The 72089-nt window shown below is 37.7% G+C and overlaps 5 protein-coding genes across 12 annotated transcripts in view; 2 read left to right on the top strand and 3 right to left on the bottom strand.

Annotated features, from left to right (window-relative positions):
• Window positions 1-2737, top strand: part of LOC112195957 (cryptochrome-1) — a 5346-nt gene extending 2609 nt beyond the window's left edge. For all 6 annotated transcript variants that reach the window (XM_024336195.2, XM_024336193.2, XM_024336197.2 and 3 more), the window contains 3 exons: window positions 1-302; window positions 726-1401; window positions 2392-2737. The exon at window positions 1-302 is cut by the window's left edge and continues 405 nt beyond it. In XM_024336195.2, coding sequence (XP_024191963.1) covers window positions 1-302; window positions 726-1401; window positions 2392-2408 — 995 coding nt within the window. In that variant the 3' untranslated portion in view covers window positions 2409-2737. The remainder of the gene's footprint in view (window positions 303-725; window positions 1402-2391) is intronic.
• Window positions 2738-12812: 10075 nt separating this feature from the next.
• On the top strand, window positions 12813-14197 carry LOC112199897 (phosphoenolpyruvate carboxylase kinase 1). 2 transcript variants are annotated; one of them, XM_040518797.1, is made up of 2 exons: window positions 12813-13647; window positions 13910-14197. In XM_040518797.1, the coding sequence occupies exons 1-2, from the start codon at window positions 12873-12875 to the stop codon at window positions 13975-13977; spliced, it is 843 nt and encodes a 280-aa protein (XP_040374731.1). In that variant the 5' UTR covers window positions 12813-12872; the 3' UTR covers window positions 13978-14197. The 2 variants fall into 2 exon arrangements, with proteins under 2 accessions (XP_040374731.1, XP_024196645.1); XM_024340877.2 differs by having other exon boundaries at window positions 12818-13647; window positions 13932-14197.
• Window positions 14198-22354: 8157 nt separating this feature from the next.
• LOC112197699 (inorganic phosphate transporter 1-4) lies at window positions 22355-25896 on the bottom strand. Of its 2 annotated transcripts, none has more exons than XM_024338485.2 (2): window positions 25681-25896; window positions 22355-24187 (listed from the first exon to the last, which is right to left on the bottom strand). In XM_024338485.2, exon 2 carries the CDS (start codon window positions 24116-24118, stop codon window positions 22559-22561), a length of 1560 nt encoding a protein of 519 aa, XP_024194253.1. In that variant the 5' UTR covers window positions 24119-24187; window positions 25681-25896; the 3' UTR covers window positions 22355-22558. The 2 variants fall into 2 exon arrangements, with proteins under 2 accessions (XP_024194253.1, XP_024194255.1); XM_024338487.2 differs by lacking the exon at window positions 25681-25896 and adding an exon at window positions 24356-24725.
• Window positions 25897-47473: 21577 nt separating this feature from the next.
• Window positions 47474-48613, bottom strand: LOC121052442. Its single transcript, XM_040517477.1, has 2 exons — window positions 47842-48613; window positions 47474-47682 (listed from the first exon to the last, which is right to left on the bottom strand). Exons 1-2 carry the CDS (start codon window positions 48370-48372, stop codon window positions 47479-47481), a joined length of 735 nt encoding a protein of 244 aa, XP_040373411.1. The 5' UTR covers window positions 48373-48613; the 3' UTR covers window positions 47474-47478.
• Window positions 48614-60203: 11590 nt separating this feature from the next.
• Window positions 60204-63691, bottom strand: LOC112197553 (probable inorganic phosphate transporter 1-3). The gene is made up of 2 exons (XM_024338281.2): window positions 63616-63691; window positions 60204-62055 (listed from the first exon to the last, which is right to left on the bottom strand). Exon 2 carries the CDS (start codon window positions 61994-61996, stop codon window positions 60380-60382), a length of 1617 nt encoding a protein of 538 aa, XP_024194049.1. The 5' UTR covers window positions 61997-62055; window positions 63616-63691; the 3' UTR covers window positions 60204-60379.
• Window positions 63692-72089: the final 8398 nt, after the last annotated feature.

Here is a 72089-nt window from a genome sequence, read left to right as displayed (position 1 = left end):
GATTCTTTCCATGGCAAGCTGACCAGGATCGTTTTAAGGCTTGGAGACAAGGTCGGACCGGCTACCCTTTAGTTGATGCAGGAATGAGAGAGCTCTGGGCAACTGGGTGGATTCACAACAGAATAAGAGTGATTGTTTCGAGTTTTGCTGTGAAAGTTTTGCTTCTTCCTTGGAGATGGGGAATGAAGTATTTCTGGGACACGCTGATGGATGCAGACTTGGAAAGTGATATCCTTGGTTGGCAGTATATCTCAGGGAGCTTACCAGATGGCCATGAGCTTGAGCGTTTGGATAGTCCAGAGGTAAGTACTGATTCATTAATTTCAGAAAAGGAGCAAAATCTAATCTTGTTAAGCTACATGAATACCTGAATGGCGGAACTTTTATGCAAGAGTTGTTATGTGTAAAGGAAGTCTTGTAGTTCCATTGAATGATTTTACTTATACCTTATCTCAGTTATTCTAGTTAGAACCACAGCAATTGACAAGTAGCATATAACTTAGAAGTGCGATACAGACTAGGATACTAATTTTCATACAGGCTCATGTTTGAAATCATTTAATTCTTATTGCTTTGAGTTGGCTGAGTTATAATTGTGAAAACAACACTTTACGATGAGTTTTACTTTTGGACCCCTAAGTTAAAGTGAGAATGACTACAATCGGAATCATGAATATTGGTCATAGGTTTCACTAATGGCGTTTTTTTAATTTTTATAAATTCAGGTCCAAGGCTCAAAATTTGATCCAGAGGGTGAATATGTAAGGCAATGGCTGCCTGAGTTAGCACGTTTACCAACTGAGTGGATCCATCATCCTTGGGACACGCCCGATAAAGTGCTTAAAGTTTCAGGAGTAGAGCTAGGAGTCAACTATCCAAGACCTATAATCGAGATAGATTTGGCTAGAGAACATTTGACTAAAGCCATATTCAAGATGTGGGAAATGGAAGCAGCTGCAAAGGCTGCAAACCTGAATGGTACAAATGAAGTTGTTGTTGATAACTCTGATGGGATTGAAAACTTGCCAATCCCAAAGGTGATCTTAAGGAACAACACTCCTTGTGCTACTTATTCATCTAATGATCAGAAGGTACCTACATGTCACAATTCAGAGGGAAATCAATTGAAGAAGAGATCCAGATTTACACAAGGAGAACGGCCACTACCAGATAATGGGCACAGTCCTAATCCTAATGAAGCCACCTCAAGAACAATTGAAGACATGAACTCTACAGCTGAATCTTCAATGTCTAAGAAGCAGACAACCAGCAGAACTTCATTTTCTGTTCCACAGTCATCTTCCTCATCAAAGGCCAACCCTTTTATGGAGTCTGAATCTTCTGAAATGAAGCAGTCATGGCAAGAACGGAGCGACATGGAACAGAGTTCAAGCAAAGATAGTGAGTAATTAATAACTCTTTGAATATGATTTATTTTCGATCTGTGATTATGATTCACTGAAAGGGATAATCAGCTTTTGCGTTTGGTTTTCTGCCAAGATTTAATAATCAAATGAACATAAGAGTTTGAGTCCAGGTTTGGCTATTAAGATGTTTTTAGCATGAATTTCCTTGACTGTCAGTAATACATTGAAAAAATAGAGCATCACTAATCTGGTTTAGTAAATATGAAAGTAAGGGGCTCATATTCTAGTATATGAGAACTGAAGAGGTTGCTTCATAACTATTTGGTTTCCATTAATGGTGCCTTGGTTAGTAATGTCAATTGGTTCGAAGTGCCTTGCATGCTGTAGTGGTGTGGTTTATACAAAACACCATCTTGTCGGTTTGGTAATGTTGAAATGTTGAATGGTCCATACTAGTTTATACAAACACCATCTGTGTTTTTTTATATTTATTTTATACTTTTTTAAAACTCACTTCTGCAGCCTCTTCTAAAGTCATTCTCAGAAAGAGTTGGAGCACATTTTTTCAATGAGTGTCTTCAGCTTGCAGATGGCTTGAAATTTTATGGAGACATACTTCTTTCTTGTCTCCATTGGTCTCCTCACTTCTACTTGTGGAGGCCAATACAAAGCAAATGTAGGGTAACAAATTTTGTTTTTGGTTCTCACAAAGTGTGTGATCTTTGTAATTTGGATATAAATAAAAATGTCCAATTTCGTACAAGGAAACAAAAGCTGTTATTGTATGTAATACACCAGAAGTATTGGAAATGCTTTTAGGTCGGATTGAGATCCACTATGATTGCCTTCTGACATATTATGGTCTCCCCAGTCAAATTAGGGATGCAGACTTGTTTAGCATGATTTCGTAGTCTCAAAAGCTGAGAATTGTCATAAAGTTGTTTCTGTTCTGTCAGCGTTTGTCTTTGATTTCATTGTTTGTATTGCTTTATTTACATGATTTGAAATTTCTGTTGGTTTTTAGGAGCTGTTGAAGATTAATGCCTCTAGTTCGGAATTCATTGGCGTATTGTTCATCACGAAAGAGGATGGTTCTGGAACCGAGTAATATAGGATTGTATACTGTCCTTGTATGACTGTTAACTCAAGTGTACTCCATGGTAATGTAAATGATTACTTGGCTGATCAGATGTCCATCTTTCCTCGATAATAATAGATACAGATATTGAAGACCGACAGTTAAGAACATGTAAGGAAGAAACAATTTGCCAGCTATGTAGTAGATGCATGTTTATGTATGTCTTCGGAGAGCTTCCTTTACTGAATCATTTTGTAGAGAGATTTGAATAAACTGTGGGTATTTTAGAAAACTCTTCCATAACTTTTAGACTAGCTAATTACTTCCAGAAATCTCAAATGTAACAAATTTGTGGCATGCACCAAGTGTGCTGTGCTTCACTTCCGTTTGCATGCCTACTTGAATACTGAAGTAAATAAGAACCATGAATTTCCGTCATTTCACATCATAATGTAACTGCAGAGTATCATGATCATTTAAAGGGCGAAAGTCATTTTTTAAACTCAGTAGTGAAAATATGCTTAATGATGTGAAACTGTTTAGCAATCTTGGTTCAGAATTGAGAACTCTATTTTTTTGTTCCAGAGGAATTAGACTCATGAATTTGGATTGTGATTGCTGACGCACACCTTTGCCAATGAAGGTTTCGTCCGCTCAAGGGACTACAGTAACTCAGTAAGCCATTATCCTACATACCATTTTGCCGATGACTTGGTACAAACACCTTTAAGGCTTTAACCCTTTCATCGTTGAAGGTGTTAGCACTAGAGGTGATAATAAGAGAGGAATGGTGTCGATACTTTTATTGACGAAGAACTTGTTAGAAAAAGCTATTGTGCCCACGAACTTTCATTACAAATGTGAATTACCCACAAAAATTAACCGCAAAAACGTTACATAAAAAGTAAAATAAAATAAACATTTTTGCCAACAAGTATTTTGTTATCGACCATATTATATCAATATAGATCACATTTACCGACAAATTATTCGTTAGCAAAAGCTATTATATACTAGATTGCACGACAGGAGCTGGGACAATTATAATATTATAGAAAGTATCCTAGTTGAATTAAGGGGACGTTTATATAGCAAACCTAGCATCGGCGGAGGCTCTTCCCTGGCCGGCCACCTACACGGCGGAGCGACTCTGAAGGTTAGAATACCGAGGTGATTGGCTGCCAATTTAGGACAAGGGCAAGTGTTAGATGATGCTGAGCTCTCTGGGGTTCTCTCTCTATCTTGGTCTCAAACTTGCTGCAACCAAGAATATTTCTAGTCTTATAATTGAGATGCATGGATTCTGCCATTGTTATTCAAGTCATCTCTTTGATCGAATAGTGATATCAGTTGCCATCCCTTAGCTGTTCTCATTGAAAATTGCAGAAATCTAATGCAGGTTTACATCACTTAAGGATGAGTCTTTGCCAGGCCAAACAACTTTAGCAACGTACGCCACCCATATATTTTTCTAGCAACTTCATAATCTCTCTGCTGCCTTCGATTCGCATGATAAATCTGCTATATATAGATGAATTTAATAGCCAAGCGAAACATGTAATGCAATCGCAATAATTTCTTCGGTGCTATATGAGAGATCCCAAAATGGGCAAGTCGGAAATCAAGGAAACTGATCGACTATACATGCAATCTTTGTTGACATAAACAATGACCGGCAAAATTGCTAAGCTCGGTCTTTTCAAAAAAAAAATTGCAAAGCTCGGTAAATATGTCTACAAAATTTATTACTTAAGAACCATTACAATCGAATCATAACTCATGGACCCAAAAAATATATTACGTTGTTTGAGACTCAATTACAAGTTTACAACCTCAAGATTACATATGATTTCATATGCTAAACGGTCCTAATTGACTATTTAGTAAATTATAGATGGATTTAGCAAGAGAAAATTATTCTAAACCAATCAAAGAATAATATATATATATATATATATATATATGTTATATATGTAAGTATGTAACTAACAAACACGCACTTCAAATCCTCCACATATGCCGGAACTGAAAATTTATCTAAGATATGTCACATCTTTGTGGTTTAGAAACAATTACTAGCTACTTGACAAATCTTTTATAAGTTGATAGTTTCATACTTCTTGTTATAAACTTCTGTTGGGTGCAGTGCATCTTAGAATACAAAAATTTTGTGGAGACTCCTGGTATTATTTCGGGATATTTCTCTCTCTATATGCTTATTGTATTATGGGGTTTAGGCTTTATGTTCTTCCCCTGGTATTATACAGTTTAATTAATCAAGAATTGAGGACAGCCACACCAGCCCCTTTCAAAAAAAAAAAAAAACTCCTGTTGGGAAGGAAACGACCAAAGTGTGGGTTATGTAAAACACATAAGATTATAGCACCGATGCTAACCTGTTTCAAAAAATTATTATAATATATATACGTTTACATTAACGGTATCTCGTTCTCTTCAAGTATTTTGAAGTATGTATGAAGTTAAAACATGTCCAGACAAGAATGGAATTCAAAAGTCTTATTTTAGGGTTTCGAGTATTACAAAAAGAAAATTAATAAATGTCATAATATTTGATGGATTGAGACGTACATGATCATATGGGCGATCTAATATGTACCAAGTAGTTGTTGGTTATTATACTAAATGACATCAGTATGGCTGATAAATTAGGTACAAGTTATAGAAACTAGATCCATAGACACACTGTAATGTGGTTGTAATATTGTATTCCAGATTACAACCACCACTAACATATACATGGTGTCAAATGTCAATGTTGGTAAAGAAAATTAAAGGTCACTGATGCTAAATTACAAAAGCTTTGTGATTAATCTATCTCTAAAACAATGGTACGTAAAACACAATGACTCAAAACCAATAAAACCAAAGAAGGAGGATCCTCCTTAAACCCTAGTTTTCCCACAAGACATAAAAGCCGCCCAATTAAGAACAAACTTATAATCAAAACAAACATTGAGCGGTGTATGCCACATTTCATGCACATTGTTTCTTTCTTCTTTACTTGATACCTTTTGTATGGTCTGTTTTCTATTTGATCGAAGGACATTGTTGGTTATTGACATTGTTATTTAATAGCTATATATGAAGCAATAATCGAAGAAAAACTGTGACATCTTTAGTTTAATAGGTATGTCTAAATCCAATCTAATCACTGATTTGGATCATAATACTAATCTAATTGCTGGTTTTGAATTTGTCTGATGCATGTCCTTTAAATTAGTTAATTTCCTCTGGTCAAATAATGTGACTCAAGTCAAACAATGTAGTCATGACAGTAGACACTAGGTCACTAGTTACATATGAAATGTTCTTGTTTTGTTCAGGCAAAGAAAACCAAGGATTGATCTGAGACCGTGAATGTGATATTTAGTAATGGTGAGGAGAATCCCACATGAAAAAAATGATGGAAAAAAATTATTACTAATAGATACATGTATTACTAAGTGTCCCAAGGTCATTGATAAAATTCAAAACCTATTCGTATTGTGTTAATTATCTGGGTTTTATATCTTTGTGTGCACTCTAAGTGCCTTGATTGACCTAATAAGGAGGCCAGCAGTTGGTATTACGTACTATTAATGGACACAATCTCTTAGTGTCAAATATACCAATATTTTGCATGTTTGAATACATAAGATTAGTGGATACTCATGTTACTATTTGTATGTTCGCTCCCTCTTTACTTGTTAGAAAATGAGATTCAGATTTTATGCCCCCTCCCAATTGATTCCCCCCATCTTAGTGTCAAGTATATCAACCCTTCTCACTTTGTGCATGTTTGAAGATTTCCGCACTACCTCTTAGTTAAAAAAAGAAACTAATTAGTAGGCCTAGCTCGTAAGCCACACTTATCATTGTTGTATGTTGAACATGATATCAGAGCAGATCATCATGTCCATCACATCCTAAGCCTGATTTATTAGATTCGAACTTACTTCTTTAAGGTATACTTCCATAAGTTGTACTTTCGAAAGAAAAAAAAAATGTGATTCCTCTAGTTTAAGGGAATTGAACAAATGATTGGGCATTTAAAGAAGCAGATGAGTTGGATCTATTGAATGAATAATGATCAAGTTTTACAAAAGATGCATTATCTTTTGAGGTATGTGAGAAGTGGTTTCCAGTGAAAATATAACATTCAAATGGCTTGAGCTAGTTCATCTTTCAGTGATACGTTTCTTTCTTTTTCATGGCAATGGCGACCAGAGGTCCTTATGGCATAATTGTCGTACATTGCCCTCTTCTTTGCAGGTCCATGCACACTGTAATGTAGCTCCGCCACTCGCGGCGATTGTCTTCATATAGCTAATTCTGATTAATTATTTGACCTAAAACATTCTATTTTTATTTCTAACTCCGTGACTATCCATCACCAAAATCAGAAGATTCATCAAGAAACTTTCGGTCATACGCATGGGATAACGGAAAACAACATAAATTAACAATGTTCTGGACATAAGTTTTGGTATCAATCACGGACCATGAGATTAACATCCCTCTCGACCGGTCACACAGCAAGTAGCCAAGTACCTTGTAAAGTAGCCACAAGTTTGTATTAGCGTCCCACAACTTTTTCGAAAAATAATTGTCCTGTACTCTACCTTACAAATTGTCCAACTCCGTAACATGAATATCTCTAATTGATTTCATTGTACCTTTTGCTTCCTTCAAAGGCCACTTGATTCCTCATCCTCACATTTGTACCGTTTGTCCCATGAATGATTATTATTTTGGTGTCGATCAGCCCTTTATGTCCCATATCTTGACTTATCAATAATGACTCTATGCAAGTTATTATTGGCCGCAATCGTCCTCTTTTTTATTTTAAAGACAAAGAGATATGAAGCTTGGAACCGAATCAAGTGGAGAGGCCTATTGATCACCACGCTTATGTTATTCATCAGTGAAGAGTCGAGTAGGTGTATATGAAACATATACCACATTTAGAGTTATGTACATATATGCATTGCGGTGAAATTTGCACAGCCTAAATTGCAAACCACACATCATTTAATTTTTTTAATAGTATTTCATCTCACATCTTTTTGTACTTCCTAAAATACCCTCGAAGTCAGACTCTCTCTCTCTCTCTCTCTCTCTCTCCAAAACCACGACAAAACTCCTACTCTTCTTTCTTCTCTATTGAAAATTTACCGACCTCAATCCTTCGTCCTTCCTAACCAGGTCACAATAACTTTTCTCATGACCAATTGCCCATCTGGAAACACAAAAACATACATTTATATTTGATTGAAGACAAGCACACACATTAACAGTAACATATGGAACATGGAACATGACCAATTGCCCATCTGGAAACACAAAACACAAAACCATAAAGTATTGGCTGCCAATCGAAGTTTCACTTAGGGTGGTGGCAATAACCCCAAATTGGTAAAGCTAACATATAACACTGAAGAAAAAAAAGGTCGATCTGCAAACATTAAATCTTGTCAATATTTTCATCTTCAAACTCGATGCATCAGCACCTCATTCATCCTAATCTTCAAGACCCCCAATAATGCCCTCATTTAAGACGTGTATTCTCTGGAAGCTCTCCATAAGCCTTCAGCAGCCTAGCCTCATCAGACATGTACTTGAGAATCAAATCAGCTTTGTCATCCTGATAGTCACGAAGGCCAACAAGAATGATATGCCCAGCTGCAATCCAAACCAACAAGAAGACAAAAACAAACAAGAAGCAAACTTTTGGGTGTGCAGTTTTGTATATTAGTAACACACCAGAAAGTAATTCACATAATTCAGTTTGCCTAACCCCATAAAAAGAATTCATCAAGTTCAAAGAATCTATTCATACCAGGAAGTCATCCATCTCCTAAATCTTACCAGAATACTATGTACAACAATGTGCAGAACAAAATATGACTACCACTAACACAGAATGCATAACAAAAAAACAGAATGCATAAATCAAAAGAAAGAAAGAAAGTAACAAAAATTTCTGACTAACCAAAAGGCATAAAGATGAAATTTTTTCAATATCCAAATTTCGATTGAATTGCAGAACAGTAACAACGATTGAATTGCAGAACAGTAACAAGATTTCTCAGTCAGATTGAAGCTTGAACTAAATCTTCCTCTAAAAAATGTCACTCTTCAACGCCTCTCTCACACACCAATCCCTCTCCTTCTCCAAATCCCTAACCTCTCTAACCCCTCTCTTCCTCCACACAACCCTTAAACCCTTAACCCCAAAGCCCACATTCATCCGAATGGGCGACGTGCCCAGAACCTTCCCCAAAGGCGTATCCAAGTGGTAGTGGAAGCGCATGTAGGCCAAGAAAGCCAAGCAACTCCTCAAGGCCGGCCTCTGCAGCGAGCGCCAAATCTACGAGATGCGAAAGCGGGCCGAGCTCAAAGCCTCCGTGTACGAGCTCGAGCGCCCCTGGGAGACCGTCGAGGAGCCTCCCAATTTGTTCTCCGTCAGCGCTGATGAGCAGGTTAAGGTCTTGGCATATCCGTTCCGGAGATCGGGAGGGTTTGACTTGTGGACCGAGAGGGATGGGCCGGAGCTGTTTCGGACCATGGAGGATCTGCCATTGACGAGGTTTTTTCCCAAGGGATTTGTGCATAGTGTGAGGCCGTATAGGAGGACTGGGGTTGAGGAATTGGGGGAGGAGGGGGGGGGGGAGGAGAGGGAGAGAGAGAGAGAGAATCTGACTTCAAGAGTATTTTAGGAAGTGCAAAAATATGTGAGATGAAATATTATTGAAAAAATGAAATGGTGTGTGGTTTGCAATTTAGAGTGTGCAAATTTCACCTCATATGCATTTAAAAAGGCCTACTCACCTAAGGGACAGTTTTTAAGGGACTGTGAGGGACAAGTGAATCTGACGGCTGAAAATAAATGCACATTTAAATACAACTAAAGAATCAATCATGCATGCTCCGCTTCCAACCAAGTGAAACTCTCATTTTCTTGAGCCAATCATATTATTCATTATCGACCACGTTACAGTGTTACTTGGTCGGAAGATGCAAAACCAACATTGTATAACACCATTCTTTTTCTTAGACAATAAGTAGTTGGCTTTAATTCAAACTAGAAATATTGTTCTACTTAGAAATAAAGACTCATACCAAATTGCCAATAGACCAAATGATGATGGAAAATCAGACTTCTTTTTTATTGTACATTTTCTTATATAAGTTAATAATATTCTCAAGCACATCGTAAACAAAAGCAGAACGGTTTGTCATGCATTCTTTTCTCTCTCTTTTTTTGGTCTGAAGTTTGTCATGAATTCATACCTTGGGGTTAGATATTGTGCTCATGGTTTCCCAACCTTTTTTTTCTAATGCAGTTGGTAATATCTTATTTATTGTGCTCATGGTTTTTATGCAGACAACCGGCAAACAAAATTTATAATAATTTATATAGAATATATATATATATATATATATCCATACTATTATTAAGAGAAGAGGTTTCGTTAGCCAAAACAGAAAAAATGTACCAAAATGACCCTAAAATATTAAAAAACTTTACAACTCATAAATTAGATAGGGGTAATATAGTCAAATTAAAAAATAAACAGAAAATAGGAAAAAGAAAAAAATGGTGAAAGTGAAACAGATAAGAACTTGAAAAAAAACTACCCAATCCTGTAAAAAAAAAAAAAAAAAATCCCAATTCCTATTAAAAAAAATCAATATTCACACACATAGTGTGTGAGGCCCATCTAGTACTATTATTAAGAGAAGAGAGTTTGTTAGCCAAAATAGAAAAATTTTACCAAAATATCCCTCAAATATTAAAAAACATTTAAACTGAAATATTTGAGAAAGACAAAATGGTCAATTCACAAATAAAAGAAAAACAAAAAAATTTAACAAGAAAGAATCAAAATTTAAAAACAAAATATGTGCAGCAATTTTCTCCACATTCTGTGGAATAACTTCCTACATAATTATCCACACCTATAGGGTGTGTTTGGAGTATATATATATATATATATATATATATAGACACACTAGCCTTTCTCCACACACTCTGTATGTGCAAATAATTTTTTTGCTGAAAATAAAAAGAAAACTATTTTTGCAGAGAAGAAATAATGGGAGAGAAAAACAGGTTGTGGTTTTTTTTTTTTTTGAATAAAAATATATTTTGTAAATGTCATAATTGTCCTTGTGATTTAATTAATTCTTAATGTTTATTAATTTTCTAGGATCATTTCTGTCAAAATTTTAGATTTTGGCTAACAAGCTCTCATGTCCGGTCTGCTTTCCAGATGGAGTTAGAAGCAATGCGGGCTGGTCTCCTTCTTATTATTCATCAAGGTATGGTTTGTGTTGACATTGAAACGGACTGTGCCATGGTGATCTACTAGTGCTATTGAGGACCTCTCGGAGGTTGGCTGCATTGTTGAGGATTGCAAAGAGTATATGCATGCAATTCCATCGCTTAATTTGTACTCCATCTATAGAGAAGTGAATGGTGTTGCTCATAGATTGGCACACCTTGCTAGGGAAAATTACTTAGATGATTATTGGCTAGATGAGGCTCCTGTGATTATCTAGGATGCACTCTATGAGGATTCTTGTACTAGTACTCGAGGTTTAGGTAATATGTCCCCCTCGCTGTACAATAATCTTTCAGTTATGAATAATAATTCCTAGCGTGGGACTGAGCCTCCCAGTTAGGCTGGGTTCCAAACCCTTTTAAAAAAAAAAATAATAGACTAGTCTGCAATCATATGCTCTGCATGTGTACGAAAAATTTTTGTTTAAAAAAAAAAAAAGATGGATAGTTATTGCAGAATAAATAAATTCACTGGTAGTTATTGTAGAGAGAAAATAGTGGGAGAGAAAAGTGGGGGTTTTGGAATCATTTCTTTTTAATTTTCTTAATAAAAATCTATTTTATAATTGTCCTATTTATCCTTGTGATTTAATTTATTCTCAAAGTTTTTTAATCTTGCAGGGGTAAATTTGTCAAAATTTTCAGTTTTGGCTAATAAAGTCTATTCTCTTAATAATAGTATATATATATATATATATATATATATATATATTTTAAAATCAATAACTTAATTTAGAATGTTATTATTAAAAAAAAATTGACAAGGATACAAACTAGAAAAAAATATGGATGCCTGTTTTCCCATCGGGACAACAACAAAACTCCTTATAACATTGCAAGGCGGTTGTAACAAGATTGGACATGAATAGATTAAGGACATGGATGACATTGTTATCCTTGTCCCCAACCGCCACTTTGTCAACCCTAACCAATGACGGAGTTTAGAATTTTAGATCGGGTGAGCGAACTAAATTATTTTTAAAAAAATAAACTATTACTTAAGGTGTGGTATTATCTTAAATGTAGAGTGGTTAGTATAAAATGACTCAAGTAATATCTTACCGTAAAATTGTAGGTTTTAAGTGCTCTTTTTGTTGGGTGGAAGACAGAGAACACAAAGCAATAACTATGGACACTATTGGATTTTGAAAAAGAAATGAGTTAAAATTAGGTGAATTAGTAGTTCTATGACTTCTATCCCCTCTATAATTATGGCAATCTACCTCCCCCCCATTACTCAGTGGATGGTGTATTGGATTGCAAATGGATTCTTCTCATTTTAAGCATAAACTAATAAAAAGTTTCCACTTGTTTACACTGTGTGTGAGAATGAATAGTTTTTTTCTTTTTAGGTAGAAAATAAGTTGTTATTCCAAGTATTTGTTTATTTCATCATTATTTTTTTTTCTGTTGTAATTTGATTATATTATCTTTATTTATTTTTAAATATTAAAATTTAATAATATTTCAGAATTATTTTAATATACTTTCTTAATTTTAGCTAACGATACATATTCTTTCAATAAATAGTATTATGAACACATCGAAAACTCATAAAATACAAGCCAAAATTATTTATTTGGTAGCTTCACCTAAAAAATTAACCTTAGTTCCAAGAATTGAATGATTAATGCCAGCCTCATGCAATTAGTATATTACTAATTTTGCTACTTTAGCAAGAAAACATCTTACAAAAAAAAAAAAAAAAAATTTAAAATCTTGCCCAAAAAAAAATGTTAAGAAAATCTGATCCTATGCGTACGACCCGCCGACCCCGTAACTTCCCATCCCAGTCAAACTTACAAGAAAGGACAACAGTACGGAAATCACGTTCTACTTTTCCTCCACTGATAAGGGCATTCCCGTAATTCCAAACCCCCCAAGCCGGTTGATTCCCTTCGTATCTGCAGCCGTTAGATTCGACATGTCACACGTGGCGCTCGTAGACTGGACGATACTATTTCAGAACCGGATATTCCCCTAAAAATTCCCCCAAGATTTTGGCTCTTAAATAGTCTTACCGGACCAACCAAACCCTTTGACTCCACACAACACAAGAAATCAGTTTTGTTTTCCACTCATGAGTGAGCAACTCAAACGAGACTACCAAATCTGCGACGAGATCGGCCGGGGTCGATTCGGCGTCGTTTTCAAGGCCGTCAAGAACGGCGACGTCTTCGCCGTCAAGTCCATCGACAAGCGACTGGCCTCCGGCGACTCCCTCGACGCTCAGTGTCTTTTAACCGAGCCGAAGATCCTCCGCCTGGTGGCTCCCCACCCCAACGTGATCGGCCTCCACGGGCTTTACGAGGACGAGGACCATCTCCACATGGTTCTCGACATGTGTGACGTGCCGGATCTGTTCCGACGCGTCACCCTCAGGTTATTCGCTGAGCCGGAGGCCGCCTCGGTAATGTCGCAGCTCATGCAGGCTGTGGCGCACTGTCACCGGCTCGGCGTGGCCCACCGCGATATCAAGCCGGATAACGTGCTGTTCGACGGCTGGGACCGGCTCCGCCTCGCTGACTTTGGATCGGCGGAGACGTTTGGCGAGGGGGAGCTGATGAGCGGCGTGGTCGGGACGCCGTACTACGTGGCGCCGGAGGTCCTTGCCGGGAGGGAGTACGGGGAGAAGGTGGACGTCTGGAGCGCCGGCGTGGTTTTGTACATAATGCTGGCCGGTTTCCCGCCGTTTTACGGCGAGTCTGCGGCGGAGATCTTTGAGGCTGTGCGGAGGGCGAATTTGAGGTTTCCGGCGAGGGTTTTCCACTCTGTCTCGCCGTCTGTGAAGGAGTTGTTGAGGAGGATGCTCTGTAAGGACGTTTCTAGAAGATTCTCGGCTGAGCAAGTCCTCAGTAAGTAGTTCATTTCTTTTTCACGGGTGAATCTTTGTTTGATTCTTTGGATATTCCCGTCTTTCATGAGAGAGAAGAGGAAGAACATGGTGGTCGGTAGGAGGAATTCAGTTTTCAAAAATCTGGTTGATAATATAATAGACTGATAAACAAAGCTATAATAGTTTATTTAATCTTTGAAAAAAAAAAAGATTATTTACGAAATAATTAGTCTTAGATTTTGGATTTGAAAATGGAAGAATACGATACTTATCTGATGTAGGATTGTTTGTTTGGGTATACAGGACACCCATGGATTACAAGTGGGGGAGGGGCCAGATCGAGCTGTGACTGATCATTAAGCCTGAAGCATCTAAATTACGTTAAGCCTAATAAGATATCATATATAAAGCTCCTGATGTAAATATACGTGTAATGTGGACAAATGGTGATGGAAGAAACGAGAGCATTTGTAGTTGCTGTCTCGGAAAAGTAAGCGAGTTTTTATTATCCACGCTTGGCTTGTATTGGTGGTCGGAGATGTGTAATGAAAGCGGCGGAGTTTCCTATATATATAGTTTGGAGTTATTATTTAGCTGTTGAAATCTTTGGGTTCTAACTAGGGCTGTCACTTGGTCGGTTCGAATCGGTTATAAGTATTACCAACTTCAAAACCAAAGCTTTCGGTTTCAAAACTGAGCTACCAATTACCAACCAAAATTTTCTGTTTTTAATTATATCTACCAAATTTGGTATTTCGGTTTTCGGTATTACCAACTTTAGAACAACTAATTCTTTATAATATAAATTAGAATGAACATTTGAATTTTATAGTCATAAACTTTGTATTCATCTACTAATTATAGCTTTCTTTTGTATGTATGACATCAAGTTTTAGCAATTTGCAATAAAACTAGGTTATTTAACCATCTTTGACTAGGTTACTTAAAATACATATACTATTAATGTAGTATATGTAATAATGTTCATACCATTATAAAAGTTTTTATGTTTATTTCTTAATATACATGTATATGTGTACCTACATGTACGTTTACGAGCATAATTAGCTATAATGAGCCACACTCATTGTACCGCCAGAAGTACCGACTCCCACCAAAGGGGTGACCTGCGAAGGCACGGCCAGGCGGGCTACCGCTCGAGCCCTGGATCGCCCCCAGATCACCGCTGACGCGCCGCCACGCGCTGCGTCAAGATAGCATCAGAAGCTCCAGACGCTGGGAATCGAAGCACATTAGTCCCACATCGGAAACAAGGAGAATATCAACCTTCTCCTCACCTATAAAAGGTTTTTTCCTCTCTCCTCATTAATTACGCATTTACTACTCATTTATTGTTATGCTACCTACATGCATTGAATGACTTAGGCATCGGAGAAGTGAAGACCGCTCAGCGCGGTCTCCCTTTGAGGCCCTGTCTCTCGTGTGACACCTAGCGGAAGCCGTCAAATCCTCAGAGTAGCGGTCCGCCCACCGGACCCGTGTTAAACAAAAGATTGGCTACCGCCGGACTTTGAGCATTAACAATATGTATTGAAAACTGTAGTATATAAATCTAATATTTAGATAATCGGTAAATTCGGTATTTACCAAAACCAAACCAACTTTTTCGGTAATTTTCGATTTCGGTTTTATCGGTCTCGATTACCAAAAAGTCGGTTTACCAAACCTAAAACATCGGTTGGTATTCGGTCGGTTTGGTAATTACCAAACCAAGTGGCAGCCCTAGTTCTAACAGATATTGATAATGTATGTCTCGCTATCGTGATTAAGAGCAAAGGAAAACCTATCAACTATAGCATTTGATAGCAACAATATGTCATTTGATGATGGATATATGATGGGATCGTGGTACGAATAGTCTAGTCCATGTAGATCCTTGAACGGGAACCCATGTCTAAGTTGGCTAGAATATTGATCTAGTAGCATAAGAACATTTTTAGCAGACTCTCTATTTTGGCTCCTTAGCTATTTTGGAGAGCATGTTTAGCTTTTTATATATTTTAGCAGCTGCACCAGACTCCTAAGTGGCTCTGTATTATAACTTTATAACTTTTAGCTATCTCGCTCCTAAATATAGAGAGCGAGATGAGACTCTCTATAATTTAAAACATTTCTTTTGGATTATTTTATGTAATTTATGAATACATTTAAACTATTTAATCTTCATTTAAAAAATAATATAAACTCAAAATTAGCTAAAATAGAGAGCACTTATACAGACGTATTTCTAAAATGGCTAGCCAAAATGACTTTTTAGCTATTTTGGCTAAAATTTGACTCAAAAATGGCTAGCATTGCTAAAGATGCTCTTAGCAGACTCTCTATTGTGGCTCATTAACTATTTTGGAGAGCATGTTTAGCTTTTTATCTATTTTAGCAGCTGCACTAGACTCCTAAGTGGCTCTCTATTATAACTTTTAGCTATCTCGCTCCTAAATATAGAGAGCGAGATGAGGCTCTCTATAATTTAAAACATTCCTTTTAAGTTATTTCATGTAATTTATAAATACATTTAAACTATTTAATATTCATTTAAAAAATAATATAAATTCAAAACTAGCTAAAATAGAAAGCATTAATGCAGACGTAATTCTAAAGTGACTAGCTAAAATGACTTTTTAGCTACTTTAGCTAAAATTTGACTAAAAAATGGCTAGCATTGCTAAAGATGCTCTAACTTCTTGAATCGCATAATATATTTAAATTCAAATCACTAAAGATAAAGATAAAGATGAAAAATTATCAGGGGAAGTTGATTTTAGATCACAAAATTGTGAATGATGAGATGTATAATCATATTGACGGAGATAATTATATATTAGGAAAGCCCTTGGGGGGACTCGGAAGGGTGGCCAATCTCCTCATTTCATATCATACAGATGATTCATGAAGTTGACGTTATAACTAGTAAATGTAAATCCCTGCTTGGTCTTTTTCAAAAGTAGGATGGTCCATGCCCTATATATATGGGTGCTGAAAACTTATTGGAAGTAGATATTGAAGTGACAATATTGTTATGGTAGGTAGTTCCAATAAATATTTGTGACACGATAACTACTAAATTTTATGGTATTGTTTCTTTCAAGTTCCAAATTTGGTAGTTGCTTCCTAGACAACTACCCATCATTCACCGCTCACCTTTGTGGTGGCATAGTTGCTTCTGCAAGTCTGCAACCTTCTGACTAGTGAACATGGTGGGGATAGCCAATATATGTAGCGCATTCTTTTGTTTCTCCGTACCCCATCCGTAGTTATAATAGGTAGTGATGGAAGCCTATTGGAAAAATTCATTTGTGACAAGTGACTATCTCTGAAAGTACAGCTTAGTCTGGTTACTTCTGTCGTCACTGAGATTATAAAGAGAAGAAAAGGAAAGATCAAATTGAAACGTGTTGCATACGATTATCAATATCACTGGAATTGGAAGTTGTTTTAGTTAATCTTTGTTAATACTTAAAATGGATAACATATCAGTTACCAGAAGCGATTATATAAGCGAGATGGAGGCCGGCGTCCATACTGATTGTTAGTACTAGTGTGATATCGACAAAACACTTTCTGATGCTTAAACATGTTGAATAAGGAATTTGGCAAAACTTTAGCAACAAGAAAGTAGTTACCTTGAATTGTGGAGATGTTACACTATACTTTGTTAAATCGGATGGGATCAAACTCTTGAACCAATTTAATTTCTTGTTCTGCCTCACCCCTTGGGCTAACCCAAGGGTTTGCATACTGCACTATTTAGCAGCAAAAGACTCTTTGACTTGTCCTCATGTTGAGACTGAATGGTTTCAAGAATGCTTTTGATTACCTTCAATATGGTGTTACATACCAATTTGTCATGTAAGGCTTCATTGAGGCCACAGTTGGACAGGAAAAGTAGATTGAACTAGTAATTGGAATTGGATTGCCTTAGATTCAACAACAAAACATCTCAAGAACCTTTGTACCAAAAAAAAAAAAAAAAAAATCTCAAGAACCTTGTAATCTAGGAGCTCGAAAGATTATATTACATGATCATTCAAGAAATCAATATCGATTCCATTTGAAACTTTATAAGGAACAATTTTGGATTGTTCTACCACCCTATCACTCTCTCACCATGTGTACTTCTGTAGCACTCACTACTACAAAAAGGCCATCAGACGACGGTGAATTTCTGTTGTGTGATGACCAAACTCACCGTGGTCTAAGTGAGTGTTGTGTGATTGAAAAATCAGACAACAGTGATTTCACCGTTGTGTGACAGTACTTTGCTCAACAGAATACTAGTTTCCATTGTGTGAATTCTGCGCAGGCATGTGCCTAGCATGGCATGCGCAGGGATGCCTTGGTACAGTCAGACAACAGAAAAAGAAATTTGCCGTTGTCTGAGATTCATAACACACAACATGTATAACTCATTCTTTGTTGTCTGAGATTCATAACACACAACAGAAATAAAATGATCTCTGTTGTCTGAGACTAATAATAGACAACAGATATAACTTAATTTTTGTTGTCTGAGGTGAGTAACACACAACTGAAGTAAAATTATCTCCCTTGTCTGTTGATTACTCAGACAACAGATATCATTTTATTTCTGTTGTGTGTTATGAACCTCACACAACAGAATTTTGTTTTCTTTTGTTGTTGGTTGTTAATTCACACAACCACTATATTTAGTTATCCGTTGTGTGAATATTGTAATCAAATTCAGTAACAACCAATGACTGTTGTAGGAGGAGCCTCAATTTTGAACTCTTTTATCATCATACAACACTTGGTTTTGTATTGTGTTGTATTGCCTTAACCTTGGACAGTAATTACCACACAAACAGTACTCTAATCCATATAATTCAATTATCATTTTTCCAAATATATAAACATTCAAGTAATTAGATAATGTACCAAACAAGAAAGCATTCTTAGCTAGCTACACATGAATCAAAAGTACAATATTCCATTGCTAAATATCCTTCTGTTTAAGTGGAGAGCTTGCGTAGAAGAGACTCTCACTGGTTCCTTCCAATTGAGTCACCAACAAATACAAGACGTTGGTTTCTTCCAGTTTTGTTTTTTTTTGTTGTAAACAAGCCTTCAAACAACTCATTATGAGCAGCAAACTCTTCAGATGAAAGCCCTTTAACCTGTGAGCAAATAGTAGCATTTATAAACCTCACTGCACAAACCCTAAGCAATCCGGAATTCTATACTAAATAGGTAAAATTGATAACTGAACTACACATGTTCTTCCACTTCAATTTACTATCGAGTACTAAAATACCGTATTCGAGTGTAATTATCTTTCAATTTTCAGTCTTAAGTAGAATGTAGCACACTGAACATCAATTTCTCAAACAATTTTATGAAATGCACAATTACGAAGAAGCACGATAATAGATTTGATTCAAACAGTGGAGGTAGTAAAATATAAACACATATGCCTTACTTCTAGTTTCTTCTCTGCTTCGTGTTCTTTAAGCGCGTTCCATTGCTTCAGAATGTAAGCAACTCCCTCTTTAAGTGTTGCTTTCCTCCCTGCTTTAAAATTCTAAAGCTCTTGTATCCTATACCTCCCACTGGAATTATGTTCATTCAATTCCATTAACGAAGTTGTCACCACCTTGTATACTTCATCCCCCAGCTCAGTTTTCAAATTTTTCAAATTTTTATCTTCTTCATCAATAATTTCGTGTATTTACATCAAAATCAAACAAAGTGAATAATAATAAAAGAAATGTCCAGTATGACATGCTAAATTGAGGGATGTACTTAGTTCATCATATACCATTCTTTTTCCTGTCTCATCCATAATAACCTTGTATGGGTTCCAATTAGAATCCCCAACATAATCCTCCCACACAGAGCATAACTCCACTGCCGTCTCATTTGCTTCTTCTATTGCAGTATATCTTCTCTTGGCTGCAACTTGAAATGCCTTCAAGTCAAGATCACCCAATGTCTTCACGCCAATATAGATTTTTCAATGATTTTTCAGTCCCTACAGAAAACAAAAATTAGACAAAATCCAAAACACTTGCTCTAAAAAAAAAATGGTAAAAAAGAATCCTTCTATTTCATTCCACCCAAAATACCCAATACATAGCTGGCATGCTACATATCCAAAAATGCCTTCCCCTTTCTTCCCAACAAAATCGATTATCAAAAATAGTGAATCAACAAATATGACCAAGAGACTGTAACTTATTCAAGGCATTAATTCTGATTTTAATCATGCATTAGTTCCAATATATAGTGTAGGGAAATAGTTTATAAACTATATTGAAAACATGCTTAGAATATGAACATACATCAATTAACTCTTTACGGGCCCCCCTGCAGCTCATCATTATTGCTCCTCTCCTTGAAAATCAGTGCATTGTAAAATTCTGATAGATCAGTAAGCTCCTGCTCCTTCTCCTTTAACATTTGTTCAAGTGCTTTAATATTCATCTGGGCCTCAAAATCCTCATTCACTGCCTGTTTGGCTTGGAGCTGGTCTTTCAATTCAATTATTTCTGAGTGAAACTTCTCATTTTTTCTCTGCAATTACAATAAAGCGCAAGAAATATCAGAGATTTATTCATCCAAATCTCAAGGTTCTGAAAAGAAAATAGACTACAAACCTTTCTCTTTTCTGCCAGCGTTATCAGATTTTCTGCCTTCTTCTGCTCTCTCATTCTTACATAAATAACCACAGTATTAGCTCATATCAAATAACATATGCCGAGAATATAAGCCAATCATATTGTGGCATTTAGATTACCCAAAGGAGAGAACTAAACAAATAAAAGATAAGAAAAATGATGTATACTTAAACTAGAAAACAAAGTACAACATTACTAAAAATGGAACTTGAAAATGAGGTTGACGTTGCACCACCCCATGGTACCTTCTCACTAACTCAATCTAAATCCTACTAGAACAATTTTTTCTGTTTCATTATATTTTCATCGAATATCAGATAAGTGGACAAGAATAAAGTTGGAGGAAACTTCATTGGTGTTTTTAATTCTTTCACGTCATTTCTCCTAGTTACCATTCTCTCCTCCCTCTGAAACTTTGATTCCCAATTAAGGCACACAATAGCCCACAAACTATATTCCAAATCAGAGTGCGTATGAACGAATATCATATACAAGCCGGAAATATATGTGAGTATTAAAATCATTATAACATTCCAATACAGTCTTAGTTGATCGATATTAACATTTGCAACGGTATGATTACCATATGCTGTAGCTCCTTGCGGCAGTGCTCCAACTCATTCTTTTTCATATCAATCTGATTCTCCAATTCAATGTTCTTTTGTTGAAGCTGATGCTTTTCTCTCTGCCATAGCTGGTCAATCATGAAAAATACAAATTAATCTCAAAGTTTCATGTACACATGTGATTGCTCCAACCAACCAAATTACCAAGTAAAAGAAAACAAAGTACAACAAACCTTTCTCTCTTCTGCCAACATTAGCTCCAATTCATACGTGTCCTTCTTTCCCTCTGTGCTAGTTGTCTCATTCTGAAAGAGAGGCTACATTAGCTCCTAGCATGTCAACAAAACAAGTTCTGAACACTAGAGAAATAAACAACCAAAAAGTTATTCTGCAAAGGCAAAGATGCTAATTAATCAAGACAAGTATCAGAACCAAGGAGCAAATAGTAACGGCTCAAATGAATGCCTATGCACCCAATGATCAAGACACTGTTTTCTGAAGCTCAACCTCTTTCTCAAGATACTTCTTTTCAGCTTCAGATTTCAAAAAGCCTTATCGTATCCCGGGAATGCTTGTCAAAGTAGCTATGTACATTATTGCAAAACTTCCTATTTAAACAACACATAGCATGAAAAGATAAAACATTTCTAATTTCACAACTTCATGACCCAGAAATTTTTACCCTTTCTTCAGGAACATAATCAGAAATATCAACCTTAAAAAACAGAGACTCACCCATATCTCTTTCTCCTTGTATGTGAGATACAGCGAACCTGATACACAGATTTTTTAAGACTCAGACAACGGACAACACTTAATTGTGTTGTGCAATGTAGTTATGAAAAAAAGTTATTACTTTGTTGGCATTCACACAACAGAACATTATTAATACCGTTGTACAATAAATTTTACTTAAACACACAACAGAAGATTTCTATTCCGTTGTGTGTTTAGTGTTGTGTGATTAATTTTTTGTAGTAGTGTACTAAACCCTCTTTCAATTATGTTAATTTGTTCCACTCCTAATCCTTAAATTTTGACAAAACTAGTTAATGCATGAGGGCTCTCTCAACTTGGAGACCATAGAATTGCCAAGCAAAGGGACAAAGCAATAATGCAACCCCAACTGCTGCCATATATAGTGTCTTAGATTGCGCCAAGGTCCCTGTTCCCTTCAACTTCAAGTGTTTCTGGGGCTCTTTAGCGTCCGTGGTCCTCAAATTCCATGTGCTAAGGTCAGTGATTTGAAACTGTGCCTTGCTAGCTGCATGTGGTTTTAAGTCTTTAAGGTACCCTTATATCAAAGAGGAGGGGAAAATTAACATAAGCTTTTTATGCCATGTCTGTTTTTAGAAGTTCCGAGTCCCAAAAACTCACGGTAATGTTTACGCCAAGAGAACGGGTATGGTTTTTTTGATCGGTAGGGAAGCATTTTGGCCCGGAACATGCAAAATGAAAACAGATGATGATACGAACACAAGCACACAACTGAAGAAAATGAGGAGCATTTAGATATAAAATTTTCTTTTCTACTTTTGATTGCATGAGGAAGATAAAATGAACTAGTCCGCCTACAATAAAAACACTATTGAGTTTCACAGCATGAGGATAAAAGCAACAAGACCAACACATCTCCTTGCCACTTTGACATACTCTACCTAATAATGCTACTAGAGTTGAAAGAACCTACTAAGACCAGAACAAGCTTTAATCAAGCCTGCTGACTTGATTGTGTTGCAGTTGCAGTTTCTTCATCTCCTTCACCTGACATTTCCTCCAGTGATTTTCCCTTTGACTCCGGCACCAAGAAAGTAAACAGCAACCCTAGAAAGTTGACCACACCCAAAATTATGAGGGTGTTCTTCACCCCAATGCCCTTTTCTGCATACTGAAAGCCGAATGCTCCAACCATTGCTCCAGCCTTCCCTGCTGCAGCTGATATACCATGGCAAGTCGACCTTAGCCTCGCGGGGAAAATCTCTGCAGGAACTACAAAAGTAGTGGCATTTGGTCCGAAATTGGAGAAAAAGAAGGTCAACGAGTACATAACAACAAACCCAACTCGGTTAGCTTTCAGAGTCCAGTGATGATAAGGAATGGCCAAGGCAAACATGAAAACTGTCATGAAGAAAAATCCCATCACTTGAATTGTGAACCTCCCAATCCTATCTATGAATGCCACTGTGAACCAATACCCCGGAACTGTGCTGCAGAGAGCAATTAGAGTCTGTGCTCTAGAAATTTTGAAGACTTCTTCCATGGCACTCATGGTGTTTGCCTTAGGGATCCAACCAATGGCACTGAAGATGTCCTTTTGGAATAGATTCTGACTGTAGAAGGCAATGTCCAGCAAGAACCAAGTGCTGGTAGTCCCAAGCAAGTGAAGACCATGACGACTAAGGAAAGCCTTTGAAAATAAACCAAAATCATTTCTTCCTTGTTGGGAGCGTTCCTCTATTTTCTCTGGTTCTGCTTCTACCTCAACCTGCAGAACTTTTGACATGTCAGCAGCTGCCTTCTTAGCATTCTTGGAAACCAAGGCAGTGTATCGAGCAGTTTCGGGCATTTTGGCACGCCAATAGTAAGTAAGCAAAGCTGGGATTGCACCGAACATCAAAATTATTCGCCACGCATAATCTGCTTCTGGGAAAATAGAGGCAGCTGGATCAGCTGCATAAGATGGAGCAGGATATAACTCCTTGAAAACTGTAGATACAATTATCGCAACCATTCCACCAGCCAAGATCCCGAAACCTTGCATTGCAAATACAGCAGCAATGAAGGCGCCACGAGTCTTTTTATTAGCATACTCGGACATGATAGTAGCAGAAAGAGGGTAGTCACCACCAATGCCAAAGCCTAGCCAGAACCTGAAGAAGCATAGTGTCGAAATAACAGCCTTAGGTTGTTTACCAAATGAAAGGCCGGAGGCAATGGAACATAAAACCATGACCATCAGGACCATTCCATAGACACGTTTTCGGCCTAATTTGTCACCGAGCCAACCAAAGAAGAGCTGGCCTGAAAGTGTGCCACAAAAGGCCACACCATTAACAGCAGCCGAGACATTTGAAGGCAGACTTCCAGGATCAGCAGAACCATGTTGTTGGTAGTATATGCGACCGAGTAATTTGGTGACAAGAGAGATGCAGAACAGATCATATGCATCAGTGAAGAATCCCATGCCAGCAATCACAATTGCTGTGAAATGATACCATTGTGTTTTGGCCACATCAAGTGCATTTAACACATCCAGTTGGTCTTTAGCCATGACTAACTAGCAAGCCCTCAACAAATAGTTCTTTTTCTTTCAATTGTATGTGCTCCTTTCACCTGTAACCTGAAAAACGAGAAGTGTATGTAAAGTCAAATATTAGAAGAAACTGGACTCCAAAATGTTGGGCGATCAAAGAATGAGTCAACTATGTATATCAATATATTCACTGGACAAATCTAAACAGTGCAAGTTCTGGCACCCCTAAAATCTCATGAACTGGAAGTTTGATACCATGTCAGGCATTAATGGATCAATTAAGTCAATTAGGTGTAACAAACTATTTAACAACCCAATCAAATATGTGGAAGCACCGCGAAAATGTGATTCAGACGAGTCATAAGTTGGCTCATGAGCCTAGCGTTAAACTTATGAAAGCACAACAGAACAAGGGGCTGATTTGGCTGATTCCACAGATAATGAGTTTGCGTGAAGACATAGAGGTTTAAGCAGGACCATACAACCCTTGATAATGACAACGGAAAGAAACTTGAGAAAATGACCCAAAACACAGGAACTCGTGTTAAAAGTTGAATTGGTACATATTTGTCACAAAGCGAAACTAAATATAAGAGATATAGCTGAGTTTGCAAACAGATGGATACACATGATTTTTAAACAAATTATTTGTCGTTATAGTAGTTATTGTTGGGTTCAATAATCAAAAGAAAATCTTCAGTGGAGTTCAAATTGTTTAATTCCAAGTCGGGGTCAAACTTCTACTACATATTTTTGTTTTTCAAGGCTCTAAAGTCTAAACAAACATGAGCAGATATACACAGAGTTAATACAAGCCAGGTTCCCCATTAAAGTTGAAGATGAAGAACAAAGATCTAATGGTTTAATTTGTTTGACCTGAAAAAACAGAAAGAAAAAACAAAAGGTAACAAACAAACCTTTTACTAAAGACTTTTCATTCTTTGGATCTTGAAACAGAAAATATATGAATGACTTGTGGTTCTTAATGAAGCATATGATTTTCAGTTGCAATTTTTCATATCAATGAAATAGAAACAGCTTCTTGAATTTTCCACTACTCTATTGGGAGCTGACGTGAACTAAGGAGAAACGTCAGAGAAGATTCTTGAAGAACAAAAGCAAAAGACGTCGAAGTCTCCTGACCTTACCAATTAAGTCACCATCCAACCATCAAAAACTATATGGTATTCAGAGAAACCAGTTTTTACGTTCCAAAGCAAGAAAAGGTTACATCTTTTTCATTTTCATTTAGGGAAGAAGGAGAATATTTGAGTTCACTGCGTGCCCAAGCCTAAAAAATACTAGTATTCATGCCAAGCACAAGTGCAACATAAGGTTTACTGTTTGATCTCTGCAATACGTTCAAATCTGTATACGATAATGAAAAAAAGATGATTGAAAATTAAAGAAACCAGATAAAGAATGACAAGAAGAAAGATTTTTGGTTGAGCCATGTCCATCATGTTATATATGATCAAGAATTGTAGAACAACTATTGAGGAAGCAAAGCAATTAAACCCATTACAGTGAAAAAGCAAACGAAGCAAATGAAAAAACAGTGAACAAAAAAAGGGCCAAACCTCAAAACTCGTACACGAACGAACGATCGAGAGGTAAATGACAGTAGATCAGAAGAGCCTAAGTTGTTATCCACTAGTTCACTGAAAGAAACAGAAGAGCTGTCGACAGTGATGAGATGCTCTTCAAAGAGAGAGCGAGTCTCCCTTGTAAGTTTATGACTTTATATGGCCTAATTTTTATTTGTCTTCGACTATTAGAGAAGAGTGAGAAATGAGAGGACAGGGACGGATCGATGACTCGAGAATGGAGGGGTTGGTTTCCGTATTTAAATGCAAAACATCCTCTAATCAAGAGTCTAAAATACTTCAATGGCTACACGAATCTACATTTTTACCAAGCATATTCCCCCCGTTTCTCACTCTAGCTTTCCCTGCGTTTACTTGTTATCCTACCTTTCATATTTTAATTCTTAATTGGTCAACCTTTAAAACTCACATTAATTGGCCAATTAAATTCCTCAACCTTTAAAACAAATCCGAACCATATGGCCCGATTGAGGAATTTAATTGGCATTTATAATATTAGATAAGGTTCTAGGTTCAAATCTCGTTTTATTAAAATATATAAAATAATAATAATAATAATAATAATAATAATAATAATAATAATAATAAAAAATAAATAAATAAATAAATAAATAAATGATAATCACAAATTTCTCGGTGACTAATGACCGTGTGAACATTAATCTAATAATAATAATAATAGCATATGAGACGGATAATAAAAATAAATAAAAGTCATGAGAGAGGAGGTGTTGTACCTTGTTGGGAAAACCATTCGGTTAATGATGTGAAAATGTTAGCCGTGAAAAAAAATATCTCATTTTGATATATTCGTATATCTGTGTTCATGAGAAAAGCATGTATATGTAGAATCTGATGAATTAGCTATAGCTGGGATTTGAATCACAACCAAAAAAGAAAGAACCAAAGATTCGCATATCTAGCTCACATTTTCCATTTGAAGCAGAGAGTTGGATGCTCAGGGTTGTTTTTATTGACCATTTGATCGAAGAGAATTAAATTGGTATACGTACGTAATTCCAGAATTTCCATTTGGAAGAAGTTTAATTAATTATATACTGCTCAAAAGGTAAAGATGGCAAATTTGAACATAGCTCGAATATTGAGAGGTTGCAATTTCATGCATTGCTGCTTACATAGCATATAATAATTTGACTTGACTATAAAAGTTTAGTCTAAACCGGCCGAAAGAAGAGCTAAAAAGTCTAAAATGTGATGAACTCCAAAAAGGAACAACCCAAGAATATATTTGAACAGTATTTGTTGATTGCATGCATGTTAAGAATGGTCAATCTTAATAAAGAGAAATCCAATTAGGTTTTCTTTTTTCTTATGATTCGTAATATCTCCGAAGAAAGAGCTGTTCATTACAAGTGAAAGGTGCAGCCCTAGGGTTTCCACCTCTCTGCACCACTTTGCGGCTCTTCGGTAGATTATAAATGTTGGTTGGTGATCTAACATTCTAGGAATGAATTTAAGAATTATCCGCATTTATATACACGCAAACTTTATTTCATACAGTTGCATATTAAAAAAATTTTGATAGTATTTTTAGAAGTGTTTAAGAAATTACTATGAAAATCGTGTGTTTAATTGAGAAAAAATATCTCAAGAGGACTCATTTGTATCTTGATCCTATATGCTTCCCTAAATCTTATGCATAACAATTGAGAATCCTACAGACCCCTCTCCACCAAGGAATCATTGAGCATTTTCACATAAACACACCTAGATAGAACCTTAAATTATAGAATTGCAAGTCTAATTCAAATTACAAGTCCGTTCCAATAAGGACTGTCTCTGTTCATATCAAGCTAGTTACAGAGTCACCCACCATTTCTAGCTCAATCCAATCCCATGGGTTGAGAATTTTCAACCTCGATCTGTAACTCCTAGTTTGGCCCTCAACTGCTCAACTAGTCAAGTCATATAGACCGCATCTTTCCACATAAAAGGGTGTGCTGTACATCGATCACTCGGGCTCTTGACTCGATCAAAGCTTCAACAGAATTAGTGTTAGTCAGCCAAACCTAATTAATGGCGGTATGCATTTGTTATAGATTTACCGAAAATTACTCTCCGAATCTACTAGCTAGTTTCATCGGATAGTCCAACTCCAACACCATTACCAATAATGGTCTACTGCACAATTTGACATTTGACAAAAAATATGGGGAGTGCTAGGCTCACACTCACCTGAGTGTGTATCAGCCACGCTCACTCCTCAACTTGCCAAGTGTATGGGCAAAGACTCATAAAAAAATATAATCTTTCTATTTCCATTCTTTATCCCTGTTAAAATTTTTTTTTTATTTTTAAAAACATGTATCTATTCTCTCACTCCTACCTAAATTCATCCAAACTCTTTTATCTTCTCTCTCACCCCAGCCCCGACCTCTCTAGGGTCCTCGCCGCTGCAGCCGCCTCCGCCTAAAATGCCGTAGGTGCCCACAGCGATCAAGAGTCCTCCGCCGCCATCTCTTAGCCCTAAACTTATAAGATTCGGTTGAATTTTCAGACTTTTTTTTTTTATCTGGGATTGCATTTCTCCAGTTTTTGAAAATAATCCCCGTGATTTTAATTTGGGCCAGCTGCTCTAATAGCCGATCGATCAAAGCCCGATCCCATTAAGGCCTTTGTCATGGTGGGAGAGTAGCCGGAGCTCCGACCCCGACAACGTCTAAACAAAATTGGAAAAAGAAAAAAAAAAGGATAAATGCAGGGAAGAGAAACAAAGAGAAAACCCATTTGGGTCCTTCAACAGAGAAAACTAAGTGTTCGAAACCCAGAAACGAATGTTAAGTTTCTGAAACAGAGGTTTGGTTAGAGAGAGAGAGAGAGAGAGAGAGAGAGAGAGAGAGTATCCCAACGATGAGAAGCAAGAGAGGAAACCAATTTTGATTTTGGAGTCCACAAGTGCTTCAATGGCGAAATGGGTCATGCGAGTGTGACTAGAACGTTGCAGAGACTGGGTGAGACGATGGAGGAGAGAAAGAGAGAGACTGAGAGTGAAGAGAGAGTTTTTACTTTTATTTTTTAATCTAAAGAGGGGTAAAGAATGTAAATAGAAAGATTATATTTTCTGTGAGTCTTTATCCATACACGTGGCAAGTTGAGAGTAGGTGTGCCACACTTAGGGTGAGTGTGAGCCTAACACTCCCAAAAAAGGGAGAGGATCCTCTCCTAACTTTCTAATCTACCTAACCTACTTAAGCTTTCAACTACGTAATGACCTGTGTAAAAACAACATCTAATGGTTTACATGGTGCCACGTAGTGTTTGACATCAAAATCCAATACACCCCATACTTTTCTCCCAAAAACCTCGACTCTCCTCAACATCGCGCTTAGGGAATCTCTTTCTCCGCCTCGGCCTCCCCATCATCTCCTCCCTCGCCGACGCCAAGTTCCAATCCTTCCCCGGCTCTGTCCTCTCATGACCACCGCCCGCGGAAAGTTCTTCTCCAATAACTTCGACCTCGCCTGGGCCCAAACTGGCAGCTCCTCCTCCTCCGCCGCCTTCTGCCGGCTCCACCAGATGGTCGTTGCCTTCAAGCCCGTCGTGGTAGCAGATCAACGGAGAGAATATTCTCTCTCTCTCTCTCTCTCTCTCTCTCTCTCTCTGTGTTAAGTTTTTGACTGGTCCTTATGGGTTTTGGTGGTTGCTAAATTTCTTTTGGGATTGGTTCTGATTTAATTGATGGAACGAGATTGGTTGGGATTCAATTGATGGTTTCAATTTCTAGGGCCGGGTGTTCTATTGATGGGTTTCTTGTGTGTAAAAGTTCATTATCTAATTTCTAGTCATGTCGTATTGTCCTGCAGAATTTGTATCTGTTTTAGTTGCGTTATTGTTGTTTACTCTGATTGTAAGGAATTGTTGTTGGGCTTCTCATATGATTGTCGTCATAATTCTCTCTTAATTCTAGGTTTGCCGTGTCAAGATGTGATTATAATATGTAGTTGGTAGGTCTTGTTTGCCTTGGTCTTATGGTATGTAGTATGTAGGCAAATTTACAAAGACAATATTTTTATAGAAACTGCATATATATGAACTAGTTTTGTTCATATGTTGTGATCATTGTATCTAGTATTTCAGCCAAATAATATTTCTAAAGCTAATTGTGTCATTGAGACTTGATGGTGGCAGCGAGAGAACTGGAAGAGCTCAGAGAGTTGTTTGGCCAAGCAGCATATGACTGTTTGAACTTGAAGAAACCAGAAAGAAGACGGTTACTAGCTTAATGAATCAAGGATAATTGTTATAAAAGAGTGTCTGTACAATTGCCTTCTCCTTCTGTGAAATGTATAATGTAGAATTCTTTTGGGAAACCAATTTGTATAATGCCGAGTTCTTTTGGAATACCAATTTGTGATTGTATTAGTTTGTGTATAATGCAGAATTCTTTTGGGAAACCAATTTGTATAATGCAGAGTTATATTGGGATGCCAATTTGTGTTAGTTTGTGTAATGTAGAATTCTTTTGGGAAACCAACTTGATGCAGATTTAAATGCAAGCATAACCAAACATATTGCCTTCATGATTGGTACTTATGAAATGGATATATTTGATTAATCGTAGAACTGAATGGACCTCCCTCCATCGAAGCATGAACAAACAATATCACTAAACCATTTCTTTCAAAAACAAAACAGAACATAAAAAACGAAACAGAACATTAATAAAAGAAGACGAGCATATACATATAAATAATACCAGTTGTTACATATTTACTATATACTAATTCTCAGTTAACTGTTCATCGGCTTAGTAACAGTGCCGGCTCAAACCGAGCTGACATTGTGAAAAGACGATTTTGCCCCTGCCTTCTGTCTCTTGCCTCGACACCTGCCGTACTGCTCTGTGGAGTTTTGACAGACAGAGAGAGCAAAGAGAGCAGAGGAAGAAGGGAAAGAAGACAGAAAAGGGAAGGTAAGCTTGAATTTTGGGTGCGGTTGATTGGGTTTTGAATTTCGGTGCATGCAATTCTGGGTGGGTGGTGCATATGAATGTGGGTTTATCTATCTGGATTTTTTTGGCATTTGAATTTGGTTTTGTGGGTGATTGTGTGCGCTGCTGTGTTCAATTTCTATCTAGATTTTCAAGTTATGTAGATATCTTGGTTATGTGACTGATTTGGGGTTTCGATGATGCAGGGGTTTATGGTTGTGATATTGGGTTTGTCATCAGCAAGGAGGAGGGAGGCAATTCTGGGTTATTGGGTTTTTGATGTGAGGAGGAAGAGCATCGTTCTTCATTAATGTGTTTTGGGCTGAGGCAGGAGGAGAAATCTGCGTAATTGGTTTTGTAGTTTTGCTTTTGTTTTCTTAATCAATGGTTCTTAGATGTAATTTGCAATAAATTGACAAACAAATACTACTATAGTGCAGGATCTCTTAAAGCAATAGTTTGGTCTATTAATTCAATCTGCATCCAAGCTATATGTTGTGTTCCATATCCATCTTTTTTTTTTTTTTTTTTTTTTTACAATATAGTTTACATACTGAATTCTATTTATGTTAGATTTTTGACTTACTTGATGTCAAGCGCAATGGGGTTATTGAGTTTGGAGAATTTGTTCGATCATTAGATATCTATCACCCCAATGCACCTATACGAAACAATTGCATGTAAGTTTACTTTTTTCCTACAATGGGGTAATGATACTTATGTTTTTCCAATTTTAGTTTCCTCTCTATGTCAAACTGCAATGTCTTTTGTTGGAAAGTTGAAAAAAATGAACTTTGAGAGTTGATACTATCCTATTAAATCTACAATCATCTGCTAATTTATGGTGGAAATCCTTTTGCAGCTGCGTTTAGACGGTATGATATGAGACAAACAGGGTTCATTGAATGAGAGAAGGTTTGTTTCACATTGAAACATCCTTGATCCCACAGTCTACAAGGTAAAGGGCACTGATTTCATATACACTGTGCTATTACATTTATGTGCTATTAATCTCACACTAAACACGAGTTTCCTTTAATAGCAGGATATGATATTGAGGGCGTTCTAAAATTTGTGCATTGGCTTGATGGATAACCTGCATCGTTGGTAATTTGTAATACCTGTGCTATGTTAAAGGAAAAGCACATTATGTGCCTTCGTCAAAGAAACAGACGAAGAGGGAATCAAGCAATTACAAATCACAGCTCAATCAGCATTTAGTATCATCAATATAATTGATATTTCCGTTGTAATCCTATCCCTATATAAAGGGGTTATGAATGAAATGAGTAGACCAATTCCAATCCAATTTTACTTTAACACGTTATCAGCACGCTCAGAGCCAATAGCCAAAGATAAAAAAATCCTAATTTTCTTTGTTCTACCCATCGAAACCAGAAGAAAACAAAACCCAGAAGCATGAATTTCTTTTCTGGACACCCACGTTTCCCCTCTGGACACCCAAGCCCCACACAGACCTCACCTCGACCCGACCCGGACGGGATTTCGGTCCGGTTTCCGTTCCCAGCTCTGACGCGGTCCAATCCTGCTCACCGGCGCGGCCTCGTCCTGCTCCTGCTCGCCAGTGTCCCAGATCGACTTCATCTTCTCCAGTCGATCACCTGCAGCCCACCTTGTTTCCAGTCGCTCACCTTCGTTTTCCTCCAGCAACGACCCCAACGATTCCGCCTTGCACCTCCGGCGTTTGCAGTCGCAGCCCAACCCACCTGCAACGGCGCTGCTCCCTCGCCCAGCCCAGATTTGCGCTCGTTCATCATCCCAGCCTTGCAGCAACACCAATCGCGGCAGCAAGCTTCCGATCTCGTCGCTGTAGCGCGCTCCCTCCAGCCTCGGCCCCGTGGCTCGTTCATCCCTCCAGCCTCGGCCCCAATCACCGGCGCGGCCTCGTCCAAACCGACCTCCATCTTCCTCTGCCGTGTGTCTTCAACCTGCTACGTCAAAGAGAGAAAAGAAAACCAGAACGAAGAAGACGATCAAAGAGAAAAAAAAAAAAAAAAACAGTGTGACCCGGCCCAAGAAAAAAAAGTGGTAATTAAAAAAAAAAGGGCTCTGCAGCCCAGCCAGGAAAAGAAAAAAAAACAGGCCTTGCGGCCCAGAGAAAAAAGAGAGGCCCTGCGGCCCAGACAAAAAAAAAAAAAAAAAAAGAGAAAAAAAAGCAAAAGAAAAAAAAACAAGGCCCATTGCTGAAAAAAAAAGGAAGCAGCCAAGTTTTTCTCAAGTCCAAAAACATCGCTATGCACGCCTGCATCAACACGCGCGTGTATTAGGATTGTTTTATTTTCTCGACAACAAGTATGTTCTTCTTTATTTATTTATTTTCATACTCTGATATATTTTTATAATTAGACCTTTTTGAGCATGTTTAGTTAGGTAATTTTAATCATTTTAAGCATGCCTTGTTATTTATGTTTTACATAATTATGTTTAAACATGTTTTAATTATGCTATAGTTTATACTTTATATTGAACATGCCATATATATTTTATTATATATTATTTATGCAATTGTGAGCATGTTTTGTGAATTTTATTTACTCTTATATATTCCTAAGCATGCCTTTATGTTATGTTATTGCTTATTTTACGCATGATATATTATTGCTAGTATTATGTATGACATATATTTTGGTATATATTTGTGAAATTTGAGCATGCCATGTAATTTATTTTAATATATGCTATGTTTTTATTATTTATTACGTACTATGATTATTACTTGTTTAGAATGCTATACAACATATAAACTCCATTTTGCCATGATAATGAAAATTCATGAGCATTATACATACATACTTACAGTGATAATGCATTTTCACGTAGCATCGAAAAAAATGTGACCATTACGAATCTTGGTCTTGAAATCTAATTCATACGTTTGGAAAATAATTCACGTGGATGTCTTTATGACTGCATAATTTATATCTTCCCTCTTGTTTTATGTAGATGGCTGATCCAACTCGACCTGAGTTTGACATTTTGGACTCAGAAGGACTTGAGTACCATCGTTGGGTTTTCGATGTAGAAACTGCCTTTGTGGCAAGAGACTACACTGCCACCATCAAAACTCCCACTAACCCCAAAGACGATGGACCGTCTGATAAGGTGAAAGCAAATGCCTTAATGTTTCTGAGGCGACATATTGATCCTAGCCTCCGCTGGGAATACCTTCAGTTGAAGACACCCAAAGAACTGTGGGATGCCCTTAAGGGACGTTTTGGGAACATTCATGACACATTGCTCCTAGAACTGACCGTTCAGTGGAATGAAATCCGCTTGCTTGACTATAAAAGGGTAAATGACTTCAACAAGGACATGTTGCGCCTAAAGGTACGTCTAAATTTTTGTGGAAGGGAAATCACAGAAAATGATATGATCTACAAGACTCTTACCACCTTTCCTACTTCAGCTTTTATACTAGCGAACCAGTATCAGTTGGAGTATGACAACAAAAGAATCATAACCTTCAATAAGTTGATAAGCCTACTGCAAGTGGCTGAGAGACAAAATAAGATTCTCTTGAATAACAATGCCAGGCCTACTGGGACAAAGAAAATTCCTGAGGCTAATTATGAAAAAATGAAAGGTGGGAAATAACTCCAATGCAAGGGGGTTTAGACGTGCTGATCCCTATCCACGTGGCAACCATGCACCACGTGGAAAGGGACATGGGGATCATGGAAACAAGATGCAAAAGGAAAGAGTTGGCAATGAACCATGCTATAGGTGTGGAATCATTGGGCATTGGTACAAGAACTACCAAGCAAGCAACATAGTTGCAGCCACTTACAAGAGATATAGGGATTTTAAAGAACAAGAAACTCACTATATGGAAGAAGGAGGCCATGACCGAGATGTCAACCTCACAATTGCAGACCTCAATGGCAACAAGGAACTTGCTCAGTCAATGGATGCACTAGATTTTGACTGACCTGCTTTATCTATTTATTTTCCAAAGATAGTTGTGAAGGCATAATGCCTCATTTTTAATTAGACTATTATTTGGTCTTAAAGAATGGTTTGATGAATTAGATTTCTGAACAAAGACCTTGATTTGCTTATTGTTGGCTTATAATAAATTTCAAATTTTATTCTGAAGCACTGAATTTATTCAAATTTATTTTCTATACACATATTTACATGGTTCGAAATTGCAATATAAAGATGTAAAGCAATACATCTAGAGAAAAAATTATTATTAGAATGAAAAGATTATCATTCTACTACAATAAAATTACTCTAAAGAATCTGAGATATATTTAAAGTCAAAAACGCTCTGTATGCACCAAGAGCTAATCGAACCTTGTTAATGTTTCAAAGCATCTTGTGCCAACGGTTATCATGTAAAAACACACCGTGAGAATGGAACTGAATACCTTGATATTACATCTAATGACTGTGGAAGGAAGCACATCTTAGAGAAACTTATGAGTCAATTTAGTGGACTGTACCTCACTACTATTCGGATCATTGAATCCTATACTGTCACCAACAATGAAATGTGGCACACTGACTCATACAGGCTTTTGCATGACCGCCTATGGCACCGAGGTCGTGACATGATGATCCGTATTTTTCAAGAACTCACACGGACATCCCTTCTTTCGAGTGAAAAATGGGAGAAAAATCCGCCACACTGCAAGGTGTCGGTTCTAGGATTGCTCAAATGCAGTCATTGCTTTCTGAAGTACCAGAAGCACTACCTCCCTCCCATTATGCCTCATTGACTATTTCAAAGGCACATCACTCGTTTTGCAAAGCCTGCTCTTTAGCAAAAACAGGATTGAGACCTTCCTATGCTAAAGATACAAAACAAAACATTCCATTCTTACAAAGGATACAAAGAGATGTCTGTGGACCTATCCATCCAGAATGCGGACCATTCAAGTACTTTATGGTTCTGGTGGATGCTTCGACAATCTGGTCAAATGTCATTTTATTGTCTACAAGAAATGCTGCAATACTCCTAGCACATATTATACATTTAAGGGCTCACCACCCTAATCACCCTATCAAGTCTATAAGGCTTAATAATGCTGGAGAGTTTACATCAAAAGCATTTGATGATTATTGCATATCTATTTGGATCGATGTACAGCATCCTGTACCCCATGTGCATACACAAAATGGTCTCGCAGAAGCCACCATCAAAAGGCTATAGATGGTGGCTAGGGCATTGGTTATGCGCACCAACCTGCCTATATTTGCATGGGGTTATGCAATAGTGCACGCAACTTTACTTATTCGTTTCACACCCATTGCTAGCCAACCATTATCTGCGTACCAGTTGGTAACTGGATATGAGCCTGACATTTCACACTTACGCATATCTGGTTGCGCAGTATATGTGCCTATTGTGCCCCCACAGCACACTACACTGGGTCCTCAGAGACGATTAAGTATTTATGTTGGATACGAATCCCCAACAATTATCCGCTATTTGGAACCCTTGACAGGCGATCTCTCTACCACTAGATTTGCGGATTGTCACTTTGATGAGACAGTCTTCCCGTCGTTAGGGGGAGATAGGAAAAAGGATTTTCCAAGGGAACGACATGAATTGTCGTGGTTTGTCCCCACTCTGTCTCATTTTGATCCCCGCACTTCACAAAGTGAAAGTGAAGTGAAAAGAATAATCGATCTTCAGAACGTAGCAGATTCGATGCCTGATACGTTTACTGATATCGCAAAAGTGACGAGATCACATATACCAGCTGCAAATGTGCTTGCAAGGTTAGAAGTCCCCAACAAGGGGCACGGTGCCACAGATAGAGGCACTGCAACTGCACTTAGTGGAGGTGTGGTTGAGGCCGTGGCTCCCCAAGGAAGAGGGGGAGGTCACTTGGTTCGATTGACACTCACCCAACGAAGAAGAGGGTGAGTAAGGCACAAACCAATCATCAATGTATAGAATCTCTCTCATGAGATTATCTTTGATTATAGTTATGTCCATGAATCAATACTGGAGGACGCTCCGATGTTTGAAATGATTCCAGAGAACAAAGAAATCTCAAAGGATTACGAGAGTGCGTATGAGTTGATAGAAAGATCTTCCATACACATTGATGATATATACTGTTGCTCAAGGAATCATAGAGCACGATGATATCGAACCACGCTCTGTTGAAAAATGTCAACAAAGAGCAGATTGGCCTAAATGGAATGAATCAATCCAAGCAGAATTAGATTCTCTGACAAAGAGATAGGTATTTGGTCAGGTAGTGCTAACCCCACCAAGTGTAAAGCCTGTAGGACATAAATGAGTCTTTATCAGAAAGCGTAATGAGAAGAATGAAGTCCTAACGTACAAGACTCGCCTTGTAGCGCAAGGTAACGCCCTGGAATTGACTACGAGGAGACATACTCTCCCGTAATGGACGTTATAACGTTCCGCTACTTAGTTAGCTTAGTAATTTCCGAAGGATTGGAAATGCAGCTCATGGATGTGGTTACTACATATCTCTATGGGGATTTAGATTCAGAGATATATATGAAAAGTGCCTGATGGCCTTGCATTACCCAAGTCAAGTGACTCTAAACCACGGAGTGCGTTTGCAATTAAGTTGAAACGCTCACTTTATGGATTGAAATAATCCAGGCGGATGTGGTATACCCGTCTAAGTGACTACTTGATTGGGAAGGGATATAAGAACGATGAAGTATGCCCCTGCGTATTCATAAAGAAAACAAGTTCCGGATTTGCAATTGTAGCTGTATATGTCGATGATATGAACGTAATAGGTACTCTTGATGAAATAAGAGAAACCGCGAGCTACTTGAAATCCGAATTTGAGATGAAAGATCCTGGGAAAACTCGATTCTCTCTAGGCTTTGAACTAGAACACCGAGTTCGTGGAATACTAATCCACCAGTCTGCGTATGTCCAAAAGTCAGGCGAAATAACATGGACAAAGCACATTCTGCTAGCACTCCCATGATCGGTCGAAATTTGGATGCAAGGAAAGATCCATTTCGTCCAAAGGAAGATGACGAAAAGGTGTTGGGAGCTGAAATTCCCTATCTAAGTGCAATAGGCACATTATTGTACTTAGCCCAATTTACTCAACCAGACATTGCATTCTCAGTGAACTTGTTAGCTAGATTTAGCTCAGCGCCAACGCAGCGTCACTGGAATGGTATCAAGAACATCTTCGATACCTAAAAGGGACCATTGACTTGTGACTGTTCTTTCCCTACAGAGAGACAAGAGGGACCGCATATGGAACTGCAATCCCTAAAGGAAATGTTGATGGCGAAAGCGCCACTCACTACACTGAAACACCAAATGACGTTTTGGTTGGTTTTGCTGATACTGGGTACCTCTATGACCCACATAAAGGTCGTTCCCAAAATGGTTATGTACTCACCATTGGGAACATGGCGATATTTTGGAGATCAACCAAGCAAACCCTTGTGGCTACCTCCTCGAACCACTCATAGATCATTGCTCTACTTGAGATGGTTCGTGAGTGTATATGGTTAAGAGCTATCATTACACATATTCAAGGGACTAGTGGTTTGAGTTCTACCACTGAAGAGCCTACTTGCATTTATGAAGATAATGCAGCTTGCATCGAACAAATGAAGCTAAGATATATCAAGGGGATAATACAAAACACATATCGCCAAAGTTTTCCTGCAATCAGCAACAACAGACCCTCCTCAAGATTCAAGTGAATCAAGTAAGGTCTGAGGAGAATGTGGCAGATTTGTTCACCAAATCACTGCCTAAGACCACAGTTGAGAAACATGTGAAAAGCATAGGAATGCGAAGACTTTCCAAACTCACTTGATTAATGTAAAGATCAGGGGGAGGTGTAGACGTCAGGGGGAGTCTAACACACAAATGTCATTCTCAAATGTAGAAGGTGCGTTGTGCTCTTTTCCTTCGACCAAGGTGTATTTTTGTCCCACAGGGTTTTTATTGTTACTTGGCAAGGTTTTTAGTGAGGCAACAACTCATGCACCATTTCGTCTTTGACTTGGTACAAGGGGGAGTGTTAAAGGAAAAGCACATTATGTGCCTTCGTCAAAGAAACAGACGAAGAGGGAATCAAGCAATTACAAATCACAGCTCAATCAGCATTTAGTATCATCAATGTAATTGATATTTCCGTTGTAATCCTATCCCTATATAAAGGGGTTATGAATGAAATGAGTAGACCAATTCCAATCCATTTTTACTTTAACATGCTACTATATATATATATTTTGGATAATACATGTGCTACTATATTTGATTGTACCAAATCAATCAAGAATCATATATTCTTTACCTTTCCAAAAGTAGAAGTCAAGATTTTCTAGAGCTAATTTCAACTACAGGATATGCTATTGAGAGAATTGCTAGCCAAACATGGAAGTATAGCAATCTTTTTGAACTGTATGACCACCATGGATTTGTGTTGAGATTTGTTAGATGAATTTTTGGACTAAAAGCATATATGGTTATGCATATTTGGTTACTTGAAAGCAGATGTGTAAAGTGGTATTGTACATATCAATTCTTCAAGGCAGCTGCACTTTTTCATTGATGTTGATGTAAAGATTTGTAAGTTACATACTCATGTATAGTTTTTGACTTTGGAATCAGTTTGTATAGTCATTCCACTCTTTGAATATTACTATGACAGTGATTATTAACTGATAGCAAATAGTAATCATGGACTAATTACTTCTGTGCTAAAAACTCTGTTTTTGGCAACTGATTTATGTAGAAGAATTGAATTAGAGAAGGACCTGCAATGCATAAGTTTGGTGATTATTCAATATTTAGAGGCCTAAAATATCCATGTTTTATTACTGATTTAGAGATCAATGTCTATGTAATTTAGATATCAATTTGCAGTCTTTGTATTTGGATGAAGTGAAGCTTGCAAAACTCCAAAAGGCAAATTACTTTGTTAGCTCGGGACAGCAATAGGGAATGAATCATAGTATTTATAATTTTTTTTTCGATATAAATTAGGATAGACATGGTATGGCATTTATACCGAGTATTGCTTCTTGCTTTTCTGGTTTTGTTACTTTTTTTTCACAACTGCCATGTAACTTTTGGTTTCTGGTTTCTCTTCTTTTTACTGAGACCTGTGTCCTCATCATTTCTTTTCTTTCTTTTATCTATTCAATTTGAACATTGAAGTAAGAATTATCCTTCATGCAAGTAAGCATACTAAAGCAACTAAATTACTTGGTACAAGTAGCAAGCAAAAAATACTATCAGTTCCCCAATAGCTGAAAAAATCAAAAGCAATCTAACTTATAGTACCAGCATTCAGTTACAACTAATTGATAGATGTAGATCATCATCTGTTTTGATATCTACTCTAACTTGCTAATGCTATATATAGTTGTAATGCATCTTTGTTGATTCCTCCACTTTCAACTGTCTGTTCCCTTTCAATTTCATGTAACTATGTGTTTCTAGAAATCTTTCAGTTTTGTCAATATATGTGTTTATAGTTTACCTTCAAAGCAAATTATAACCTTATGCTTATTAATGGACCTAATAGTTTACTTAGGTTCACGTAAGTGCAAGTTTTACCTAATGCTTTGTTTTTTCTCAATTGTTTTTTCTAAACTAACCTCCATCAATAGACTTATAATTTTCTACAAACCCCTGTAATAAACTTTAAGATGAGAACTATTGGTTTCTTAAGATAAAAAACAAAACATACAGGTTTAAGATATGCGCAGTAAGTGGGATCAGCAGGATCGCTTAAAAGAAACATGTTGGAGTTTCTGGTGATAATCATTATTTGAAGAAAAAAGTCTGTAATGAGTGTAAAATATAGTGCAAGCAGTTAAAGTTTGGATATATATTCTAACAGTTCGGTTTTGATGTCAATTTCTAAACTTCTTTGTTGTTTTGGCCCTTTTTGAAGGTTTGAAGGAAGTTAGGTATTTAACAATGCTGTAAAGTTTGGGTATATATTCTGACAATACGATTTTAGTGTCAATCTCTACAGTTCTGTGCTGTTTTGGCCCTTTTTGAATTGCACTTTCAATTTACTTGGTTTCAAACTTGGCTGATATTGAAAGTGTTGAGAGCATTCTCATCTATCCGATAGAAATGTGTCGCATAAATTTAAATGCTTTTACATCCAGTTAATAAACTTTGCAACTTCACTCAATAGATTGACTTCCCTTTCAATATTAGTACCCTAAAGTTTATATTCTGTACTCTGATCTTCAATCTAGAAATCTTTCAGTTTTGCCAATATCTGTGTTAATAGTTTACCTCTGCATGACATCTGACTACTAAATACACTTCATAATTTCTTACCTTCACAATGACAGGGAAGCCAGCATTGAACCAACAACATCATCCGTAGAGACCATCAACTAGGAGAAAAACGAGCGAGGTGTCATGACACTTTTGTGCAGACAGAATTGGAGGAAGCAACTTTTTCGACAACTTCCATAACTCCCCACCACTAGGCTAACAGCTTTTCAGCATACACATGCTAATAGACATCATCACCTATTTTTGGCAAGCTGATCAAGCAGTGATTGTAACTAAGTTAGTCTACAACTAGAACAACCTATTTTTTGAACACTGCCACAACATCTACGTTAGTGGAGAAAAATATTTTTTGCAAGCTGTTCTAGCAGCAACTGTAATTATGTTAGCCTTAAACTATGACAACCTATTTTTTGAACACTACCACAACATCTGTATTGGTGGTAATGTTACTAGGAAATGATCTGCATCTTCTGTTATAAATGATTTGCCGTCAGAATATTGTACTTTATGCAATGATCATACCAGTTACATTCTCTATCCTTTTAAATTTAGTTCTCACTAGAAGGCCACACTTTCATCAGTTTTAAAACCCGCAGCAACGCGCGGGCACAAATTCTAGTTAAGATGTGTTCCCTGGAAGCTCTCCATAAGCCTTCAGCAGCCTAGCCTCTTAAGGTTTGCAGAATCAACATAGCTCTCTCCTCTTACAAAAAATAAGACATAAATGCTGCACAATTTCCCTCTCCTCTTAAAAAAATAAAACATAATGCTGCACAAGTGCCCTCTTCCATTCTCACAAAACAAAACAGAAGCCTATACAATTGCATAAGCCTTTTACAAAACAGAAGCCTGCACAACCAGTCAAAAACTTAACACAGAGAGAGAGAGAGAAAGAGAGAATATTCTCTCCGTTGATCTACTACCACGACGGGCTTGAAGGCGATAACCATCTGGTGGAGCTGGCGGAGGAGGAGGAGCCGCCGGTTTGGGCCCAGGCGAGGTCGAAGTCATTGGAGAAGAACTTTCCGGGGGCGGTGGTCATGAGGAAAGAGCCGGGGAAGGATTGGAACTTGGCGTCGGCGAAGGAGGAGATGACGGGGAGGCCGAGGCGGAGAAAGAGATTCCCCAAGCGCGATGTTGAGGAGAGTCGAGGTTTTTGGGACAAAAGTATGGGGTGTATTGGATTTTGATGTCAAACACTACGTGGCACCATGTAAACCATTAGCTGTTGTTTTTACGCGTGTCATTATGTAGTTGAAAGCTTAGGTAGGTTAGGTAGATTAGAAGGTTAGGAGAGGATCCTTTCCCCCCCAAAAATATATCAATGCTGGGACGTAACTTGGAATTTGAATAATTGAAAATAGAGGCAACAAGCCGGTAATATTAATTGTTCCCTTGCTCCTCAAGTCTTATAGTATTTTCAACGAGTGGTGATTTTATGACACTACTTTTAAGCATAGTTTAGTATTTGCGCTCCGTTTTAAAGTAGTTAACACTAAAGTGTAAGTATAAAAAATAGAGTGTTCAAATCACTCCCTTCTTGAATTCATGTCAATATAGTAGTTTTTTTTTTATGACTGAAAGAGGACAGAAACTACAACACAAACCCTCTACTAACACCCCTTTCCAACTGATCCAAATGGAACGCTGGGGACACAGAAAGGGGTAAACAAAAGGATTAGAATGTTGGTGAGCCAAATCTGCCAAATGATCCGCGATGAAATTCGCCTCTCTGTAAACATGTCGGAAAATGATAGACTAGAAGGTCGCAGTTAGCATATGAATATCATTTACGGATTTACCAGCATTTGAATTCTCCAAGGCACTTGAGCTCTTCTGTGGATGCAATCAATCAACAATTTAGAGTCTCCTAAGACAACAACATTGGCATGATGATGTAAATGGGCCGTATGAAGAGCATCTCGCAACACAGTGGCCTCAGCTACTAGAACATCTGCTATACCAAGCTTTCGACTTGCTGCAAACAAAGGATTTCTGTCCTAATTTCTAAAAACAAAACTTGTGGTGGCAATACCATTCCGAACGGACCCATCAAAGTTCAACTTAACCTGGTGTGAATTTGGGGGTTGTCATTTAATGTGAAAGTATTTAGAGACCTTAGGAATAATGGAAGTTGGATTAGCTTTTAGATAATTCAACTGCAATATGAAAGCTTGAAAGACGAGTTGGAGATGTAGAGAGGTTCTGGAAAATGAGCTTATTCCTATAATGCCATATGACCAGGCAGTGGTAAGAATAGATGCAAGATTATCCTGTGAAGGCCTAGTGGAACTAACATGCTGTAGCCAATCAAGAAAAGGTCTATCCCAGAAAAGAGGATGAATCCCAGAAAAGAGGATGAAGTAAGGAAGTATGGTTCCAAACTTGTTTAGCAAAAGTACAAGTAAGAGATGATCAATGGATTCAACATGCTGAGAACAAAAGGGACACATGGGAGAAATATTGGGATTGTACTGTGAGAGCTTATCCCGAGTCTTAAGACCATTTCTGGTTAAGGACCAAGCAAAGATCTTAACTTTTAGAGGAATATGAAGTTGCCAAATTTTATTTAACAAGGTAGTATTAGAATAGGTAGGTAAATGTTGAATTTGGAGCCATGAAGCACTCTTAACTGTGAAAACTCCTGAGGGTGAAGGACCCCAAACAAACTGGTCTAGTTGAGGGGAGATAGGTAAAGGAATAGCTACAATCAATTGAACAATGTCCTGAGGAAGAATATGAGATAAAGCCACCTTATCCCAAGTCATATTGTGAATAAAATGATCCACAATTAGTGTCCAGTCTAACTGTTGTCGGTCTTGCTCAGGAATGACAGAGAATAAAGGGAATGGTAGTACCCAATTAAAAGTCCAAAAAAAGAATAGATCGACCATCACCTACAATCCAGCGAATACCTTGAGATAAAAGTGATCTAATGTCTAAAATACCTTTCCAAGCAAGAGAATTAGAGCTTTTCTTTTTAACAGTAAAGAAATGGTTATACCGAAGATATTTCTTAGTGACAAGTTGAACCCACCAATTATTTGGTTGTGTTAAAATTTTCCACCCAAGTTTAGCTAAAGCAGCATGATTAAAGTGACTAGGTTGACGGATACCCAAACCACTTTTAGATTTAGGAAGACAAAGTTGAGTCCAATTCACGTGAGGCTGAGACTAACCCCAGAAGAAAGATCTGAATTCCTTATTTAATCTGTCAGTGAAACGTTTAGGACACTTAAAATAGGATAAAATATGATTTAGCATACCTGAAAGATTAGCCTTAAGCAAGGTCAATCTGCCAGCTTGAGAAAGAGTGTGGGACTTCCATCTTGCAAGTTTCTTCTGAATTTTGACAATAACATCATTGAAATTAAGCGGATCTTTCCAACAGACGATGCTCTGCATGCCCAAATATCGACCGATAGAATATTTATGTTGAATACCAAGGTAGCTAGCAATGTCCCACTTAATAGATGCAGAAATATTAGTGGAAAAATAGATAGTAGACTTATGATAATTAACTTGTTGACCTGAAGCTTCAGAAAATAAGGTTAAAGTGTGTAAAATATGCTTGGCCGCTGAATGGGAAGCTTTAGCAAAAATAAGACAATCATCAGCAAACATTAAGCTTGAACTCTTAAAACCATGAGTAGAAGTTAAGAGATCGACCTGTGATTTAGATTGAGATGCAAGAAGATTTAACTTTTTGATAAAAGACTCCATAACAAGAATAAACAAATAAGGAGAAAGAGGATCACCTTGTCTGATGCCCCGGTTCCAGTGAAACAAACCATATGGCGTACCATTAAGGAGTATAGAAAAAGTCACCGTGCATAAGCATGACTTGATAAGAGTAATCCAATCCTTATGAAAACCAAAAGCTTGCAAACAAGCTACTAAATAATCCCAGTTAAGTAAATCATAGGGTTTCTCAAGATCAATTTTAATACCCATACTGCCAGCTCTACCTCTTTTCTTATTAAAAGAAGAGAATAATTCATGAGCTATCAAAATATTGTCGTGAATAGATTTCCCAGGGGCAAAAGCTCCTTGATTTGGAGAAATAAATTTAACAAGCAAAGGACGAAGACGTTTGATCATAATCTTAGTAATAACCTTATAGGCTACATTACACAAACTAATAGTCGATAGTGATTATCGGTTTCCGGATTATTTGTTTTAGGAATAAGGACAATATTTGTGAGATTAATATGAGAAATATCTAATTTATGATGAAAAGAGTCTGAAACTAAATTGAAAAGTGGGTCTCGAACTTGATTCCAATAAGTGTGATAAAAAAAAGCCGGAAGACCATCAGGGCCAGGAGTTTTGAGAGGACCAATACTATGGATAGCCTGGTAAACATCATCTAAAGTAACAGGAGCTAATAGGGTTCGATTATCCTCATCAGAAATACAAGGGTGAACCAAAGGAAGAAAAGAAGCTAAGGCATCAGTAGAAGGAGTTGAAGTCGTAGTGAACCGATGTTTGAAAGATTTTAGAAGGATGGAGGCAATAAGATCAGGATCATTTGTCCAATTATCTATGTCATCTTTAATGCGTAAGATTTTATTTTTCTTTTTCCTTACGGTAGCCTGCATTTGAAAGAATTTGGTGTTTTTATCTCCTAATTGCAGCCACTTTGATTTGGCTCTCTGGGCCCAAAATAATTCTTCTTCCTGATGAAGTTTGTCTAATCGAGTAATAAAAAGAAATCCCTGAGTAGCAAGAGAAGGATCAGACAGGGAATTATGGTCTTGTAAGGATTGAATTTGGGAATGTGAAGCCCTCATGCATTGGAACAAATTACCAAAAACTGAAATATTCCAATTGCGAGCTAGGGACTGGAAGGCATGCATTAACTTTAGTAAGAAAGTTCTCAGCAGCATTACCAGAAGGAGGTGCTAACCATGTAGTATTAACTATATTGACAAAATCATTATGTTGAAGCCACATAGCTTCATGGCGAAAAGCAGATCGTTTACAATGAATAGATGGCTTAAACTCGAGAAAGATGGGTGCATGATCAGAACCAGTTATAGGGAGATTATTCAAGCTCATAAATGGGAAGACATTCATCGCATCAGTATTAGCTAACACACGGTCCAGACGTTCACAAATACAGTCATCATGTTGTTTATTGGACCATGTAAAATTAAGCATTACCAGTGAAAGGGAGTGAAATAAGACCAGCTTGATTTAAGAAGTCTCAAAATCGTATCATGTATCTATTAGTCATACGAACACCTCCTAACTTCTCGAATAAATCTAGAATACAATTAAAGTCACCCATCATAATCTAGGGACCAGTAAAGGTTGAACTCAAAGCAACAATTCAGTCCATAATTCCAGTTGTTTAGCTTTATTTGGATACATGTAGACAAAAGTCATAAAAGATTGGGAACTAGAAGCCATGTGCATAAGCTGACTGTGAATATAACGAGGATGTATTGTAGATACCGGCGCACCTCTCACTAGCATGACTAAGGTGGCGTTCGGTAACGTTTTCAAGTCATCTTTTTCATTTTATAAAATGAAAATGGCTTGAAAATGCGTTCGTTGGTCTGTTTTCAAAAATGCATAAAATAATTTTTGAAAATAATATTTTATTTTACTCGTAAAACAAGAAAACGGCAAATAGACGTTTTCATCTTTTCATTCTCATATTTTAGAAAACACGGAGATATATTTTCCAAAACAAAGAAAAAAAGAACGTGCTCTCTTCTTCCATATTCTCACGTCGCTCTCTTCTTCTCAAGTCTTCCTCTCACCTCTAGTCGCCATCTTCTCTCATTTTTGAAAATTGTTTTCGGAATAAGCTACCGGACACATTTTCGGATCTCAAAAATCCAATCTTGTTTTCTCTTTTTTATTTTCAAAATTGGTTTTTGAAAAATCATTTTTAAAAACGTTACCGGACAAGCCCTAATTTGCTATCTCACCAAGCATAAAGTAACACCTTCTTAGAGGGCCCACAAGTCATGGTGGGGCCCAACCACAACATACATGCTGTAGCCTGACATACAACCTACCCTGTGGTAGTCGGAAGCGGCCAAGACCTCGCCGGGAAGCAACCTTCCCGACCTTGCCAAGTTACCTTCACAAACATGCTTTCTAAGACTAGAATAGTTGTTTTGCATCCCACATTAAAGAAAATGTAAAGGAGAGGGGTTCCCTTACCTATAAAAGGGACCCCTCATCCCACTTAAATTCCATTCCATTACATACTTTGTAATCCCTTTGGGCCGCAAGGCCCAAACCCATATAGTGCAACACTTCAAGTGGACGTAGTTTCCCACTAAGGCGAGAAGACGAATCACTATATATCTTGTCTTCTCTCTATCTCTCTCTCTAAAGATAACTAGAGACCCTCGGATCTCTAAATTTAACATGTACAGATACAATACTAATATTACAAACAGAAGGATTCCACAAAAGGAGCAGACCACCAGAGTGCCCAAGAGGAGGAACACATACATAATTACAAAAAGAAAGTTTGGTGGCTAAAGATGCAGCTGCATCTTCATATAACATAGTATCTAGCAAGCATAATTCATCAAAAGAAAGTAAAGACCTTAAGAACAAAGCTTGAGACAAAAATCCAAGTCGTGAACAACCACGACAGTTCCAACAAAGCACACTCATTCTGGGACATTAGAGGAAGAAGGTTCTGCATCCAAAGCTCTAAGTCATGTCTACCTCTTTTTTTGGGACTACGGTAAGGAAAAGTATAATTCTCCCGTTCAAGAGCAGATACCTCCTGAATGGAACAGATATAAACATTATTGATATTGTCTATAAGAGATACCCAATCAGGGTATGGTGCATAGAAAGGATTATAAATGGACTTAACAGTGTCCGAAGTAATAACAGAGTCATCTGAATGTCTAGCAGAAACATAAGAGGAGTCAGAACTGACCTCCACAACATCAACATCTTCCTCAAGTTCTTCATTCTCTAAATCAGGGTCGAGATCCTCATCCGCAGCCAAATCATCGTCAGGAACAGCAACCGAAATAACGGGTGAGGAAGTAGCATCCACCGGAACCGGGTCAGGAATGGGAACTATAAGAGGATGCAAGTCAGGATTAGATTCTGGGACATATTTAGGGAGAGAAGAGGAAATAGGAGTATCTTTTGGATTAATAGTCTCATCTAGATTCCTTGCAGCATCCATAAAAGAGACATCGGCACGACGAAAAGAAGAACGAGAAACCACGTGACCACGCATAGAGAAGGACCGAAATTCAACCGCATGAGTCCTCTGTGAAGTCTGAGCAAAATGAAGAGGGGAACCATTTCTAGCAGGGGCATGTACAAAGCCCTGAGCAGGGCCTCGGATAGAAGGAAAGATGAATAAAGTCTCATCAGATAAGTCGTCAGGAATTCGAGCAGAAGTTTGCTGTTGGTTAGGAATACTCTTGGGTTCATTTTGATGGTGGGGGAGCATAAGGAAATTCCGACGGGGAGCACGAGAAGGGTAAGAACCTAAAGGGTGATCAAACCTCCCACAAAAGAAGCAAGCCTCAAATAAAGTCTCATAATTGAGGTAGATCAATTTCAAATCATTAGAAAAAGGGTCTGCGTGCAACCTAAGAGCTCTAGGCTAGGTTTTAGTAAGATCTAATTCAACACAAGCTCTAGCAAAGAAAGTAGGATTCAGGTTGAGAGAGGCCATGCCAATCATACAACAGCGAGCATTAGCTAGTTTGATAACTTTTTCACGGGCCCAGCAATGAGGAGGTAACAGGGGAAAGCAAACCCAGAAAAGAGGGTAGAAAGCATGGATCTATAAGGACAGAAAGAAGGGGACCAATGCTTGAGTTCAAGAATTTGACCCTGAACAAACCACGGTTTATTATTTAAAACAAAGATAAGATCTTCTTCACAGTCAAAGTTTACCCGAATCCAGTTAAGTCCATAGGAATTGATTTGAAATCCTCTACGAAGGTCAGTCCAAGTTGCCGCACAATGAGCCTTAATGCTCTTAACAGGAACCGGTTGCCCAAAAATCTGGCTAACAAGACATCTCTTGCCTGGGTTAGTAGATTGATCAGCAGAGGGATCATCAAGGAGGTCAACAATAGGCAGAGGAGCGTTGAATGGGATAGAATAGGGTCCACGATGAACCTTAAAAGGGTACTCATGAGGGGTTGAAATTCAGGTTGTGGCTTAGTTTCTGGACTGGAGTGAGTCTGGGCATGACTAGAACCTTCACCGAAAGGGACAGGGATATGTCGAGATGGAGGGGAATCATAGTGGTCATAAGACGATACAAAGTTAGAAGAAACCATTGTGCCGTAGGGATAAACCAGGAACAGAATGGAAAGGGATAAACAAAGAAGGATCAAAAGTTGGGTATTTAAAAAGGTGAAATCATAGGAAGATCGTAGAACCATATACAACATCCCAGAGAAGAAGACGGAATCATGATGAGTAGCCAAATTGAGAGAAAGAAGAGGATGGGCACACCTGGCAGCCATGGATCGAGTCGAGAAATCGAAGCAGCGATTAGAACGATCAAGATGCAATCTGCGTGCAAAGCAGATCATTAATGCAAAATCTGAAGAGATTATGGTAGAAACAACCCAGATCAGGTGATCGCCGTCACATAAGCGCAGGAAACAGTGTAAAATTGGCCAAAAGAAGAAAAGAAAAGCGAAAATGAGCAGAAGGCAGGAACCCAAAATCCGCCAAAGACTAAAAGATCGGGTAATAACCAGTGGATTATAGCGAACATAAGACACCTACCAGAGAAGATGAGATAGAAAGTCAAAAGAAACCATTTGATCACCCAGGCAATCCAGAAGATTTGGTATGGGATTGGGACAGGAGAATAGAGTTCTTGGACCATGGTAGAGAAAGGTAGAAAGTTCTGCATTCTTAGTTGAAGTGTTTATGTCAATAAAGTAGGTTTTTGATAATCTACAAGGAATATTTGATGAATCATGAATAAATTTGATTTTGATATAAATTTTTTGTCACCAAAAGAAAGTGGTTTTGAACATGTTTCAATTCTATGATTCACTGATACCCTGATAATGAGCTGTAGTATGTTGAAAATTTATCGTAAAAAATCAACATAGTGAAAGTCATGGATTTAAATTTTACTGGCACATGGGGGATGAGAGGTATGGGGAAAACAAAATCTATAACCCAGCCTGTAAATTCTATTTTTACTAAATTAGCCTGCAAATCCTTGGCTGATAGATGAGCAAAATATGGTGCTTTTAATATTAGTATCTCAATAAAGTTGAATTTTTATGAGTTTATTAGATATTAACTTTTGGAGAAGAAATTGGAAGGAAAGAAATAACGGTTATAACTATTTCTCGGGGTAATTAATGCCAAGATTTAATTGAGTTTGAAGAAATTAGAGATAATATTGCATAATGAAAAGAAAATCAATTATAATGGCACCACAAGAAGAAGTTAATTATGGTGAGATTACGGAATGAAGTAATATATATGGAGCGCATCTCGATTTTGGTCATTAAGACCGAAATTCATTTAATTAAATTGTATTTTCTTTCCTAAACCTTATTTTTGTAATTGTATAAATACGATCCTTGACTGGTCCTTGACCAACACAACAAAGTGACAAACTTCAATACATTTACAACTTTTCTACAATATATTTTATCTCTAGCCTAGTTATTTTTTGTCGCTTTTTTTACGTTCCACACTTTATCTTTTCTGTAATTTACTCTTCTGCCCCTTTAAGCTTTATGCTATTTATATTTTACTTTTTTGCAATCTGTGTGTGTGTGTGTAACAACAACATCAGTGAAAACACCGAAAGTCCTTAAAACAAAGGTAAGAGAATCCAGCGGCTGAGAAGGTTCATTCCTCGGCCCACAATCACTTAGAAGAAGTCAGAATAAACCGCAATTCATGTCAAAACCTCGCCTCATCATTTGGCAATGAGTTGACACATCCCCGCAATATAGAAGGACAATTAGATCACAAGTCCCTCCACCGCTCCATTTAGGCCGAGACAATTTTGAAGTAAACACCCACTAACCATCTAAATTTGATAATCATTAACTTAATGGCTGATATATAGATTTAAGATGGTTAACTTAATCAATAATAAACAGGTCAAATTTTAATGTTGTCGTTTTGCAAATCTATTGTTCAATATAGGGTTTTGCAACCTTCAAACAAATACACTGTTTAACTTTAAGTACGAGGGTTGTTTTGAGACTTTTATAATCTTTTTGTATAGCAAGGCTTGCTCACTTTAAGTGATAGTTTTTAAGGGATTGTGAGGGAGTGAATCTGACAGCTGAAAATAAATGCATAATTTTGAGTTGTTATAATTTCAGCGTTTAAATTTAATACATGTGGTTAAGATGCATTTGTCCTTCATAGGCTATGTTTGGTTGGGCTCGGCTTTTCAGAAAAGCTGGCTTCTGCTTATTTATGAGAATAAGTGGCTGAAAAGCAGAAAGGCTTGCTCACATGTATTAATTTCAGCGTTTAAATTTAATACATGTGGTTAAGATGCATTTGTCCTTCATAGGCTATGTTTGGTTGGGCTGGGCTTTTCAGAAAAGCTGGCTTCTGCTTATTTATGAGAATAAGTGGCTGAAAAGCAAAGTAGCTGAGTGTTTGGTAAACTGGCTTTTTATAAGAGTTGTCAGTGGCAAAGTGTTTGGTAAACTCAAACTGACTTGTGCTTTTTGTTTGTGGAATGACCAAATTGGACATGAGAGATTATTTTGCCTTAATTGGTTGGTAATACAATGTTGTTCAAATGCTCTTGTTATTATTTTTAATCTTTATTATGTCCTTAATAATTTTTGTTAACTTTCAATTTTTATAAATCATGGTGACCATATGATTAATATTGGACAATTTCAAAAATAACTTATACAAATATATTAGTAACATTAATAACAATTAAATATCCGGCTCGCATCAAATATCATAACATATTCAAATGTTCACGTTATTACGCACATTCATCAAACTTTGAGTAATGCTATTTCTTATTGTTTCCATTTCTTGTGCACCATGACCATGATATTCTTCTTCTACATCATCATCCATTTCTATCCCATCACTTGACCCATAACCTTCTCTTTCTACATCATAGGTTTGATGCTCTATTAGTACTTGGCTGGATTGAGCTCCTAAAATAATTCATCAATGGTCCATTATTCTTTTGCCATTATACTCCAAACAAAATCAAATAAAAAAAACGGATTCGGATATATATAACATGCTAGCTGTATCTGCAGGTGTTTAACTTCTATGATTAATTTTCAAAGGTGCAGAACTTTCCAGTCTTTGAAGAAGAACCAAACAGGAATCAGAAAATATACAATAGCTATAGTGAAGAAAAACAAAGGCAAAATAACGAAGACCACAAGACAACTATCAAGCCCCACCTTCCCTACAATTCCAACAGTTCAACAAATAGTTTCTAATACACTGGAAATGGGGACTAGGAAGGTAATCAGAACTGCTAAAGTTCTAAAATAACATACCACAACAAAGCTTCTGCCTTGTACCACAGTTAATCTTCCTGTTTATTAACATACCTATCTCATGTTCCAATTTCTTTAACAACCAAAATCCTCATGCTAATCCTACTAAAAGAATTCCTCTTCTTTGTACCAAAAAGTGAAATTACACTTTCTCAATCTCTTTGATCAGGATATAACTTTTACTACATAGTTATCAAAATGTAGTGATCGTAGGCCATACACTACTGATAACAACAAAAGCATTCACTTGGGGGAGAGCAAATGGACCAAAAGAAACAGTTCCTTAATGAGTTGATGTTGAGCTAGAATTTTATTCTTCTTCTTAAACTTCATTCTTCTCTTATTTTTTATTTCTATATATCGTTACAAATCATCAAAAAAGCACTATCTGCAGCAACTTATTTCGCAGATATAAAGCTGGATGGGGACAAAATTTGAAAAAAGAGAGAAAGAAAAGGCTGGGAAAGAAAAGCCACTGCACACATTCTTTCATATTAACAACAATACAAATCCAAACAACTCTGAAATGAAATCTTGCTTTGTATATCATACGTAACTTTAAATATTGACTTGATCGATACTGCATTACAGAATTTGTTCTCTTACTGAAACAGTTATTTTGTTTACTTTTTGCAGAGAGGTGCTTGATGAATATGCAACAAAGATAAAGTTTATGATGGGTGTTCTCTTTAAGGTCATGGAAAAATCTTTGAATTTAGAAGGGAACAACTTTGCAAACCAGCTGTTTGGAGAGCAAGCTCTGATGACAACAAGATTCAACTTCTATCCGCGGTGCTCAAGAGCTGATCAGGTGTTTGGTGTCAAGCCACATACAGATGGGTCAGGAATAACAATACTGTTGCAAGACAGAGAAGTAGAAGGTCTTCAATTTTTAATCAAATGGAATGAGCGGAATGCTAAAGCTACTAGTTTTAATGAGAAAGGTTGAAGTGAGCATGAACAAGAGCAGGGTAATTATAAATTTATAATCACACATGATTTGCATATTACTGTAGTCGGTTAATCTCTTAGTTTTTCTTTGGGAGTAACACAAGAGTACTAGGGGAAGTATTGACTAAATTATAGAGAAGTCTACATGCAATAAATTTTGAATAGTTGCTGCAAGTGTTTGATAGCCTTGATAGTTGTTTTTGCCTACAAGCCATAAACAAAGAAATAAAGGCCGAACTCAGGGATTTGAGCTATATGAAAATCGAGAAACCCTCACAAAATATTCATATTTTGGAGATGATGCTATTAAGAATATGATCGATCACCATATAAAATCTAAACTTTAAAGGAAGGAAATTAATCCATTCCAATGAAAGTTGGAGACAAAATAACAATCCAAAATGCTCAAGGAAAATAGAACAAACGCAAATGTTTGTAGATGATAATTGGGTCAGAGTACCCATAGTGCCTCATGCACTAGTTATTAATCTCGGGGATCAGATGAACACGAACAAGTATGATAAAAGTTCAAAGCTAGAAACCAACCAAAATCCATCCAAATTCATCACAGCCCATGCCATACAAATTCACTTAACCATTTTGCTAAACATTCCCATAACTACGAAAATCAAAACAAATATAACAACAATTTGATTAAAGATAAGAACGAAGCAGAGGGAGAGAGACTGACTTGCTCCTCCTTCCAGATCTCCCAACTAACCTGAATATCCAAACTGCCAAGTAGCCTTGCTTGATTGAGGATTCGATTTCACTTCCGAAGCCTATGAACCAATGGTTGGTGTTTCGATTTCACGTTGCAATGAAAACTGGATGCGGCGATATCAATCGAGGGTTTCATGGCAATCGACTGTAAGTGGTTCAACCAACGGAGGGTAGAAACCGGTATTAGGAAAACTTCATTAATGTACAGTAACAAGCGCTACAATGCTCGGCCAGCTTCTGGCTTCTAAAAGCATGGGGGAGCCAGCTTCTCCTTTTCGATAGAAGCCACAGCAGCTTTTGGAAAAAGCTGAGGATAAGCTGAGTTACCAAACGTTTATAGCTCTTGTGCTTATAAGGCGGGGAGCAAAAAAGCTCCCCCAAACACAGCCATAGTCCCTCAAAATTGTCTCTTAGTTGAGCAAGACTGCTTGCTTAGCTATGACTTTCTGCTGTTTAAGGCGTATGAAATGTAATTTTACTTATAGGGTTTTAGTCCCTACACTAGTACAAAAATTGAATTACACGACGGCTAAAAACTGTCGTCTGATGCGGAGCTGACTGTCGTATATCTCACTGACGTCTGATGAAACATGATTTAGAGAACTGTCGTCTGAAGAACTCGACATCCATGTCGACAGCATGTCGACCGGCTGTCGATAGCTTGTCGACATCATTAACTGTCGTGTGATTGTCACTCAGACGACAGGCAACTTAAGAACCCGTTGTGTGATTGTGATTCAGAAGTTTTTTTTTTTTTTTATAACTGTTGTGTGACTGTTATTCACACAACTAAAATATTGATAGCATCCGTGATATGTATTACTCTCACACAACAGTTTTTATTGTATGGCTATTGTGAACATTGTGTATGTACAACAGAAAATGAAATCAAAAATCACCAAATGAACAGTAATTACCAATATATATCTAATATTTTTATAATCCACATAATTGTACTGAAATGTATTAGACAATATTGCCAAAAAGGAGCACTATGAATACATGGAAGAGAGTAAGAGGGAGAGAGAATGTGGTGCTGCCTCTACAAAAAAACCAAACTCCAAATTCTCTCTCTTCGTCTCCTAATGCAACAAAATTAGTCGAACTCAAACTTGTATAACTCAAGCAACTAGCCTCCATCAGTTTATTTTCCAATTCCAATTCAAGTGAGCTGCAAGAGGTGATGTAGATTATCAGATCTAGATTGCAATACACTACTAGATGACTGACACACAAGATATAGAAAAAGGAACTTACAATGTTATTCTGAGGTTTGCCCCAATAGAATCCATGGAGAATAACCGGCAAGAGATTGCAAGCTACAGAACAAAAATTGCCAGTGCATGCTTCCCCATCCACTCCAACACAATAGTTGGATGCCAGTAGCCACAAACATCAACCTGCAGTAACATCCAATACCTCAGGTTAATGAGAATCAAGAAAAATTGTGAAGTAACATTACATGATTAGAAAGATTCCTACCATTATGTAACATCAATATACTGTCCAGTTCCCACAATAAAATGGCATGCATTACTCCTCGTTAACAAATAAAACAGCATATACACAACCCAACTACTGAAGTAGACAACATTTATCAATATTTATATTCAAATTAAATTATCTTTGATATTCTAAGAGGCAAACAAAGAAAGTAAATATACATATATTATTTGCGTACACAACATGCTAAGTTGTATATGAAAAATGTCATAGTATCAATTAGGACCTATGATACCTCCAGATTATTAGTCAATTTTACAGTAAGAAGTGTTAAAACCTTAAGGTCGAGCAAGCAATCTCTTATAAGGCAACATAGCAACAGAGTGGAAGTACCTAACATCTCTTCAATTGCATTTCCAAGGGTTGTCGAATCAAGTTCATCTTCAGTTATAACCCTTGCACCTGCCAAGTCTGCCAACAAAGCAGCAGTTTTAAATTGATGTCCTTCAGCAACATCGGGTGACGGTATCTACAAATTCAAAAGTAATAATGAGTTATCCCCTGGAGCAGAAAATAGACAAAACTACGGACATTAAGAACATGATCAAAACATGGTTGATAGTGGGTATGTTAGATTCACATGAAAGATAACCTCATACAACATGAAAACAGAAGTAAGACATTAGGTCTCATTTATGATCATATCATGACATACTTTAGTTCTACAACAGAACTTGAAAACTAAAATTACCAGAATGGAAGGCTTCCCAGTTGCCAAAATCTCATAGCAAGTCATTGCACCAGCTCACGAAATGATCAAGTCTGCAGCTGCATATGCCAAATCGTATTTTATGCATGAACCTTTGATATGCAGAGTTAGATCAGATTCAAGGAAAACATGGACACATCTTGACAAATGTAGAAGATAAAGTAAATCTACTATCTCTGACAAATGTAGAAGATAAAGTAAATCTACTATCTTTGACTCGTATCATTTATCACAGACCTAAAAAAAACAAAGATAATGCTAACCACTACTATTGGACCTCAAAAGAATGTTGCGTAAGTTATCGGCATGATTCACGAATGGATTACTTTTCTAGTCTTTCCAAGCTTATACTCCTAACAAACACATTAGTTTGCCTGCATAAGTTATGTAAATATGAGGATGCAACATGTTTAAGTCTTCAAGCAACATAATTGCAGTAAAATGCATATCAAGCATGCCCTAATGATCTCACAGGCAAAAGAAAGAGCAAAATCTATAAGAGATGCAATATTGTTTGCAGACAGTAATAAGAAGGTCTGTCGTATGGCTATTTCCAATGTAGAATACATGCTAAAGACTGAAGATTTATTCATCCTAACTTCATATTGGATAATTAATTCATTTCTACAACTTCATCGAGTGTTAGCAGCTATAGATAGTACCTACTTAAAAAGCATTTGGGAAAATAGGCTATATCTAAAAGCATTGAACTATTATCATTCTGGGTAAGAAATCCATGCTGTTGTTGCCAACTTGCCATATACCAATCATTTGGCAGCTGAAGTCAAGCTTCTAATCGGATTTGACAACTAAAATTGTCTCACAGGAAAAGCAGCTATACAGAACACTACAAAAAACATATAGGACGGACTTCTCAATGCTTCAGGCATAGTTCTACAAAACTTGATACCTATTCAAGTTCACAAATTCAAACCAAGAAAAATATGATCCAACCATTCCCATTCCCAACCAGAAGGGACTAACTCCATTACTCTTTCATCCACCCAACAATGCTAAACTCCGAGAAACAATAGCAAAAACTGAAGTAGACCCACACACAATAACTCTTCAAATACCAGTTTGGTCATCTAACAATCTCAACTTTAATCAAAAGAATTCAAGCACCAAAACTACAAAGAACTGGTAACTAACTCAAGAGCAGCAAAAAAACAACCCAATTTCCAGCTTCTTTTCCAAAACCAAAAACAGCTTATGAATTCCACCCAAAATCAAAACCAAAACCAAAACCAAAACCAAAACCAAATTCTACTTAAGACTGTTGCTTTCAATCCCAAAACAAAATCCAGCATTCATAACAAGATAAGAAAAAAAAACAAAACAAACATAATCCCCGAAACAAATGTGCCGATACTAGAGAACAATCCAATCCCCCAAAATCCCAAAACCCAAAACCCAGAACCAGAAACCTCCAAAATTGAATTAACAAAGAGAGCAAGATATTGATAGAGTGCAAGAGCTACACACACCTACGGAGCCAATTGAGAAAAGCCTCCCACAAACCTATTTGACGAATCTGCAGACTGGTGTAGTAGGGAGAGAAAGATCTCCTTCAACACTCTCAGTCTCCAAATCGAGCTTTTGGAGAAGAAAAGCTTCTTCCTTTCCCTCCCTACTCTCCTCCTCCTCCTCCTACCAATAATGAATGAAACATTGAATCACATATAAATATGATTCACTGCAATTTCGCATTTTCCTTTTTGTCTTTAATCTCAGTACTACTACATCTTCACCGTTGGAATTGCACTGGGGCAAGTCAAACAAAAAAGTGAGATGATCTGACCTGCATTTTCAAAGGTAATAAACCCAATTCCTCGATGCATTTTTGAGCCTAGATCCTGAAGCAACAGATAAACAGAAATCACAGGACATCAAAACTTGAAAACATAAATGAGTGGTGGAGTACATGTGTATCTTAATTGATGGTAAATATGTGCTTGTGTAACCAAGATAAAAAGATTATGAGAGTAGCATTTCAAAAATACTAATACACAAATTCTGAGAACCTTTGGGGTAGCCACTTTAACTTCCAGCATTCTATTGCAAAGAAAGTGCTCACTTGATGACACACACTATAGCAAAGAAAGATGTCAACAATTAGGCATTTTGATATAGTGATAGTGGATCTAACCAGAACTGAAAATTGACCTCACCTTGGCATCTTCAGCTGATGCAAACTAATGTATAGCAAGAATTGAATTATGTTAAACTAGGATGAGAACAATTAAATACCATAACATTTCTCCCATCAAGAAGGAGACTAGCACGGCTTTTGACACTGCTCTGGACTAATCTATCCTTCACCATTATACTGCAATACAGGAATGGACTAGACAAATTAGCAATCAGAGGCTACTTTAACATAAATTTAGTATGTGCAAATGCAAGAAACAAAGGAACAACCGTATGAACACATGTTAATTGTATTCAGCAAAGATATAAACTTTACCCCAGTATCAATTCCCCAACCTAAATTAAACAAACAAAACCTAAAATTCACCTCAATTCAGAACCCAGTACCAATTGAAACAAACCCCAAAACAGTCAAATTGAAATTTCCAGAACCAATTACTAGGGTTAGGGTTAAGGATTCAAAAAATTGATCTTTCAATTAGAAATAGAAGTGCACCTCTGGAATTGAGCTCGACTCTCTGGGCCTCGGGTCGATTGAGATTGTGGGTCTTCTAGCGGACCTAGAGCTGGAGCTCGTGAATGTGTTGGAGATAGTACAGTCGAAGCCCTTCGCCGAGTTTGGAGGGGGTTTGTTACCGGTGAGATTGTTGGATTTGATGTTAGCCTAAGCGCAGTAGGAGTAGAGCTCGGAGTTGTTGGGGTCGTGGAGATGGCCTGTGTGTAGAGGTTAATGGCGAGCTCAAAGTGGTCATCGATAAAGGCCTTCGTTATTTCCCAGATCGAATAACCCATTAGGTTTTGGTCGGGGTTTGGAGAGAGAGAGAGAGAGAGAGAAAGAGAGAGAGAGAGAGAGAGAGAGAGAGAGAGAGAGAGAGAGAGAGAGAGAGAGAGAGAGAGAGAGAGAGAGAGAGAGAGAGAGAGAGAGAGAGAGAGAGAGAGAGAGAGAGAGCTTTCGTTTAGGTTTGTGGAAGAAGAGAGAGAGGTCGGGGTTTGTCGAGGGGGGAGAAAGAAAGAAAGAAAGTGAGAGAGCTCTGTCAAAGAAGAGAGTATTGGGTTGGTTTTGTTTTTGGCTTTGTGTCGAGAGAGAGTGGGGAGCTGTCAAGAGTGAGGAGTGAGGGTTTCAGTTTTTGGGTGAAAAGTTCTTCTTTTTTTTTGCCTGAGTGTGGGTTTCAAGCCCTGCCCTATGAATTTGGACAAGCCCCATAAAGACTCACACAACAGAATTTTATAACAATGTGGTCTGAGTACTTGAGTTTTAAATTTGAAATTGTCTCCTGTCAATTTGACTTCCCTCGTTGGGGACTTGGAGAAAAATGATGGTGGGAAATCTCCTTGCTTTCTGCCAAACATATTAATCAGACCATAGTTTTATTGTTTCTCGTCGTACGATTACTACATGTTAGGGGAACAAATTTGGGTTTGAAATGGGGTTTGGCACCACAGACATGGTGGGAAACTTGCCGCTAAATTATTTTTGGGTCATACAACAGTTTTATTCTTAAACGTCTTCTAAACTAGTTCATTATATCATATCAGACGACGGGTTTTATAAAAGCGACGTACAAAAAAATAAAAATCAATCAGACGACAGAAAACTATGATGTGTCGTCTGAGAGGTGTCGTCTGATTCAATTTTTGTAGTAGTGCTAAACTATGCATGGTATATGTTTTTCATAAACGAATAATATCTTTACATTTTTACTCAAAAAAATAATGCAACGGTATGTTTCAATGAATTTCAAACAATGGTGAACAATAGAAATACATTGCAAAACCAAAAAAAAATTTCAAATAAATAAATTAGAGAAGGAAAACAATCCAAAAACACATTATAATAATTGCTTATGCAATTAAGCTTCCACAAGCAAATATACATCCACATTATTATTGCATTGCAAATCAAGCAAACTTGATAGTAGATGTCATCACAGTGGGACAGTTCTATTGGTAGGAGGGGCCTGCTCCTCTGTGGCCTCATCCCCATCTTCATTCTCACCTGTCAACTCTTCAAGGGATTTTCCCTTCGACTCTGGCACCAAGAAAGTAAACACCATCCCGAAAAAGTTAATCACACCAAGCATAATAAGAGAATTCTTCACACCAATGCCGGGCGGGTACCCTGCATCGGTCTTCGCCGGGTCCTTGCTTTGGGCCGCATACAAGAATCCGAAAGCTCCCACAATTGCTCCCGCCTTCCCGGCTGCGGCGGAAATTCCGTGACACGTCGACCTCAGACGAGCTGGGAAAATCTCGGCGGGGACAACGAATGTAGTGGCATTGGGCCCAAAGTTGGCAAAGAAAAAGGTCAGTGAATAAATTACAACAAACCCAATTCTGTTGGGCTTCAAGGTCCAGTGATGGTAAGGAATTGCGAGTGCAAACATGAAGACGGTCATGAAGAAGAAGCCCATCAGTTGGATTGCAAATCGGCCCATATAATCAATGAACGCCACAGTGAACCAGTAGCCAGGCACAGTGCTGCACAATGCTATGAGTGTCTGTGCTCTTGCAATTCTAAAAACCTCATGAATTGCATTCATTTTTTCGGCTGAAGGGATCCACCCGATTGCGGAGAAGATATCCTTTTGGAAAAGGTTTTGGCTGTAGAAGGCAATGTCTAATAGGAACCAAGTTGAAGTTGTTCCAAGTAAATGCCAACCATGCCTTTTAGCAAACTCCTTACTGAACAAACCAAAGGAATTGGATTTCTCTTCAGTATATTTCTGTACCTTCTCTTCTTCATCTTCAAGTTCAACTTGGAGAACCTTAGACATGTCTGCTGCAGCTAGCTTGGCATTTTTGGCCACAAGGGCAGTGTAACGGGCAGTTTCCGGCATTTTCATACGCCAGTAGTAAGTCATACCAGCAGGAACAGCCCCAAACATGAGAATTATACGCCAGACATAATCGGCTTGAGGGGCTAGAGAAGCAGCCGCATTCTCTGCGAATGTAGGAGCTGGGAAGCTTTTATCGAAAGCAGTTGAGACAATCAAAGCCACAATTCCTCCAGCCAAAATCCCAAACCCTTGCATAGCAAACACCGCTGCTATAAAAGCCCCACGGGTTTTTTTGTTGGCATATTCGGACATGATTGTGGCGGACAGGGGGTAATCACCACCAATACCGAACCCAAGCCAGAAGCGGAAGAAGCAAAGAGTGGAGATCACGCTGGTTGGGTGATCCGAAAATGAGAGGCCAGATGCAATGGAGCAGGTGACCATGATAACAAGGGTCATCCCATAGACCTTTTTGCGACCCAATCTGTCACCGAGCCACCCGAAGAAGAGTTGGCCGGCTAGGGTTCCAACTAGGGCCACACCATTAACGGCAGCAGCCACATTTGGTGGCAACGTTCCCGGCTTCGGATGAGTTATGTCTGTGTAGTATATGCGGCCGAGTAACTTGGAGACCAAGGAAATGCAGAAAAGATCATAAGCATCAGTGAAGAATCCCATTCCAGCAATCACAATTGCTGTGAAATGATACAATTGAGTCTTGGCCACATCAAGTGCATTTAGCACTCCCAATTGCTCTTTAACCATTGCTAGCTAGCTAGTACTAGTTCTCCTCCAACGGTTTACTTGAATTTAAGCTTTAATTCCTGCATAAAAACAAAAACAAACGCATTCAAAATCAAGAATACGTACAACAGTCTTCTCACAGGTTAGGTTTATACAACAGTTATCTAAAAGATAATCAAATCCTTCTATGATCAATCAAAACCATAAGCCCCTAGTAGCCCAGACACTTGAACAAAACCAAGTTCGTTATATGATATTAGATGTGACAAACTGAAGAAAGACAGGGACATGACATGAGAACCAAGTTCAATTCTTGCGGCATTAAATTAGATAAATGAAATGGAAATTTTACAACGGTACTAAGAAGTTGAATATTCAGACAAAATACTTGTTTGTTAGCAAACAAGTTGAAGCGGTGGAATTGATGGACCAACTACTTAATTGGTCCACGCATAGCTTAGTTTATAGCTAGCTAGGATTTTATTTCACAGTACTGTAATTTTTACACCAAAAACAAGCCTCTCATTTTTTGTTTTGTTTTTGTAAAGCCAGGTCTCAATCAATATGATCTCATAACTTCTGAATTATTGTAGTAAAAAATCTCACATACATATTCCACAATGTATTATTGTAGTAAAAGATCTCACATATTCCGCAATGTACGGAGACATTTCATAGTGAAACAATTGAAAAGAAGAGTAGACAGGCCAAGAACTTGTTTTTATTTGCAGAGTTAAAAGCTTGGTTTAGAAGGATGAAATGGATGAAAGGGAACATCGCGGGCCTCCCATATGGGGATAACTTGCAACTTGCAAGTAGCTGGTACTACTCCTTCAATTGAAAAAGGACGAAAAGAGAAGAAAAAAAAGTCACAGATATACACAGAATTTAGAAGCAGTTCTTATTTATCTTTTTATTTTTAGTCATCATTAATTAGAAGTAGAATATGCAGTATTATCATCTTCTGCAGTTAGATATTTACTTATATAGATAAGCTACATAAGATATATAAGATTCCTAAACAACAAGGCAGAACAAAAGAGACCACATATTTTCTTATTCGGAGTTGAGTATATTGTTTTTTCCGATTATGAGTTGAATACACAGCTAACTTAACTTGGACTATCTATTCAACTCTTGCAATGAAATGGATTTCGAGTATGAATAAACCTTGAAAATTAAATAGGTCAGAAACAGCTGAGAGTTTGTGTAAATCACAAGGAAAAAGTATATGAAGTGGAAAGTCTCAAAAAGACCTCAATGAAGAAGAAAGAAGATGCATGATCTTGGTTTCTTCGCCAAAAATGAAATTTAGGAAAAAGGAAAATAGAAAGTCAGAAACAAAACTGGGTGTGCACAGCCAGCCAGAGTGAACTTGCATGATGAAGCCTAGCTTCAACTTTCCAATACTGGGAAGACAAAAAAAAAAGGCGCTGCCCTACCATGATGATATGATAATGATCACTACCGTATCTTTTGAAAAGGCAAAACTTAAAAGTACCCAGAATCAAAAGCAGAAGATCCCCAAATATCTGGTATCTTTAATTTTAGTGGTCCTGGTATCAAAAGAAACCAGTTCCAGTACGCATGTATTTTGATAAAGAGAACTGCATGTAGCTTGTTTTGCAGGAGTGACTAACCTTCTTCTTGAACACACATTGAAGAAGGAGATGGAAATTGGGCTATGGCGTGGATAATAAAGTCGGCTATTTAAAGAGCGACTGACCTTTGAATAAAAGTAGAATCACTTACAGCATCTAATGGCATATGCTCACGCTCTTGCTCAAGTCAACGCTTCTACAAAGTCGTCCATCACAATCTCTTGTTTAATTTATATCTCTTAAAATTGAATAATCTCTTAGAAATTACAACACGGTTTCTTCTTTGGCATTTCATTTAGTTCTTATAATATGTGTTCTGGCGCACAATTTGTAAAATACATTGTTCGTTTAATCTCTGACAACTTAACATTTTGATCAAAATTTAGTAATTATGAAATGCCAACGTAAATCATCCACATATCAATTATTAGGACATCGGTCACATGGTTATGATCAAGTAGACAACGAAACTAAGAGCAAAAGCCGATCCACGTACTGGTGGCTAGCTAAATTAAGAAAAAATTAATTGCAGCTGGTTTTAGTTGCGTGCTATTCCATTATGTCTTGAATTGGATTCCTTGCTCTTACCATATTGCATATAATAATGGAAGAGAGTAGGAGAGGAACTTGTTTATTCCAAACTACTTAAATACTCATTCCGTCATCGCCATCTTATACATTTTGAATTGGTTTCTACTTTCTACTTTTCAAATACTCCTTGGCTGGATTTCATGCACGGAATAACTTTCTCACAGGTTATCACAATTTCGACCAAAAAATAACAGGTTGTTCCTTTCAAAAAAAAAAATATAAAAAAATAACAGGTTATATATGGACTATGGATCGGAGCAGTCGAGAAGTAATCTTCTTATGCGATCAATCATGCATGTTTACATAGATTACTCCTGCCACTAATGGAACAATGATGCAACCAAATTCCTAACTATAAAATATAGTGTCGGGAAAATGGGAGACCATTTGCTGAGGTTAGAGAGGACCTAAAAAACCGTAGACACCTTTTAGAGTTCTATAGGGCCGTGTTGGAGAACCCTTAAAAACCCTAAACTGTTTTTCACACCATATGCATAACATGCCGGAGATTGCAATATTTCTTAAATCAATTTATTGGATAGTGACAGAAAATTAAAAGAGTGTTGTAGGCCTAAAATGGACACTACAACTCAAACATTGGTATATTACACAAACTCAAAATTCGTAGTTCGAAAGGTCAAGAATCTAGGCAAACATTTTTTTTTACTGTTCTAAAATTCTCTCCTACAAGGCTACAAGTTAGGGTTTACTAAAGGATAAAGTTGAAGATCGATTTAGTCAACCCTAAAACTACTCTTAATTTCTTAACTATTTCTACTTAATTAATGAACTTTGACCATATATTATAGATCATTTATTTCTTAACTTCGTAAGCTCTTAATTTTCCTCTTAATTTCCTTTAAGTTTCTGCTGGGAATCTTAGATGGGAGACACCTAGCTAGAATTGGTCTTATCTATGTATTGCTCTGAAATTGCGGAACAACTATGGGAAAGCCTTGCTCGATCGCCTCCATTTGTCGGACTCGATGTTCACTAATCTTAGCTTTGGACTTTTATTTCACATAAGAAGACATGCAGATAGAACAGCAGAAACCAAACAAAAGTCGGAAACAAATAAAATCACCAATAATTAATGCATGCATACATATATAGATTAGTAATTAAATTAAAGTATCTAGCTAGGTCCGGCCAACTATAATTTTGCTAGTTGTTGCTGCTTAATTTGCGCTGGGTGTGGCTATTTCCACAATTCTACCATACCATTTTTTTTGTTCACCCTACTTGCTCATTACACCATACATTTTAATTTCAATTATTAAATTTACTTATGTAACCCATTTCTATTTCCAAGAATATCCTTATAACTTCTTCTAATACATAGATATCTGTAAAGGATGGCTCTCCGCCTCCCAGTCCGTTTTCTAAACCCTAGCCGCCACTTTGGCCTGGGGCCCCATCGGAGGCGCACGGCGCTGACATCAAAGGCAAGCAAGGCTTCACTCTCTGCCTCTTGCACTCTCCGGGAGACAAATCAATGTCAATTGTTTTTGACAACTCGCCAACGAAGATCCCCCTTTGTTGAGGCGGTATATCAAACTCTCTCTTTCACCACGCCAAACCACGGCGACGTCAGAGGAGATGGGGGTGTCATCGGTGCCGAATGGTCGAGGGAACCAACACAAGCGGTGGTGGGTAGAGCTCGACCGCGAAGAGCACGGCTCAAGACTTCTGGAATTGCTGTTGACCGGTGGCTAAAGCTAGGTTATCATGCTGGATTTTCTGTTTTCCGGCATGAACTGACGACAACAATGTTTTCTGCGTCCCTTAGAAGATTGGGGGGAGCGAGGCTCCGGGCTTTTGCTCGTTTTACGGCGCTCCGATCTGCTGGAGTGGCAGTCCGAACTGTCCTGGCATTGAGGCTCTTGCAGAGGATGGAAGCCGGAGCAGTGTTGTTCATCGGCGGCAGAGCTGATGACAGCATGGGTTGGGTGCCAAAATTGGTTTGGGTGTCCAAATCAGTATTGGGGCCCAAATATATTGGGCTGCCTCAATTGTTCTGGGGGTCCAAAGCTGGCTGGAATTGGAGTTGTGCTGAAGTGCGAACCAAGCTAATGGACTCTGGCTCCCTAGGGTTTCGGATTTGGGATCCAGGAGGATGGACACAACCAAACCTCCTAGTCCCCTCTTGGAAGGCAAGGAGAAGATTTAGTTTTTTTCAAGGAACTATGCCTATTTACTATGGTCTAGAATTTCTTCATAGTTATAGGCTTGTTTTTGCATAAGTTGTGCGATAAGTTCGAATATAGTTGGTCTATCCTATGTACCACTGTGGCTCCCCCACGAATCCTTGTCTTGTCCATTGTTATGTGACAGCGGGTGGGTATGTAATGACCTTCTTGGCATGCGATTATAAATGAGATATCATTAATTCAAAAAAAGAATATCCTTATATGACATATCCAATAAAAAGAGATTTTTTTATAATGAAAATTTAATTTATACCAATAAAAAAACTATAATATATTAAAGTTTCCTAACAAAATCATAATCTAATTTACTTCCATTTTTTTAATTTTTTCTTTCTGCTTCAATGTTCATCTATTTCAATCTATGTCAAAATATTAGTTAGTTAACATCTATGAGCAATGAAGAAGATATTGAGATTTTTCTTGCGTGATTTAAATTTTTACTTTCAGTGTTCACAAAAGATATTACAAAGATTTTGATGTAGTTAACATTAATAATTTTGTGAATTAAATAATGAATTCATGATGAAGAGATAACAGAAAGACAAAAAAATTGTAATAAATGCAAATTTGGGTGGAGAAGATGAAGATTAATATTATCCAATGTGAAATTAAGTAATCTTTCTATTTAATTCATTGGTTATTTATTTATTTTTCCTTACAAATTTGGATCGTAGAAAATTAATGTACTTAGTAGTCATTTTACACTTGAGTAATATAGTTTTTCAATAATTCAAATGTTTGTAAGGTGAACTAAGAAAATGGCAGGGTGACAATAGACGCACCCACCCCTTGCACTAATGTCTAAATGAGAGATTCTTAAGTAGGGCAGGCGTGTCACGTGGCCGTACGCCCAGCCAATCATTGTCTATGCAGGAGGGTGTTTTGGGTATTTCATTATAATTAAACATGAGATTCAATTAAAAAATAGAGAGATATGATTGGCCAGATATACTGTGTGGCTAGTACGTTTGCCCTACCTAAAAATTTCTCTGTCTAAATAAGCCTGGCTGTGGAAGAAGTTTCTGATATTATTGCCAACAATTTCCAAGCAACCTCCAACTAGACTGTGTAATTATAAAGACATGCAGATAGAAAACCTGCTATGTTCTGAATATATTGAATCCAATAAGGAGCCCATTTCCCTATTTTGTGAAACCTCAACCTTTTTTCCTAGAAAATGACTGATGCAACCTCTGTTTGTCCGAACCTCATATTCATATATGAACAGATGAGTCTAATACATTCAGGATAAACGTATAAAATGGTTCATATAAATGGAATGTAGCAAGTTGGTAATTGATAGCAATGTTCAACAGTTCAAGGAAGCTAGGCAGAAGTCACCAAGCGTAGACTTGGGAACATAATATATTGCCATTATCATATATGGGGACCCTTGTTAATTAATTATGTCTCTTTTTTTTTTGAATGAAAACAAAATTTCTCATTAATAGTCTCAATCTAGAGCAGTACATTACATACCTTTCCACTGCCTTGAAAAACAGAGGGCACATAAGAAAACGTGGTATATAGAACTAGTACCACTCATTAACGAACACCCATGCTCACTTATTAAAAGCAAGCCTATAAACATAGGAAATAGGCTGAGCTCCAAAAAAACAAAAAAACCCTATATTTTCTCCTTGCCCTTGACACTAGGGCTAGGAGGTTTGGTGAGGAAAGCTAAACAAGCTTCCTGTGCATCCGCAACCTTTTTCTGTTTGGAGGGGTTCTTGTTCTTTGCACCAAGAGGTCTTCCACGCTTCTTTTTTGTTTCGGCAGTACCAGCCACCTCAGACTTTGGTATTAGGATACTGCCCGAAGCTTCAATCAAACCCAATGAGCTAGCATTCAATTTGGAGGTAAACTCCGGCCTCTTCAGCTTTTTTGTTGGAGCCGCAACGCTGCCTACAGATGTGAATAACTCCGGGAGAAGTATCTTGAGCTTTTTTGGGGACTGATACTCGGAAGGCTGCCTGCCACGCTTGGAAGGAGCCCCTGCTTCAACTGGGACCAAAGCCAAAGTGGGAGCCTCCTCGTCTTGACTGAGGGATGATCTGGTGTCTGAACTCTGTAATAGGACAGGCTTATGGCCACCATGCTCTTTCGGGTGAAAAAGAGATCTTGCAACTGAGGGTAGGATCGGAGTCTGGATGCCCTGGAATGTGAATACCCCATTTGCAAACTGACTCTGTGCAAAGCTCCTAGAAGGACCCGTGATCTCCAGCCTTCTTTGCGTAGGATTCATATCCATTCTTGGATGGACTTTGTTATCTGTTGCAGGACAGATCTCATTTTCATGGAAAAACAAATCACAATAGTTGCACTTACCAATAAGGTTCTCAAAGAAGAAAGCAATCTCTTCCTCAACTCCTGGGGCCAACTTCACACGCTTCTTCAGAAAGAAGGGTTTGGATAGGGCATGTGAAACCCTAACCCTAATATTTCCCATAGTGTCAAACAGCTTCTCATCCAATTCGATAAACTTGCCAGCAATGGCAGCAATGTCTTTGATGGTGTCCTTGTTTTCAAAGAGTGGTGGTATATTAGTAATACGCACCCAGAAGAACAAAGCATCCAAGGCTACCGAGTGTGGCGGTGCAATCCCGTCATATTCCTGTATGACAACCAGAGCTTGATTGAAGCGCCAAGGCCCTCCGCGTAACACTTTGTTACGATCTCGTTTGAGATCGAAAGCAATGACGAACCTATTTTCCGGCCTCTCTTGGATTTTAAAATCCTTTTCCAGAACCCACACACGACGAAAGAAACGTCGAAGGTCCTGCAGTGGAGCAGGTTTGGTGGTGAGCGGCCAAGCCAGCAGGTATGCTTGCGATCCTCAACGTGTAGCAGAGTTCGCAGATCGGGAGAGATCAACAACTTCGTTCGTGGCAAGGGCAAGGGATGCCGCGAAGGAGGCCGTCACATCCTCCATGGTTGGGGTAGCAGTAGCGCGATTGTGCCTTGCAGTAGTTTTGGTGTGGGTTTTAGGGTTTCTGGCGTCCATAGCGGCGCTTTGAGTACGATTCAATTTCTCTCTCCACAATTCTTATGAATTTTTTTTAATTAATTATGTCTCCTAAGATTGAAAATAAGTAGGAAACATAAGAGGTGTTGATCGGAGCAAATTTAATCACCTAGGTATTCTAGGTACGTATATATTCGACTATTGTAGGCAGCAAATTAGTCTGTGTTCACTTTTGTACTAACTTTCAGCCTATGTTTTGTTTACTTATTTTGTGTACTATTTGTTCAGTTGAGTTATAAAAAATAAAAATGAGTAAAAAAATCTTCTGGGCCCAACACGGGGTGACTTAATCCAAGTCTACGGTTCAATATATATCAGTAGAAAATAATACTTCAATTCAGGGTTAATTCGATAATTCTATTCATCCCACAATGAGGATATATATACAAGTACAAAAGAGTAGTCTAACTCTAATAGGAAACAATCTTTCCATAATCACAAGATATCCTAATTAAATAAGAATCCTAATTTCATGCAAATTTTCAACGATTCTACACTCCCCCTCAAGTTGGTGCATAAATGTCTATCATGCCCAACTTGTCAACCGAGTTGTCGAATATCTTCCTGGACACTCCTTTAGTAAGAACATCAGCTAATTGCTCATCTGAGTTTACCAATGGAAGGCGAATAACCTTTCTGTCAAGATTTTCTTTAATAAAAAGACGGTCAACCTCCACATGCTTTGTTCTATCATGCTGAACTGGATCATGTGCAATCTCAATGGTAGCTGTATTATCACAATGCAAATCCATAGGCCTTTTAAGATTGTAACCTAGGTCTTTTAGGACATTACAGATTCACAACATTTCACAGACTCCATGTGCCATACCTCGAAATTCAGCTTCTGCACTTGATCTGGCAACGACTTTCTGCCTTTTGCTACGCCAAGTGACAAGGTTCCCTCCAACAAAAGTGAAGTACCTAGATGTAGAACGCCTGTCAATTTTATCACCAGCCCAATCTGCATATGTGTACCCAACAACTTCCAATTCATCTTTTTTCTCAAATAGTAACCCTGTACCTGGTGCCATCTTCAAGTACCTCAAAATACGAAAGACTGCATCCATATGCTCTTCACTAGGACAATGCATAAATTGGCTAACAACACTCACAGCATAAGCAATATCAGGTCTAGTATGTGAAAGATAAATCAACCTTCCTACAAGACGTTGATACCTCCCTTTATCAGTTGGAACTTGATTAGGATAAATAGCAAGTTTATGATTCATCTCAATGGGTGTCTAGATTGGTCTGCAGTCCAACATCCCCGTTACAGCAAGTAAATCACGGACATACTTCCTCTGTGAAAGTGAAATCCTCTTCTTAGATATTGCAACTTCAATACCCAGAAAATACTTCAGTTGTCCCAGATCCTTTATTTCAAACTCCTTTGACATTTACTTTTGCAATTCATTCATCTCTTTCGGATCATCCCCTGTAACAATCATATCATCAACATACACAATAAGAGCTATAATATTACCATTCTTGCGTTTGTTAAACAAGGTATGGTCAGAATTGCTCTGTCTGTATCCAAAGACTCTCATGGACTTTGAAAATCTTCCAAACCAAGCTCTTGGAGACTGCTTCAGGCTATACAAAGACTTCTTCAATTTACACACATTGCCAACGTCACTTGGGTAATTCTTAACACCTGGGGGCACGTCGATGTACACTTCTTCCTCCAAATTCCCATTAAGAAACGCATTCTTCACATCAAATAGGGCAAGGGCCAATCTTTGTTTGCTGCAAATGAGATTAGAATCCGGACAGTATTGATTTTTGCCACAGGTGCAAAAGTCTCCTCTTAATCAATCCCATAGCGTTGTGTATATCCCTTGGCAACCAACCTTGCCTTATATCTATCAATAGTTCCATCGACATTAAGTTTCACAGTAAACACCCAACGACATCCTACAGTCTGCTTTCCAACTGGCATAGGTACTAGCTCCCGTGTTGCATTCTTCTGAAGAGCTTCCAATTCTTCATTCATCGCCTTTGTCCATTTTGGATCCGTCAATGCATCCTGCATGTTACTAGGAATAGATACAATAGATAATTGATCAACAACAAGTGCATGTGACCCAAAAATCCTATGGTTAGACATAAAGTTAGCTATAGGGTATTTAGCTTTGACTTTGATATATGGTTCATATTGTTTCTTAGAAATTCCCTTGATAACCCTTTGTGATTTCTAGCTAGGTTCGACACTTTCTAACCTAGAAGACTCATTAAAGTTTAAGGGTACATGAGATCGATCATTTTGAGCGGGATTTTCAGTTGGTGATGTAGAAGGGGGAATATCTTGTGTGTGAGCTTCAGATACATCTTGATTTTGATCCAAATTATCCACAAAAGTCATCTCAGGAAACGATCGATCGCTAGGGACCAAATGATCAATCGTTTGGCTACTGGAAATTTCTGCCTCAGGAAGCGAATGATCGCTGGGCTGAACGATCGATCGTTTTGTCCACTGGAAGCTTCTATCTCTCGAAATGATCGATCGTCAGGTTCAAATGATTGATCGTTTTTGGCTGTTTCAGAATTTCTACCTTCAAATCGTTTCTCCAAAATTTTCAAGTCTTCAAAGACATCAAAATCAACAATAGAACGAGGATTCCCTTCACAACCTTTCTCTCCCTGAAGGGAAGACTGAGAAGTTCCTCTTGAGTAATATGGCTCAGATT

This window comes from Rosa chinensis, chromosome 4 (genome assembly GCF_002994745.2).
Source record: "Rosa chinensis cultivar Old Blush chromosome 4, RchiOBHm-V2, whole genome shotgun sequence".
Lineage (NCBI taxonomy): Eukaryota > Viridiplantae > Streptophyta > Magnoliopsida > Rosales > Rosaceae > Rosa > Rosa chinensis.
Note: the sequence above shows the minus strand (reverse complement) of the source record. Positions and strands in the feature narration are given on the sequence as shown.

Excerpts from the sequence above, each read along its gene's own strand:
- LOC112199897 (XM_040518797.1), top strand. The coding sequence starts at position 12,873 with ATGAGTGAGCAACTCAAACGAGACTACCAAATCTGCGACGAGATCGGC. Across the intron at positions 13,648-13,909 it reads CTCGGCTGAGCAAGTCCTCA|GATTGTTTGTTTGGGTATAC; the intron begins GTAAGTAGTTCA and ends TATCTGATGTAG.
- LOC112197699 (XM_024338485.2), bottom strand. The coding sequence starts at position 24,118 with ATGGCTAAAGACCAACTGGATGTGTTAAATGCACTTGATGTGGCCAAA.
- LOC121052442 (XM_040517477.1), bottom strand. The coding sequence starts at position 48,372 with ATGCTCCCCCACCATCAAAATGAACCCAAGAGTATTCCTAACCAACAG. Across the intron at positions 47,683-47,841 it reads AAGATGTTGATGTTGTGGAG|GAGGTATCTGCTCTTGAACG; the intron begins GTCAGTTCTGAC and ends TGTTCCATTCAG.
- LOC112197553 (XM_024338281.2), bottom strand. The coding sequence starts at position 61,996 with ATGGTTAAAGAGCAATTGGGAGTGCTAAATGCACTTGATGTGGCCAAG.